This window comes from Gossypium raimondii, chromosome 13 (genome assembly GCF_025698545.1).
Source record: "Gossypium raimondii isolate GPD5lz chromosome 13, ASM2569854v1, whole genome shotgun sequence".
Lineage (NCBI taxonomy): Eukaryota > Viridiplantae > Streptophyta > Magnoliopsida > Malvales > Malvaceae > Gossypium > Gossypium raimondii.
This window is the reverse complement of record NC_068577.1, coordinates 11,345,368-11,417,456: the sequence shown is the minus strand read 5'-3', so window position 1 is coordinate 11,417,456 and position 72,089 is coordinate 11,345,368. Positions and strand designations below refer to the sequence as shown.

The window sequence follows — 72,089 nt, the reverse complement described above, 5'->3', positions numbered from 1 at the left end:
TACGAAGCATTACTAGAACACATACACTTTTAACCGTAGTAAACCGAGTTGTAAAATTTCATCTAAATTGAAACTTTCAAATTGTTATTCTTAAGTCGTTAATTAGGGTTTACTTGACTAAACATACTCACAATTTTTCACTTCCCCATCGTATGAATTTATGAATTTTCACTTGTTGAATTCGTCCTGAGTACCTGAATTGATCCGTATCATTACATATTCTCATATCATCAAATTTTCCTTTTAATTATTGTAATATATCAAATGTTCACTATCTAGTAAGCTAATTGTCACATATATACATTATCCACTCATCTTCCATACAACTAACAAAATTAGCCACAAAGATAGTACAAATTTTCTCTATTCGATATAAACCAAAACACATTATTTGTTTTCCAACAAACCTTAATAAATATACACTTTATACTAACCCAAGTGTTTAACCATTCACCCATGACATAAATATATTTTATCTATTATTGCGAATATAGATACGCATCACAACTCATAATTGACCTTACATTGTGTTTAATTAATTTTATCATTTGTCAAATAAATTATAAAATAAGTTATATGAAAAATATAGATACATTTTAAACCACACAATTACACAAATTTTCATGGCATTACATGATCATCACATATCAAAGACAAATGTTCTTGACATTTCCATCATATAAACCAAGTAATCAATGCAACTCAATAATATAATCATCCATACACCATTATTATCACACACATATATATCATGACTAAATTTCTTAAACATTTGATCATTTTCTTTTCAATACCGCAATAGCTCCTTCAGTACCAATACATATTTATTCAATTTAACATTTACCGATTATAATCGGGCATATGACCATTTATACACAATTCATTCATACATTTTATTTTCCTCCTCCTCCTCCTCCTCTCCATCCCACATCCTTTATGTATATAACATGCTTAAATAGCATTATACATAATTTCACTATCCACTTATATTTAAGTTTAAAGCTGTCTAGTCGAGTTACAGTTACTAAATTATTTTTATCTGGAGCTACAGAGCTTCAAATTAATTTCCATTAATTTTAGCCAAAACTAGACTCACATATCTTCTTACTATAAAATTTTCAGAATTTTTTGTTTAGCCAATTAGTACAGTTTATTCTTTAAACTTTCCCCAGTTTCACTACTTGACAGCTCTGACCCCTCTTCACTAAAATTTACTTAACTCTTTGTACATAATTCAAACAATGTTTTTGTTTGTTTGTTTTGAAAATATACTCATTTATAAGTTCAAGCATGTAAATTACAAGCATAATTATTTTTTTTACAATTTTTGGTGATTTTCCAAAGTTGGAACAGGGGATTTCGAAATCAATTCAACCCTGTCTCACTGAAATTCAAATATTTCAAAATATATAACTCTTTTGCTTTCTCTGTTTCTTTCATGTAAAAATATACTCATTAAGCTTCAATTTCATATATTATTTAGACTCTAATTCAATTTACACCATTTATGGTGAGGTTTCAAAGTTGCACAACTGCTGTTGTTCAAAACTGTTTTATTTCTAAATTTACTCTTGTATAGTTTTGATATTTCATACCATCTTACACATGGGTCGATTAAGTATCAAACCTAATATTCCTCACATAATCTTGTCTATTTCATATGTACATTCACTTTTCCAATTTCCCTATTGAACACATGAAATATTATCCGTTACTCGATGGATTCAACACTTAGCAACCACCTTAAATTCAGTGATACGGGGAATCAACACATAGCAAACCCTTTCACAATCAAAGATACAGTGGAATCAGCACTTAGCAACCACCTTTATATTCAGTGATATGGGGAATCAGCACATAGCATCCCCTTTCACAATCAAAGATACGGTGGAATCAGCACTTAGCAACCACCTTTATATTCAGTGATACGGGGAATCAGCACATAGTAACCCCTTTCACAATCAAAGATACGGTGAAATCAGCACTTAGCAACCATATTTAGAGTCAATAATTCGGGGAATCAACACTTAGCAACCCCTCGGGGAATCTGCATTTAGCGACCTCTTTTTATCCAATGTATTCCGGTCTATTCTGAGTGTTCAATTGGAAAACTTTTTTTTTTAACATTTTACCACATTTCTCAAACTTAACCACATTTTTATAATCTAAATCAAATATTTAATCTATATTCACTCAAATCTCAACAATATATTTAATAACATTAAAAAAATGCATTAATTCACATACAAACTTTGGTGCAACAATATAGAAATTTAGTAATTTAGTCTTTAATCTTTTCTTTTCTCTGATCAATGTCGATTCCACTTCTTTCTTGGACTATAATAACAAATTTGACTTATTTAACATGCACATTCATCAAAACAGTCCTTAACTTAAACTTTGGAAAAATTACAATTTTTCCCCTAAACTTTTGCATATTTACACTTTTGCCCCAAAGCTCGGAAATTAAACTTCATCTCTTATTCTTATGTTTTATGACATACTAAACATTTTTCCTCTTCTATGGCAACATCAAATTCCCACTCTAACACTTACTTATGAACATTAGGTATTTTTACCGATTATGTCGTTTTACTCGTTTTCGCTAAAAATCGATTAGCAAAAATCGTTTAACATAATTATAAGCTTCATATTCTCTCATGAAATATCAAAATTCACACTTTTCATCTATGGGTAATTTTTCAAACATAAATTCTAGCTCGAATCAATAGCAGAATTAGATTAAGCAAGTTACCGAGATTCTAAAAATATAAAGAACAAGAAAAACGGGGCTAGAACGGACTTACCATGAAGCTTGGAAGATGAAAAAACCCTAGCCATGGTGTTCCCCTGCTACATTCGGCCATGGAGAAAAGAATTGAAGAAGATGATAACTTATTTCATGTTTTTTTGTCTTTATTCATTAATTAAGGTATTTTACCAAAATGCCCTTAAATAACTTACTTACTAACCATGTCTATTTTTGTCCATAATGTAACCAATGGTCTAATTGCTATTTAAGGACCTCCAATTTAAAATTTCATAACAATTTAACACCTCTAGCTTCTAGAAGTCAACTTTTGCACTTTTTTTACAATTTAGTCCTTTTGACTAAATTGAGTGCTCAAACGTCGAAATTTTCGAATGAAATTTTCATGAAATCTTTCTGTGAAATTTTATATCATAAAAATATAATAAGAAATAAATTTTTCCTCATCGGATTTGTGGTCCCGAAACCACTGTTTCGACTAATCTAAAATCGGGCTGTTACAAGAACAGATAGTTGCACAACTTACCTGATATATGAAATTGAGTTGAGATTTGTTATATACAGTATTGGAATGGTGAATTGATGATGCAATTGAGATTGAGAAAATATGAATTGAACTTATAATGAAATTGGAAATTGGTTACTTATTAAATGTACAAGCTATACTTCAGTTTGTCCATTGATGCACTGTGTGTGCTAGTATAATTTTTTCGGTATATTTGATGATGCACTTACGTGCCAACATAATTACTTCAGTTTATCCAATGATGCACTTCGCGTGCCAGTATAATTGCTTTGGTATATCCAATGATGCACTTATGTGCCGATATATTTTTTTTGATACGTCCGATGATGCACTTATGTGCTGGCATAATTATTTCAATTTATCCAATGATGTGCTAAGCGTGCCAGTGTAATTGCTCCAGCTTGCCTGATGATGCACAATGTGTGCAAGGATATTTCCTTCAGTTTATTCAATGATGCACTACAGTGCCAGATTGAGATGCAGGTTGGTTAATTTGTATATCCTTCTTGAAATCCGAGTAAGGTCAATAGGATTATATAAGCATGATCTGGCTAGGCTATATGGTAGATTGAAATGAAATATGAATTGATTTGATGAAATATGAATTGATTTGGTATAATTGCTCACATATGAATTGTGATATTCTATAGCATGTGAAAGACCATGCGAATTGGCTAGAAACTAGCCCTGGGGGTCGATTGATTATTTACGAGCCAATAAACTTGAAAATGATTGAATTGATGAGATGAAATTAAATATGTAAATCGATGAATGTGTGTATATATATATATATGATTATATGCTTATAAATGGTGATATGAAATAACCAAATGAATTGATTACTAAGTCTATGTTACAATTTTGTATACAAATTAGTTGAATAATATACTTGAATTGGTTATTTGTATTTGGATAACATTTATGTTATACCAATTTGATTTATAGAAATACAACTGAGTTTTATCATTCATCGTGCAATTTGTTTTTCCATGCACAGGTTAGGTCCCAAATGAGATCCCGAGAATCGACTTCAGCATCCAGTATAGATCCTGAAAGTCTTCAAGAGACTATATTCAATAAAACTGTTTTATATTTATTACGTAAAGAACTGAGTTTAAATAGAAAAAAAATGACTCACAAAATAACTACAAAAATAGTTCCCTTATTCTAGTAAACTACTAAAATATAAAAAAGTCTTCCTAAAAAATCTCAGTTGATTATTCTAAGATTATCTACGCAAATAACTTAAAAATTATCCCAAAATATATGAGAGTTAAACACATATTTTGACACCCTCCCTCAAGTTGGTGCATATATATCAAACATGCCCAACTTGCTTATAAGAAAATCAAAACTTGTTTTAAAGAGTCCTTTAGTGAGTATGTCAATAATCTATTGTTTTGAAGGAACAAACGACATGAACACTTGGCCTACTTCAATCTTCCCCTCGATAAAGTCCCTATCAATCTCAACATGTTTAGTTCTGTCATGCTGGACTGGGTTGTGAGCAAAGCTAATGGCAGATTTGCTACCACGGTAAAACTTCATTGGTGAACTTATTGGTTTCCTCAGTTCTTCCATAATTCTTTATAACCATATCGTTTCACAAATTCCTTGAGCTATTGATCAAAAGTCAGCCTCTACATTACTTCTTGCTACAACAGTTTATTTTTTTCTTTGCCAAGTCACAAAGTTTTCCCAAACAAATGTACAGTACCCTGATGTAGATCTTCTATATGTTATTGAGCCTGCCAAGTTTGCATTTGTAGAATCTTGAATTCCTCTTTATTCAGATTTCTTGAAGAATTATCCCTTTCCAGGTGAACTCTTCAAATATCTTAAAATCTGAAACACTGCTTCTTCATGTTCCTCTATTAGGGAGTGCATAAATTGACTCACTAAGCTTACTGTAAAAGTTCTGTCTAGCCTTGTATGTGATAAATAGATTAACTTACCAACTAATATTTGGTACTGCCCTTTATCAATTGATCTTTCTTCTTTATTTCAAAATTTTATGTTTGAATCAATTGGTGTGTCAGCTGGGCAGTAACCATTCATCCCAGTCTACTTTAAAAGGTCAGTCACATATTTTTTTTGAGAGACCACAAGACCCTTCTTTGATCGAGAAACTTCCATTACAATGAAGTATTTTAAAGGACCCAAATCTTTGATCATAAACTCCAATGTTAGATGCTCCTTGAGACACCTTATTTCATCCACACCATCTCCCATAAGAATGATATCATCGACATAAAACTATAATAATTGTTATTCTACCTCTTTGTGAGTGTTGGTAGTGTGTGGTCAACTCGTCCTTGTGAGAAGCCTTGTTTTTTAACAAACTGAGTGAACCATTCAAACCAAGCTCAAGGAGACTGCTTTAGACCATACAAATATTTCCTGAGCTTGCATACTTGAGTTCCAAATTTTTCTTCAAAACCTAGAGGAGGATCCATGTAAACTTCTTCTTCAAGTTTCCTATTTAGGAAAGCATTCTTCACTTCTAGCTATTATAAAGATCAATTAAGATTAACAACAATGGATAAAAGAACTCTAATAGAATTTAACTTAGCTATTAAAGCAAATGTCTCAAGATAGTCTATCCCGTATGTTTAACTGTATCCTTTAGCCACCAACCGAGATATGCATTTGTCTAAAGACCCATCGACTCTGAATTTGGTTGTGAATATCCATTTACAGCCCACTTTTTTTTCCTACTGTAATTCCACTACTTTCCATGTACATGTTTTTTCAAGAGCACGCATCTCTTCTAAAACAGGCTCATTCCATTTAGGAATCTGTAAAGCATGTTTCACATTTTTGGGTATTTCCACAATATAGAGACATGAAACAAAGGCTGATAATGTCAAAGACAAGGATTTATAGGACACAAATATAGACATGAGATATTTGACAACATTTCTAACACCTTTTCTTTTACTAATTGGAAGATCTAGATCAGAAAATTCATTAGTCAGATTAAGATTTGTACCTAGACTTTTGACAAGGTCTTGCGAGTCTGATTCTTGGTGATGGATCTGGTGGATTCCACATTTTTTATTTTGGTTTTTTATTGAGTAAACAAGTAACTCCTTTGTTTGTTCTCTGTTCTCATTATCAGACTCTACACATTCAGACTCCTTTCTATGAACAACATTAATATCATTCATTCTGTTTTGATCATAAATTCACCTTTCCCATTATTAGAATCCCTATGTTTTATATTCCTAATCTATTCTTGATCAATTATGGAATCTTCCTTGCTATAATTCCCTTATTGAAGATTAGAATCAAAGTAAGGTTTTGTTTTAACAAAAGTGACATCCATGGTAACAATCTTCTTCCTATAAATTGGATCATAACATTTGTAACCCTTTTTATTAAAAGTTTTAGGGTCTAGTTTACCCTGGTTGTGAAGATTAACGAAAAACACTACACCAAAAAACTCAAAAGGGTAAATCTATGATCAATTTAGAGTTAGGAAAGTTATCTTTAAATAAAATGAAAGGAGCCTTATAGTTTATAATCTTACTGAACGTTCTATTAATAAGATATGTAGCTATTAAAAAAAGCCTCTCCCCAAAGATAACATAGTACCTGACTAGTGAACATTAAGGCTCTAGTTACTTCCAAAATACAGCGGTTTTTCCTTTCTGCAATTCCATTTTGTTGTGGTGTATTTGTACAAGAGCTTTGATGGACTATTCCATGTTTGATTAAGAAAATTCCTAATTGGTTACAAAAAAATTCCCCTTTATTGTCACTCCGAAATATTTTGATTTTCACACCAAATTGTGTTTCCTCCATAGCATAAAAAGATTGAAACACATTTTTAACTTCAGACTTATCTTTTAATAAAAACACTTAATAAATGTGAGTATAATCATCAATAAATGTGACAAGCCAACATTTTCCTGAAAAATTTGAGATTATTGAATGTCCCCATACATCACTATGAAATAAAAAAAAAGGTTTGGAAGTCTTATATTTTTGAGGTGGAAAGAATGACCGATGATGTTTAGCCAATTCACAAATTTCACAGTAATATGAAGGATTTTTATTCTTAAATAGATTAGGTAGCAAATGTCTAAATACTAAAAATTAGGGTGTCCAAGCCTATAATTCTTAATCATAACCTTATCAATATAAGAAACAGAGTTCAAATATAGAGTAGTTTCTTGTTGACTTAGATGGACGTTCTATTAATAATATATGTGGCCGTTAAAAAGGCCTCTCCCCAAAGATAACATGGTACCTGATTAGTGAACATTAAGGCTCTAGTTGCTTCCAAAATATGGCGATATTTCCTTTCTGCAATTCCATTTTATTGTGGTGTATTTATACAAGAGCTTTGATGGACTATTCCATGTTTGGTTAAGAAAATTCCTAATTGGTTACAAAAAAATTCCCCTCTATTGTCACTCCAAAATATTTTTATTTTCACACCAAATTGTGTTTCCTCCATGGCATAAAAAGATTGAAACACAATTTAACTTCAGACTTATCTTTTAGTAAAACACTTAATAAATGTGAGTATGATCATCAATAAATGTGACAAGCCAACATTTGCCTGAAAAATTTGAGATTATTGAATGTCCCCAAACATCACTATGAATTAAAAAAAAAGGTTTGGAAGTCTTAAATTTTTGAGGTAGAAAGAATGACCGATGATGTTTAGCCAATTCAAAAAATTCACAGTAATATGAAGGATTTTTATTCTTAAATAAATTAGGTAACAAAAGTCTAAATAGTAAATATTAGGGTATCAAAGCCTATAATTCTTAATCATAACCTTATCAAAATAAGAAACAAAGTTCAAATATAGAGTAGTTTCTGGTTGACTTAGATGGCCGTCATCAAGAAAGTAAATTCCACCAAACTCTTTAGCATTGCCAATCATCCTGCTCGAGACCATTTCTTGAAATTTACACATAGAGGAGTCAAATATAGCATGACAATTCAAGGAATGGATAATTTACTAATAGATATGATATTACAAACTAGATTTGGCACATGTAAAACATAATGTAAAACAAAGGAAGGTGAAATTTTGATAATCCCTTTTGCAGCTATTGTCGAGAATGGCCTATTTGCTATTTTGATCTTTTTGTTTCCTACACAAGGTGTGCAAGTTAAGAAAAGGAAAGGACTACTAGTCATGTGATAGCTCCAGAATCAACAGTTCACGAGCTTATTTTACAGGGCTTCTGTAACACCCCTCACCCAACCTAATTGTCAGGTCCAAGCTACGGGATGCTACAGTCATTGTAAGGGTAACTACTGATGAATAACATGCAATGTAGACATAAATCATACAAATATGATTATTATAGATCATAAATTCATTAAACAATCTTTCCCGTGTCTTATATGAACTTACATAGGCTCTAGAATTAAACCGGAATCGTATTAGGACGAAATTGCAACATTTATAAAATTCCAAAACAACATTGTGATGTGATGATTTTTCATTTTTACGTGACTGTCTGTTTTTCCTCGTTGTGATGATAGGGTTCCTCGCCACGCTGTGGCCCAAAACCCAGATCTTGTTGCAACGTGAACTCTATTTTTGGAACAAAATAGGCCTTTTAATGCCTTTTTCAACCAACTATACCATTTTGCACATGCGATGCACTTAGCACAACATTCTACCTGTACAAAACATGCCATAATATATACCAAAGACCTCACAACATCATTTCAATTCAACATGTCTTCATTTTAACAACAAAACATATCAAATTTACTTCAGTTTTTATTTTTTTCAATTTAGTCCTTTAAATACTTTTTGTTCTTGCTTACTTGGATTCAATTTCGATCCAAGATTTTAATTTAATATTTTTTCATTATTTCTTTGTGGATTTCAATTGCAATCGAAGTGATCATTACGACTATTAAAGGAAATTTATCTTTCGAGCATAAATCGACATCGAAAAGGGCTTATTTTCTTATTCCATTCTCTTGTTTAATTTACTATTTTGTATGTTAAATATGAGATTAGGGATTATTGCATCTAGATCCATGAGTACCTAATTTCCTTAGGGAGATTAACGAAGGGATGTGTGACTAATTAATGGATGAATTAGGATTTAAATCTGAGTTAGTTGGTTTAAATTATGTGAGCTTAAACCCTAGGAAGTAATTTAGGATAAATGAGATCGAGAGATAAGTTTATTGAGAAAATCATAATTTGTCCCAGTCAAGAAAATGAGGTTGAGAGGTAAGCGTGTATTGGTTGATTAGTTAATTAGGTAGAGGGCGAGAGGTAATAGCTGGTCAATTAATAGCCAACTCGAAAAAACCCAATTTTTGAAGTTAATTAGGAGCATTGAAGTGAGTTGATTTCCTACATGTTTTATTGGATTTAGTTTGAATTGTTAATTGGTTGATTTTTAGTTTAGATAATTTTATGTCAATTTGATTAATTAATTTTAATTTTTTTGTAATATAATTTTAAATCATTACTATTTAGCCCTGTTAGTGTAGAGAATTAATTTAGGTTTAATTCAACCTCCCTTGGTTGTGATCCTCGGAATGCTTCCTAGAGTGTTTTGTTGTAACATTATTTACTATATTACACTTTGACTCGTATTCTTGTCAACACCATTATTTAATTATATATTTATTTGCTGCAGTATTTCCAGTCTAGACGTTTGCATGTCTGGCGGCAGTCAAGTTGTTTGCACCGTTACCGGGGAGGTTGTGGTATTTGATAGGATAAATAGGAAAATTTAGGATTATAGATATCAATTTTGTTTTCAGTTATTTTATTTTTATTTTATTTTTCATGTATTAAATTTATTTCAAATTCTCTTTGATTTTAGTGTATGACTCGAAGTAGAACCATTCCAATTGAGCCAGATCTTGAACCAGAGAGAATATTTAAGCGAGCCTGTCAGCAAATGCAAAACAGTCCACCTGTGGTAGCTGACTTGCCGTGAGGAAACCCACTGTTCGAAGAACACATCTAACCACCAGAACATTTCTAAAGAGAGCCACTAATGGCTCGATAAGAGAGGATATTGTGCAAATACGAGCTACCTAGTTTAGATGTTGTCCGAGGTAGTGTCGAGAGTCAAGCAATTAATGCAAAAAATTTTAAGATTAAGATGATAAACATTCAAATGATACAAAATAATTTTCAATTTTGGTGTAATATGATGGAAGACTCGAACTAGCACTTAAAAAGATTCCTATAGTTGTACGACACATTCAATTATAACAAAGTGACTGATGACGTGATTCGCCTCTGGTTGTTTCCGTTCTCGCTTTGCGACAATTCATATGAATGGCTCAATTCCACATTAGTTGGGTTCCATAACAACATGGGAAGACTTAGTAGGGAAATTCTTACATAAATTTTCCCCATTATTTGAACCATCCAATTAAGGTACGACATTCCTAACTTTAAGCAATTTGAAGGTGAGTCGCTATACGAAGCGTGGGAATGCTTCAAATCGCTGCTTAGGAAATGCCCACAGCACAATATGCAAGGCTGGCTAAAATTGAAATTTTTTTATAATGGATTGGATAGGAGCTTGAGAGCCAACTTAGATGGTGCATCGGCTAAAGACTTTATGAACAACACCTACGAGTGAGCCTGTCAATTGATCAAAGACATGGCGGTAAACTCATAAATGTGGCTTAACGAGTGCTTTTCATATAGCTAGAAGACGTCAACGACTAAAGTGGTCAAGAAAGAGGAAAAGTATCAACAAATTTTGGAGAAATTAATCATCTAGAGACCATTGTTAAGCTATCGATGAATGATGTTGCTTGAAGCTACACATCGTACTCGAAAACCTAATCGGTGGAAGTGAATTTTTTGGGTACGATATTAGTACATACTTTGGAAATATTGAAAGAATGCAACATGGCTTACGTGCAAGGAAAATTAATGAATCATCAAATTTTAGTCATGTTGAGAAGAAATTTGCAATAAAGGTTTAACTTTATGGTTCACGAAATAAAAATAAACTTAAACTTTAAGAAAATTGTTTCAATAACAGAATCAAATTAGAGTAAATCTAAACCCATGTAAATAAAACCCCATCGCCTCTTTCCCAGGTTCATCGATATCTGTTCAGGGATGAGCCTCGCAAGTCATCTACCTCGTCATTACTATCTACAACCTATCCTCCTACGAAGTAAGGGAGGAGTGGGTAAGTTCATTTCAAACTCAATGAATAATCAGGAATCATCAAAGTATGCTTAAAATATAGAGTTTAAAACAGGAAGAAGACTTAGTTTGAAAAATTGTATCACGTGCTGGGTTTACGGTGATGGTGCGAGACCTAGTTCGTGGAACTTGCTTGTCTTAAAGTCATATAAGTTTGAAAATAGTTTCGCATGTACTTACTAAAAATCATACTTAAAACTTAGCTTGTTCTTGTGTAAAAACGAATCTTATACAACATGAAACATGCTCACATACTTGTCTTATCAGAATGGTTGAAGAACATAAAATATGTTCTCGTACTTCTCTTAACTTACTTTTATATCTTATCTTGTATTGTTTTGGTTTGTTAAATATATGCATCTCCCTAAAAAGCCTCAGAATGACTCAAAGAGTCCTTAACATGTCCTATAAGTGTAGCATAAAGCTAAACACTCTCTTGCACGCCAACATGTCCCATTGAATGGAGCATAGCTCGACATTCCCTTATCTCTCCACATGTCCCAATGCCTCAATGCCCAATCATAAAACTTATAGGTGGGTACCCACAATCCTTTGGTATACCATTATATCCAACATATAAGCTCACACAGAAACTTATAACATAGAGCTCGCATAAAAATCTCGTAAAAACATAGCTTATAAAACTGTACTTTTAAAACATAGGCTCGCAGAGGAGCACGTGTAAAACATATCTTTAAAACATAACCTAAAAACATATCTTGAAAATAGAGTATCAGAACTTAAAAAAAGATAGAGTTTTATAGGAAAAACTTGCTCTTGGAACTTATTTTAAAAACAAGGTTCTTGGAAAACATAACAGTTCGCACAAAAGTTACGAACTCTTAGCATTCATACTAGTAAACATGATAGTTAGCACACTTAAGGTAGTTCTTAACCAGTCACTGATAAAGCTAAGAATTTAAACGAGTTTTCCTTTGGCTTTATCCTTTAATAGTAGATGATCTAACTGGTTTGCAACAAACATAGACACACAAATTACTTAAATAGACAAAACTTACAAAATTCACACATGTAAGCGAACCTAGCTTTCTGGACAGTCAACCATAACAGGATAGAGGCTTACCTTGGTTGTTATGAATTTGGTTTAGAACAGAGAGATGAGAACATAATATCGATGAGAGAATTTTCATGGAATAAGGGTTGTATTTAAGGCATTAAGTGACTTAGTGATATTAGGGTACCTTACTTGAATTAGGAACCCTAGTCGATTTAAAAGATGGTTACGTACACAAAAAGTATATTAGATACATAACATCTTTATTTCCTAATTTGAATCTGAATAAACTTTCACTGGTGAACCACTAGCTCAACAAATAGACTAGCAAACCCTAGTTCGCTAAACAAATTGGCAAACATCAGTTTGCCAAACAGATTGGCGAATGCACTTTCAATGAATCTAGTGAACCACTTACCACATCTTTTGGCGTATACTGTTTCACTAAATTTTGGGTGAACTCCTTGCTAAAACTCTTATAGGGAACCCCCAGTTTGCCGAAAAATTGGCGAACCCTCACTTGCGAGGTCAAAACTTCCAGACCCTATCTCAGGATATTACAGCCACACTTAATCTCAGTGAATAAAATTTTAATAATTATTGCAAAATTTTGTACATTTTAATTTCTGGATTTTTATTGTGGATTTTAGTTAGGTTAGAAAGTTTTAATTAGAATAGGATTAAGGTCTTAGGCAAACAGAGGGATCTTATTAGGCACTTTTTGAGAAATTAGGAGTAAAAATGAAGGGAACGACATGCCCCAAAACATAAAAATGGAAAAAATTAGGACAATGCCGCGATACCGAATATCAGTGTTGTGACACTATGCTTTGAATCTTCTTGGATTTTTAAAATTAGGGGGTGTTACAACACCATATTCCCATGTCGCGACACTGGACTTTGAAACTAAAATATTTTCAAATTCTATCCGTGTCGTGACACTATGCTTCAATGCTATGACATGACATTTCAAACAAAAAATAATCTAAAAATTTGGGCTCGTATCACGACACCATGTTCTTGTGTTGCGACACAAAATTTTAAACCTAAAACTTGGAGCATTCACTGTACAGTGTTGCACCACCAACATCTAGTGTCGCAACATCGGCAATGGGTTTGCATGTTTTGACCATTTTGTTGTGCAACCTAATCGGTTCCTATATATAATCTAACCTATTTTAACCCTAATTCCCACCTTAAACACACTCTAAATAGGCCCCTAATCCCTCCTAACACTAACATCATTTGCTGTCGTCGCACCACTATTGTCATCTCTCTGTTGCTCGCCCCATTAACAACCACCTTGTCACACAACAATACGATGATGCGTTCTAATCTTTTTTTTCCATTGTTTAAGTTGTGTTAGAAAGGCATGCTATTCCATTGCCAAGAAGTCAAAAAATATTTTTTAAACCTTCAAGGCAAGACCTTTATTCAAGAACAGGGGTTCGACCCCTCTTTGAAATTTGTAACGATATTTATGATATTATTCATGCAACCAATGCATGGACTTCTACCTCTCACCAAAAGATTCAATGATCGACTCGGTGGTATATAATTTTATGCATTCCTAAAGTATCAAGAAAATAATAAGGTGCCAGATGTCAATTATACACATTTTACGGTACAAAGAAAAGAAGTCATGGTTACACCTAAGGATATCTATCAATTTTACAATGCACCATATTATCACAAGGATGCATTAGAAGAGCTAGATATTCATTATTTTCGTGAGATCGGTAGAATATTTAACTGAGTGGCGAGGCGTGTGGAAATGCCAACCCTACATGAATATCCCGTTGAATTTTTATCAAGCCACAATGTTTTCGGCTGCAAAAATGTGGTTGTGGTTTTTCTACACGCGTATTTCACTAGCCTTTAATGTTTATATTATTAACACTTTTCAAGCTATGTTACTTTATTGTATTTTGCAACATTGACAAGTTTGTAGTGGTACATGGATTTATAAGTTGATGCTTAATTAAATTAGTGGCAAGAAGGTCGGGATATTTTTTTCGCACCTCATAACTAACCTGTGCAAGAAAGAAAAGGTGACGATGTCAATGACGGAACAATTCGTCAAGTCGACCAAAAGCCTGCTCAAGAACTCCATCTATACCTACTATGTCAAGCTCCATCAAAAGCATATCCATGATTGGAATGTTCGATGTAAACAAAAGATGGATGTTTTGCCATCACTAAAGCGGAAGAGCAAAGGAAAGACCCAAACAAGCCAAGGGTCGAGCGAGATGACTGACATGGAGTAGGTGATCTGGTGGATGCAATTGATGAAACTATTGGGAATTGAATAAGCCAAAAGTTTCAGTATCTCGGTTCCAGACTCGCCAACAAACGGATACCTGCCAATGCAATTTTTTGAGCAAGCTGACGAGGAATTAAAGGAGGAAAAAGGTGATGACAAGGACCATGAAGAAGAGCCAGCCCACAATGAGGACTTCAATGATGTATTCCGACTGGAACAACCGGCTATTGGAGGAGCCAAGATTCGAAATCCAAGTCGTACCAACCCTACTAATTCTGCAGGTACGAAGGCCGCTACAGCAGTCATGGGTCGAGAGAAGGGGCTTATGATTGAGGAGAACCGACCAGATCCCGATTCTGATTAAAACTTGAACTTAATTTTTATTTTTAATTTGGGACTTGTAATTTTAATTTTGGAAGATTTTAATTTTGCTTTTAGACTTTAGTTATTTTTTGTATTAGTTTTTATGTTAGCTAATTTTTATGTAGGAACCCCGTACGATATGCGGCACTACAATTTGGAGCAAAACCGGCATAAGGAGGACCACTTGACCATATTTGAGGAACTTCAATGCTTAAACAGAGTAGTCTCTTCTCTTATCTATTGGGCGCACATTAAGGACAATGTGCCAAATAAAGTGTTGGGGGTAACATAGAAATTTTTCAAAATTTTTCAAGTTTTTATGTTATTTTCATTAATTTTTGTTTTTTTGTGTTTGTTTGTGCATCAGCTTGTAACAATACAAGTGATTGGTTAGGAGCATGTAAATAGGATTTTGTGTTTAAATTGTAAATTTAACTCGATAGAAATTGAGATTAGGTTGTTTAATATTACATTAATTAGTTCATTTTGTTACACTGTGAATAGGTGATAGTGTGTTAGGTATACCACATGAAAAATAGGTACATAAAAAGCATATGTGTTTGCTTGAATAATAATTGTTAGAGTGTTAATATTTAGTTACTCGTAATCCGTGAATTGAGACACTTAAGGATGTCCTGAGTACCCTAATTTTAAAATATGTGTTTGGTAGACAAAATTGAGCCAAAAAGCCAATCTTAATTTAAAATACCTAGTACTCTAATTTTTTTAGCATAAATCCCTATTTCTTAATAAACTGCAATAGAAGCCCTAAGCCTTAAAATATAATCTCTTGATCCGAATTTCTTGGTCCCTGTACGAACTTAGATGTCAAGGTATTGATATTGAGGGTTAGGTAGATATGATACGGCGGTTTCCAAAATAAAAGTAAAATAATAGTGAACTTAGGGGATAGTATAGTATGGTGAGTATGAGATTCTTAAAAACTTGTGCTTAAGTGGAAAAATTGAAAGATTTATCAAAAGAAAAGGTTTGAAAAGGGTAAAATAGCCAAGCAAGAAGTTCTTTAGAAAATAGAAAAGCAAAGTGAGTGAAAAAGAAAGAAAGGAAAAATTCCTCACTTTTGCACAAATGTCTTGCTAAGACAATTATATGCAGTAATAATGTAATATCCCTTAGGAATCAGAGAGAAAAGATAGGTGAGAAAAGGGGATACAAGGTGGTGAGCTAAAAGCTTCTAATCGAGAAAGTATTGAGGGTCAATATAATGTGCCAAACTACTTTTGTGCTTAAATCGTTTTGTTGTGTCTGTTCTTTAATTCCGAGCCAACCTAAGCCGCAGAATGTTACAAGCTAAAAAGACCTATGTGACCTAAGTGATACTAGTCGTGGATGAAAATTAACTAAAATTTGACATTTCTAATTACTTGTATTCTTCAAGCATAAATGTAAAATTTTTGTACTTGTTTCGATGGATCAATGTAATTATTCTCGAATTCGTTTACTTTGTAATTTTATGAACTAATGTGTGTGATATTCAAGGTCGAGAGTTAATTGTATATCGTGTTAGAGTTATGTATTTATTCACATTGTTCTGTTTACATAGCTTTAAACTAATCTTTGTATGTGGCATGTTCAAGCACTTTTTTATTTTATTTTCTTGTTTATGTGTGTCACACACCAAATCTGGATAACCCGAATTCATGGTACATAGAAAACAATATGTTTGTTCTACCACATCCCAGAAGTTAGTCTGCAAGATTATAGCTTCTGGTGAATTATTGTTTAGGCGAATTGCGTATCCACCCATAGAAGTATATCGAGATTTAATCTTCTGCATGTTGTTCAATAAAAGAAAGAATGCGATAAAAAGGGGAAATAGTACGATTTGTTTAAGTTACTGCCAAAGGTATATTATGCCTAGTTTGTTCAAGTACTGTGACGGGCAAGTCTCAATAACTAGATCTGGTTATAAACCAACTAAACTAATTGGACAAATGGCATTTGGAAAAGACTTTCATTTATGTTTCCTTTTGATTTTGTAGGCCATTATGAAGGGCATATTCTGAAATCTTAGGACATTTGTCAAGTTCTACTAAATAGAAGTGGATTATATATATGTGTGAGAAAATTTCATGAGAGGTTTCCTCTTCCTTCAGAGTAATTTTTTACTTCTTTCTTTTTCCTTAAGTATTAAATATTATTACTGGTTGCTTTTCTTATGTGATTTGGAAGCTAAGGATTCTTGGATAATGTAGAGGTGTTCCATCTCCTGGTAAGTCTGATAACTTTGCATGTTAGGAATAAGGATGCTATGAGGTAATTGAGCAGTAAGTTACGAATAAGAAGCCTTGCATGGGGATTTTCTGTAGATGAGTTGTCAGCAATCTATTTGTAAATAGGTATTAATGGTGAAATCGTGTTTTTTAAGTAGTGTTGTTGCTGATTCGAATTGGATGTTTGAGTCTGAAGTTGGTAGCTATAGTAAGTGAATCTCAGGTTAAACCCTAATATTGACTCCTATAAGTCCATCTAGAATAATCTCTTATGAATGATGTTCTGAAAATAGTGAATGGGTACATGAATGATTGCTAAAAATAAGTATGTATGCTTGAAATAGGTCTTTGTGAGTCCAGAGTATAATGAATTGTGTGTATGGAAGTATGCAATTATGCTGAGTAACTAAGTGTATGTGTTTGGAATGTGTACTATGTTGATGTGTGTGAAGCATGTAATGAAGTATGCTTGGGTTAAGAAGATGAACTAGTCTATCTGGATTTTTCTATATTGAATATGTAATATATGGTTGGAAATTGTTTGGGGGAAATGGGAGTGTCTCTGAGTGTTGAAAGGTTGAGTTGTGAGTTTGGTCGCTGCGATGGTATATGATGAAGTCCGTCGAGACATTAAACACGGATTCTGATATGTAAATTCTGAAGAAAGTCCATGGCCATGGCACATTCTGGAAAGGGTGAATGAGCCGCAATTATCGACTAGGGTTCTCTTCGTGTCCTAGGGAGATGATAGGCAAACCTAATGCAATGTTATTTTAGGCAAATCCATATCGTAAACACGGCAGTTATGGGGTGCCTAGGTGGCATTCTGCTAGCCGTTATAGCATACTCTGATTTAGCCTTTATAGAGTATTTTGATATGGCCTTTGTGACATTCTGTTAGCCTATGTGGTATTTTGATATGGCCTTTGTGGTATTTTTGTTAGCCTCTGTGGTATCTAATAAGGCCTTTGTGGCATTTTGTTAGATTTTATGGCGTGCTCTGTAAATTTCCTTTGTGGCGTAATTTGTGTGTCACTTTTGTGGCGTATTTTGTTTGACCATAGTGGCGTACTATGGTAAATCCGTAACAAGAATATGTTTTGTCTGAAGCTTTAATATGTGAAATTTGTGATAAATATGAATAAGGCTTAAACGAAGTTTGATTCAGCATGTTCAATGAGAGTATCTGTTGTGGTTATCTACCAACCTATTATATGGGCGTATTTTGTACAAGAGTCCATCAATTCAAGTTAGAGCTACTATGGTAGAATTTTGGGCTATTTGACATATCTTTTTAGAATGATGTCTTGTTCTAAACTCTGTTAAAATCTATAATGTTTGATATATTGGATATCTAGTGTTCGTTACAAAGATGTGTATTATTCTTCTGAACAATCTGGAGAAACTCTCATATGTATGGTTATGTGTTGGGCTATGATTCAATTTATCAAGATCAGTAAATCCACCAAAAGTATGATCAGTAAGTGATATCTGCCAAGAATAGAGCTTGGGGTTAACTGTTCGAGAATAAATGTTAAAATTTGTTTGAAGGAAAATGAAAAGCATGGTATTCAAATGTCGAGACCTAGAGCTAGCCAAATAGTTGCATGAATGAGGATATGGTATGAATGATGGGAGGCATATAAGTACGAAATTATACAAGTGAAAATGGGAAGGTATTTGCCAAAGATAGATACAAGAAAGCCCAATTATTCAAGATGAATAATTTCTTGAAAAGTTAAAAAGGTAAATTATGTTCATAACTCACTAAGTTCCTTTGAACTTACTAGTGTTATGTTTATGTTTCAGGTATTGCCATGTCAGTGTAAGTACTCGAGTAGACGAAGCCAGGATTGTGCCAGAGAAGTAGCATAAGGAGGATACTATACATACAATGGGCATATAGGAAGAACTGGCATTTAGTAGGACTACACCATTTGGATCTGTCTTGTGTAACTTAAGTGTTGTAATAAACTTTTAGCAAGACCGATATGATATGTTTTCTGCAAATACTTCTATTTTTCTCTAAGTACAGAGTTTTTAATCAAATTAATGAGAAATGTTTTCAGTAATGAGTTTTTGTCTCCTATTTAAAAAATTCTGTTAAGTTTTCTGTGAATTAATACCCGAAACCCAAACTTGGTGAATCGAGTCGGGGGGAGGGCGTTATAAGTTTGCTGCCCAGCTTGCCTTGTGTCATTTCCTTTACTTTTACCTCGTCCGTGAACCCTTGCTCGCACTAGTGTGGGGGTCAAGGTCTAAGCTTGCAACCCACTTTACTTCTGGGCAGTCCCTTATCATGTGTTCTTTGGATCCACACTTAAAATATCCTCTTGCCATCTTGTGACATTCACCAGGATGTCTTCGTTCATAGTGTTTGCAGAGTGGCCAACTTGGCATTTTGTGAAAACCTCGTTTTTTTACTTGGGTGTTACTCTGCTGTCGCGAATGGTCTGATAAAAAGCTACATTTGATATTCTTGTTAGAGTTACATGAGTCACAATCCCTCTTAGATGTTCATCCAAACTGTCTAGAAACTTGTTTCCCTGGCCTTGTTTTAGCTCGCGAAGCCTTTGCCCTTTTCTCCTCAATAGCCTTCACCTTATCGACCAACTCATCGAAGCTCGTTATGTCATGGGCTACCAAATAAATTTTTAGATCTCGATGCAACCCAAAACAAAACCTTTTGCAGCAATCCCTTTCTTATGAATTCGTCTCAGTTTCATACTTCTCAGTCGCAAAAAAATTCTACCTCGTACTCAGCCATAGTCTTATCGCCTTGCACCAAATTAATGAATTCTTAGTTGTTAGCTTCGATATACTATTCACCTATGAATTTCTTCTTAAATGTTTCCAGGAAGAAGTTCCAAGTTAATCGATTTACAGTAGTTCCCTACTTCACAGTGATCCACCAGCAATGGGCTTCGCTAGTGAGTAAACACACAACAAACTGAAAAACTGTGCAGAGTTCGCCAAAAATACTGCAAAGTAATTGGGTTATGAACTATAAAAAGTATGAACCCTAACATTTGAAAAACTGTTATCTACGAACCCTTAATAACTTTTGGATATAAAAATAACTTTGCGAACTGTGTTCGCAGTATCTAAACATTAGGGAGTAGTTTGCGAGACCTACTTTGTTATAAAAACTTACCTCATAAAGGTTTTAGATTGAGCGAGCTACATTAGAACTGTTGTGTTCCGCGAAGTACTTTGATTTGAAAAATTTAGGTTTTCATGTTCTTAATTCATTTCTTCAAATATTTATTACTTCAAGTAAAGAGTCGACTTAGTTCTTACATACGAAGTAGGTTCACGAAATATTTCCGCTGCATATCATGAAGCAAGCAAAGCGAGTTGACAAGCTTGTGTTTTCTTATATTTACATATGATTTATGTTTTGACTTGTGGTGTGTTGGAGGTTAGGTTGGTGTTAATGGGGACTCACTTAGGTGGCTAATATGGCATTCCATAGCTTGGGTTTGACAATTGGACTAGGTATAGGTTGTTACATTTGTTGGTATTAGAGTTCACTAGGAAGTGATGAGCATGATTTTTATTTTGGTTTGTGTAGGATTGGGAAAAATACATTGCCCTGGTTTAGTTGTTTTCTTTTGCAGTATTATGTTTTAGATCACTCTCCGCTACTCACCTTCTTAGTGGATGTGTTTTGATGAACTATGCTCACAGATATGTTTTGGCGAACTGTGTTTGCATATGTGTTTGGGCGAACAAAGTTCGCAAATGTGTTTGATAAACTTAGAATTTATAACTGTATGTTCTTAAACCTTGTGTTTTATGTAAGTTTAGAGTAAGTAAAATGTCTCCTAGAAGATTCAATGCGAATGTGAGCCGTACAAGCCATGATTGGCCTATTTTATGCATATGACAATTCAATTTCATTTTTGAATGTTCTCTAAAGTTTTACATTTTATTCAATTTTGACCCTAAAACCGAAATTGCTATAACTTTCAAATTTAAGTTTTAATTTGTAAATTGATCTCAATTCTATCATTCTATAGCCCTCTATTATAAATATTTATAGAAATTTAATATCAATTTCAAAATATTTACACTTTAGTCCATTTGTTCAAAAATTAACAATTAAACTTTACAAACTAGTCATTTTTCATTTCTAAGCTTAAAATCTAACAATTTAATACCAAAACTTCAAGATTCAACAATTGAAACTTTTAGAAACTATTTCTGTTTTGCAAATTGGTACACGGGTTAGCTAAATCAAGCTTCTGGGACTTCAGAAACATAAAACTTACAAGAAACATACTTGAAATTGCTTACCAATTGAGAGACCAAATTTGAAAATGCATAAACCCTATATTTGTTTTTTTAGTTTTGGTGATAGAGAATAAGATGAATGGAAAATTTTTATTTTTTTTGTTTTAATTTTAACTTATATACTTAGTTTAATTTATAATTAATTATATTTAACCTAATTAACTATAATTAATTAACCTTAATTGTAATTAACAAGATTTATTGGACTAAACCACACATCCACCACTGTTTGGTCAATATTTAATGGTCCAATTACTCAATTGGTCCTTCGATTAATTAAAAATCCATAGTGATTAACTTTTACAACTTTTACAGGTTAGCCCTTGTACTTTAATTAACTATCCAATTGACAAAATTAATGGACCAAACTTTAATTAAAATTTATACTAACCTCATAAATATTAAATAATATTTACGGACTCACTCATCGAAAATGGGGTTCCAAAACCATCGTTTTCGACACCACTAAAAAACGGGCTGTTACAGCTTGACACTAAAAAACACTGAAGAATCAATACCTGATTGGATAAAGGAGCAAGATGGATTATTGGATGAGTTAGAAATAGAAGAATTCATCTGAAACTGTGGTGATTTAAAAAGGTTGTGTAGATGCTTGACAAACTCTGGACGTACCAATGTCAAGAGTGTGAATATTGCAACTAAAGACATAGATTTGAGGTAGTGTCTGTAAATATACGGGTCAGGTTGTAAGTAAGTACTCCGAGGATCGTACCCAAGGGATTATAGTTTGGGAAAAATTATTATCAAGCCGATTGCTGGGAGTAATTACTAATCTACTTGAGTTATGAATTACTAGTGTTAATATGGAAGCAAAATGATGATCATATTAATAAACTAAATAAAATGAATTAAGCCCAAATCTACTCCGAAGTTCTTGCATCGGTTTCTCCTATCCTTCTTTCAACTATGCGAGTTTCTTTAGCCTAGATCCAATTGTTTTACCTAATTAATTGTTGATGTAGAGTTCTAATCAATCAACTAGTCGATACCCTAGTAGGATCTTTTGATACATCCACTAGAATAGCGAGTCAGTAAGAACTACTTACCTTCCAACCTTACAGTCCAAACTGGTTTGGGGTTAAGGTGTTCACAGATAGGTCATACCAATTTTGGGTTAATTCCCACCTAAATGGCTTCCTAGGGTTGTCAAGCCTAGGGTTTAAGTTCTTCCTTTCCTAAACAGTTGATTTGCTAAGAAACTCTATCCTTCAATCAATTAATATGATTAGAACAGTTGAAACCATGCGATATATGTATGAAGCTTAAATTGATTCTAATATTTACATAAACATTCAATTAAACAATGTTAAAGAAAGTGATATAAAGAATAGAATAAAGGGAAAGAGATGCTCATGGATATATCGATGAAAGAATGGCTCTAAAACAATCTCCACTCGCGAGAGTCTCCATTCGGAATAGGATCTTCTTATTATAAGAATATAAAATACCCTAAGTAAAAATTAAGAATGAAATAAAAACCCAAAGTATATTTTCTATCCCCCTAAAATTGTGTGTTTAAACTTATTACAATGGCCTTTATATAGGCTAAACTTGAAATATTAAAGTGCCTAAATTATCCTTGAAGTTCTTAGAGTTCAACCAAGAAAAATACACCTAATTTCCCTCCAAAACATCATTATCACATGTAATATTTTTTGGGGGCTACGCAGGGATTAGTTGCAATATAGGCCTGGGATGTTTAGACAAAGAAGACGTGAAAGATCAGCTCAAAGACCAGCCAAGATGGACCTTGGAAATCAAAATGATGGACGAGGAAATAGAGTCGATCATATGCGCAATCCCATCCTTATTGCTGATGATAAGGATCATGCCATAGGACAGTATGTTGTGTCCCTGTTTAATGAATTAAATTGGATAATTAAGAGATCGGAGATTAAGGCACCGTAATTTGAATTGAAACTAGTGATGTTTTAAATGCTCCAAACGGTGAGCCAGTTTAGTGGAATGCCCATGGAAGATCCACACCTTCACCTTTGATTATTAATGAAGGTGAGTGATTCGTTTAAAAATAGTTGGTTTTACTGAAGGTACATTGAGGTTGAATTTGTTTCCATACTCATTGCGAGATTGGACACGAGCATGGCTTACTTTGTTGCCACCAAGTTCAATATCTACATGGCAAGAATTAGTATAAAGGTTTTTGGTTAAGTATTTTCCACCTAGCAAAAATGCTAAGTTGCTAAATGAGATAACCAATTTTCAACAATTGGATGATGAGTCCTTGTACGAGGCATTGGAGAGATTCAAAGAATTACTTATAAGTGTCCTCATCATGGGACTCCACACTGTATCTAGTTGGTTTTAATGGTCTCAACGCATACACAAGGTTGATGGTAGATACTTCTGTGAGTGGTGCTCTCTTGAGGCTTACGAGATCCTTGAGAGGGTCGGTAATAACAACTATCAATGGCCAACAAATCGAGCAAATTTATGAAGATGAGTAGCCGGAGTGCACGAAGTGGACGCACTTACATTACTCTCAGCTCAAGTATCTTCTATTTCCTTAATGTTGAAAAAAATTATTGCTAATGGTTTGAATAATTTTTTAGCTCAGTCACCAAGTCAGTTTGATGTTGTTTCCTATGTATATTATGGGGATGGTCATTCTTTCGAGAATTTTCCATCAAACCCTGAGTCAATTTATTACGTAGGGAACCAACACCAAAATAGAAGTGGACATGGATAGCAGTCCAACTTCTACAATCCTTCATGACGCAACCATCCAAAATTTTCTTGGAGTAACCAAGGAAATGGACCAAATAACACTTTCATGCAGCATAGAACCAACCAATCCCAAGGGTTCAATCAACAAGCACCGAAGCTACAACAAGCTGAGTCATCCAACAGTTTGGAGAAATTTTTGAAGGATTATATGGTGAAGAATGACGCCTTAATCCAAAGCCAAGTTGCAACATTGAAAAATTTAGAGAACCAAATGGGTCAGTTAGCTACAGAGCTTCGCAACTAACCACAAATAACCTTGCTGAGCAATACAAAAAATCCAAGAAATTTGGGTAAGGAACATTGCAAGGTAGTGGCCATACAAAGTAATAAGAATTTAGAGCCCAAGACGGTTGTGATTGAAGATGAACCTAATAAGGAGGAAAGACAACCATCAGTTGAAACTCCTGCACCAGCAGAGTCAGAACCTACAGAATCTGATGAGGTAAAATCTAACCCAGTAAATTCTAAGAAGCTAATATCTTCCCTAGATGCAGATTTATCTCTTTAGAAAAGTTGTATGATTCAACCTAAAGTTTCATCACCTCCATACCCTTTAAAGTTCCAACCAAATAAGCTAAAACATGAGGTGCAATTCAAGAAGTTTTTGAATGTTCTAAAGCAACTTAACATTAATATCCCATTGGCGGAGGCTTTAGAGCAAATTCCCAATTATGTGAAGTTCGTGAAGGACATTCTATCGAAGAATAAAAGATTTAGTGAATACGAGACTGTCGCTTTAACGAAGGAGTGCAGTACATTTTTACAAAACAAGCTTCCTCCGAAACTAAAGGACTTTGAAAGTTTTACAATACCCTATCATATTGAAGAATGTGTACGAAAAAAAAGTGGAATTATGATTACCGAGAATGAAAGTAATGAGTTAATCTAGACGAGAACTGCCACGGGTTAGAGATTTTGTATTGATTACAGAAAATTGAACAAAGCCACTCGAAAGGATCATTTCTCATTGCCTTTTAAGGATCAGATGTTAGATCGACTGGCAGGTAATTAATATCACTGTTTCTTAGATGGATATTCGAGATACAACCAAATAGTTGTAGCCACGAAAAACCAACACAAAATGACTTTTACTTGCTCGTATAGTACGCTTTTATTTAGGTGAATACCTTTTGCTTTATGTAATGCACCTGCCACATTTCAGCGATGCATGATGGCAATTGTATAGCCCAATTTGCCCGGGGCCCAGGCAAACCCAAAAAAAAATTAACCCGAGCCCACTACAAACCTAGCCTAAACTAAACCAACCCAAACCTAAGCCTAAAGAGCTTAAAATTTTCAGAAACCCTAGGGTTCCCTCCCTTATTCGCGCCGTAGCTGCCCGATGTAAGCCCTCAGCGCGCACCACGCCCGATGACGACGCCTCCACCCATGTTGCACGGAAATGGCAAAAACTCCTTCCGTTGACTTCACAGTGCCTGCAAAAGAGACAAAAACGAAAGCAAGAAAAAGGCGAAAGATAGCAGCAGAAAAATAGTGGCAGAAATGAAGCCGAAATACTGCAAAACAGTAGAAAAATATATTGTAAATTGGCTATAAAAAGCCAGATAACAGATTTATATAAAGGGGGGAGAAAACGAATGTAAAGAAAATATATTGAAGAAAATCAATCAAAAAAATCACAAAAACTGAATAGAAGGTTTTCATTTTTTTCCTCTATTTTTCATTCTATTTTCGGATGCATGTTTCTTTTTTTTATTAATCATGTATATATATAAGAATATTGACATGAAATAAAGAGGAAAAGACCGAGAGTTCTTACCTTGGTGTGCCGTCAAAGCTCTTCTCTACTCCGTCCAAATCGGTGTTGGGGAAGAGAGGCTTCTAGGTCCTAAAGCGGCGGAGAGAAAGGAGGAGTCTAGGGTTTAATATTTTTTGCTTTGTTTTCTTAAAGAATGGCAAAGCGGTAGGCAGATTAGGGTAATTTGGATTTTTTATTTTTATTTTTTATTTTTTTAAATTGTAAAAAACAGCGCCGTTTGAGGTAAGGCCTTCAGGTGTCAAAACGACACCGTTTAATGGCCAATACCAGCGCGGTGACCCGACCCAGGGAAGGATCCACGTGTTTTGTGTTATTGGGTAATTTTCGTGTTTGGTCCCTCTTATATTTTTGTGTTTTCAAATCAAATTTTATTTATTTTTGAATTTCAGCTTACATTTTTTTTTGTTTCACTTAGGTCCAAAACAATGCACAGCATTTTGGGGGCGAGAAAATATTTCCAATCTGCCCCCATGTAATCTGCATATTGCACTTTAACCCATTGTCTTGTTTATAACTCTATTCTTTTCTTGTTAATTTAGATTTGATTGCGATTTAATCCCTTTTTTACATTTTTAAATTAATTTATTAACTATTTTATTATTATTTTAGTGGTACATTCAATCATATTTTCATTATCTTATTATATATTGTCATTTTGAGTTTTACTTATATTATTATTATAATTTTATAACATGTTATTTTATTAACTCAACATAATATATACTTACTTAGTTTTTATTTCATAATGTACATATACGTACATACATTTTATAATATATACATACATATGCATGTACATATTTTCATAACTTGTTATATATATATGTATATATGCATGCTTGTATTTCTTTATACACTTTATAATTTATACACGCCAATATATATTTATATACATAGTTTTTACTTTAGTTCCTTGAGTATATACATACTTACTTATATTTTACTTACTTTATAATTTATTTATACAGACACACATTTTATAATATATATATATGCATAGATATGTACATATTTTGTAACCTATATATATATGCATGTTTATATTTTATATATATATTTTATAACTTATATGTACACATGTATATATATCTACATGCATACGTCACTTTCATAAATATATATACATATTTATATATATTCTTTATATTTTAAAAATACCCTTTTTTTACACATGTTTTTATATCTTTGATTTATATTCATATTTATTTTTAGTATATTTTACAATTTATATATATATATCTACGTATACATATCCATACTTTATACTCTTATAGTTTTGTTCATTTCCTTTATTTATTTATTTACATTTTCATTATTATTTTGAAAGAATGTTTTAATTTTATTTGCTTATATGCATTGTTATTTTGTATGTCATTGATTTGTCCTTTTATCTAATTTATTTTCATTGCTTTTACTCGAATTATTTATGCTACATCATTGTATTCATTTTTGTTTTGTTCCGCATATTGGCACCGTGTTTTATTTCTACTATTTCGTCTTAGATTAATTTTATTCAATGTATAAATTATGATTTTTGAATAAGCAAAATCTCGTGTTTAGATTCGAGAAGGTCGTACCCTAACTTACTAGGTTTCAATTTTCATAATAAATCTAAATACACGAATCTTTTCAAACTCAAGTTTTTAAATGATCTCGGGAATTAAGAAAAGATCGTGTCCTAACTTACTGGGCATGATCCCTTTTTTTAAACCCGAGATAATTAAATATCTTTTTAAATAAGTAAACTTTTGGCATTCATTCGCGCATTGAGAATTCAAGACATTGTGTCCTAACTTACTGGACATAATTCTCTTTCTCGATTAACGCAAAATGTGCCCTTTTCTTGAAAATTTTTAACGTTTCAATAAAGGATCGTATTTTAAATATCTTAAAATTTTTCAATCTTTGACACTAAGACATTAATTAATCAACTAGGTACTAATTTTGGGCGTTACGAGGGTGCTAATCCTTCCTCGTATGTAACCGACTCCCGAATCCGTTTTTCTAAATTTCGTGGACCAAAATTGTTGTTTTAATAAAACCAAATCGTTTATTAAAAACAACCACTTTATGAGGTGACCCGGTCACACCTCATCAAAAAAGATTGGTGTCTACTCCCATTTTCGTTTTCATTTTTCAAAAATCCAAGTCAACCCCGTTTTATCAAAAAAATGGTGTCAATAGCTTGGCGACTCCACTGGGGACTCAAAATAAGAGAGTCGAGCCACGAGTTGATTATTTTTTGTGTTTTGCCAAAAATTGAAAACTTCATTTAAATATATGAATCTTTCGTTGCATTTCATCTGTCTTTATTATGATATTTATAATTGTGGTTTATAATTGTTGTGTTAGTTAAAGTTTTGGTATTTTTCTGCATATTGCATTGCATGACCGTTGGTCACACCCTTTTAAGTGGGAGTGAGAAACTACGCCTTCGTGAGTTTTCACCTTCGCATGGGATAGTGAATCGCTTCCGAGATACATCCGTACCTATGTCTTCGTGAGATTTTCATCTCCGCATGGCCATAGGGAAATGTATTCCCCTGAACTGAACTCGGTCCATATGAGCCTATAATGGGTGAGGATCGAGAAATCTACCAGTTTGGGTACCTTTGCCTTAGAAGCCAAGCTGCATGTAGTGAACCTTAGGAACTCACCCTAGGTAGAACCACACCTTAATCTTGTTAGATACCCGAATATGTGTTTTACTGTTTCTGGATTGTCTTGGATTCCATGTTTATATCTGATACTAACTTTCTGCATTTTACTTTGAATGCATGACATTTCATCTACGTGGTACTTCATCATAAAAGGCGTTAGTTCATATTCAGTTGCTATATAGAAAGCTTGTCATGGAAAAGGGATTTCTTGATAAGGTGCAAGACAATGAGGTCGTCCGAGCTTGGTCAGAAACTACACAGCATGAGAAAGGTGATAGTTTGGCTAAAGGATATATATCGGAATTGTGGGACTTTACCTGTATTAGTGTAACTCAGAACAGTTTGCAAGAGTCAAGGAAATCAGGATCAAGGGAACGAGGGGTCGATACTATTCTATTCTAATTACGGGGATTTGCCATATCTGCTAGATATGAAGGTAGACAAGCGTCTATTTCGGGCTCTCGTATAATTTTGGAACCCTACCTATAGTTGTTTCACGTTTAGAAAAGACGACTTGGTGCTTACGGTAGAAGAATACATGGCTTTACTTCGATGTTCAAAAATTCAAGTCGATAGAGTCTACTCGAGAGCTATAAATATACCGACCTTCCTAAAAAAGATACTCATGAACATAACTGGGATGAGCAAGCAGTGGGTTACAGCTCGAATCCAATAGAAGGGGGATAGCAAGTGCATTCCTTGGAAAAGTTTGAAAGATATAATTCTAGCACACATAGATACGAAAAAGAGGGTAGACGTCTTTGCTTTGAGCATATACGGCTTAGTGATATTCCCCGAGGCTTTGAGACATATTGATGAGGCAGTCACCGACTTGTTCGACCGACTTGATAAGAGGGTTACACAAGTCCCAGCAATTTTGGCAGAAACATTCAGGTCGCTAAATGTCTTTCAGAGAGTGGGTGAACGTAGATTCGTCGGATGTGTACAACTTTTACTCGCATGGTTCCACAGTCACTTCTAGAAGATTGATAAGGTTTTGTATCGGGTCTTCTCTGAAAATTATTCACCACTGAAAGCGATAGTAGCTACACCGAGGAGGGATGGCATCTCAGAGGAGAAGTGGATGGCAAATTCTGCAGAATCTGCGTGAAGAAGACGTCGAATGGAAAGCCCCGTGGTTGCTTCCAGATGAGATTTTGTATCGATGGGGCGACTTTGACTGGGTTCCCTTGCCGGGGATTAGGGGAGTTGTTGCTTATGCCCCATTGCTAGTGCTTAGGCAATATAGGTCAAGACAGTTTATACCCGCAACACACGGACTAGCCGAGTGTGAATTCTCATACAAAGGTGATGGTTATAAAAAGAAAATTCGAGAAATGTCCAATGCATAGAACTAGACTCGTCGGATGGAGAGATTAGCCATGGGCCCAATGACAACTCCTGAGTATAATGAATGGTGGGTTAGAAGAATCAATGATAATACCCCCGAGCTGAGTCACGAAAATAGTCAATCGATAGAGGAACAATTACGAGTCGTCCCTTCTAAACTAGAAATCATAAAGCAAGATTTTGAAAGAAGAAATGCAGAATTAGAAAAGAAGATAGAACAAATGGAAGAAGAAAAAATAAACTTGAGATTAGATGCGGATGTCCAGAAACTTGAGGCAGAAAGGTTAAGAAAAGGTAAAACTAAAGCCGATGAGGATCTCGATAGCTTGAAGACATGTTATAAGAAGCTGCGCTTATCGATGAGAACTACCGGGTTGGGAAAAACTTGGGAGCAGTGGCGTGAAGAGATTCAAGAAGAAAAGAATAAAGCCGATAGCTGGGAAAGGAAGTTCCAAGAAGTCCAGACACAAAATGAGGCTCTAAAGAAGAGATTGTCAGAGAACCAAAAGGAAAAAGGAGAACTAGAGAATAGGGTGATTGAGTTAGAAGGATCTCTCCATCGGCATCGAAATCAAAATTCTGTGATGGAATTGAAAGCAAGCTTGAACAAGATTGAGGAAATGAAAGAAAGGATAGAAAAGTTAGAAACGACACTGCAAAATTGTGAGATCCGGATCTAGTATCTGGAAGCTAATGAAGATCGTCAGATTGAACAGCTGCACCACTTACAGAACCAAGTCAGGAATAGAGATCATATTATGGGAGAAGCTGTGGTTCAGATTCGAGAGGTAGCTGATCACCTGCAGATTTTGGCAGTGCAAGCTGATACGCTGAGCATGAAATATGAATTGGAATCAGATCGGGGACAGGAGTTAACCTCGTTACTTAAGAAGATTAGAGTTCTAAGCATTAGGGCTAAGCCGTATCTGTAATCCATCTTATGTAAAGAAATTTGATTTCTAGTAAAGTTTTCAAAATGAAATTGAATTAGAATTGACGCCTTTTGCAATCATTTCATGTATTGCATAGCATCATATGCATTAATGACAATTAAAATATCATAATTAAATAAAATTATTTCAGTTATCCTGGAACATCCTTACGACACAAGAAAGAAAACGAAAGCAATGGATCAAAGGTTAGAAAGGTTGGAACAAATGCAAAAAGAAATGCAAGATAAGATGCAAGAACAATTGGATAAAATCCAACAGGAAGTGCTAGAATCCCAAAAGACCATGATGAGCCAACTGGCACAATTATTGGCTGGAGGGAATGATAAAGGAAAGAGCCCTGCAACCAATTCTGGGATTGATCATGAGGACCCTGTTTATCCTCCAGGTTTTGCTCCAACGAACACTCAGGCACAACCGGATATATGTCCACAAAGAGTGCCTATTCATATCAGACCTCAATACCAAGTCGGCACCTCGCCACCGATGAACTTTCAGACAGGCTTGGGTTCTAACCCATGAGATAATCCAACCAACCTCATTGTCCCTGATCTGGACGATGTAGCGGAAGTAGAGAAAGCAAGGGTTGATTTACCGAAGCAACTTGAATATAGATGTAGGTGGCTAGAGGAAAAGTTCAAAGCAATGGAAAGTGCTGATTACCGTTTCAAGATCTATGCCAAAGACCTGATTTTGGTCCTTGACTTAGTTTTCCCGTTTAAGTTTAAAATGCCAGAATTTGAAAGGTACAACGGGACTAACTGTCCTGAAGCCCATATCACCATGTTCTGTCGAAGGATGACGGGATATATCGACAATGATCAATTGTTAATTCACTGTTTCTAGGACAGTTTGATCCGAGCTGCGACCAAATGGTATAACCAGCTAAGTCGTGCCCAAATTAGCTCATGGAAATATTTGGCACAAGCTTTCATGAGACAATATAGCCACGTGGCAGACATGATGCCCGATAGGATCACGCTACAAAACATGGAGAAGAAAAAAATGAAAGCTTCGGGCAGTATGCCCAGAGATGGAGAGAAGTGACAACTCAAGTCTAGCTGCCTCTACTGGAAAAGGAAACCACAATACTTTTCATCAATACTTTAAAGGCCCCGTTCATCACTCATATGTTGGGAAGCGCCACTAAAAGCTTCTCAGATATAGTAATGACTGGTGAAATGATTGAAAATACGGTAAGAAGTGGTAAAATAGATGCGGGGAAAACTCTAAAAGACCGGCCTCGAGGAATAAAGAAGGTGAGGTGAATAATGTGACTGCATACAACAAGGGATATTCAAAGACAATTACTGTTGGCCCACCAAGGACGGTAGGAACTAGTCATCAAGGCCCCCCGAGGCAGGAGCCTAATTCGAGGTCAGAAAGACCCCAGTTTACGCCTATCCTGATAACTTATAGGGAACTGTATCAAAATCTATTTAATGCACATGTGGTAGCCCCTTCTTATCTGAAACCCATGCAACCCCCGTTCCATAAGTGGTATAACGCAGATGCCCAGTGCGAATACCATGCAAGGATAACGGGGAATTCGATTGAAAATTGCACCGCGTTCAAGAAGTTGGTTGAAAGATTCATTAAAATGGGTATCATAAAGCTCGATGACCCATCTGGACCTAACGTAGCAGGGAACCCGTTACCTAATCATTCCGACAAATGGGTAAACATGGTAGCCGAGGGTAGAAGTAAGAGAATTAAGGCAGACGTGATGGAGGTAAGAACCCCAATGAAATGTGTTTGGGAATAGATGGTATGTAAGAGTCTAATCACACTAGATTTAGACGAAAGGCCTAAAGGGGCAGGAACATACTGTGAGTTCCATGCCAATGAGGGTCATGATATCCAGGAATGTGCAGAGTTCAAGACCATGGTACAAAATCTGATGGATAATAAGGAGATAGAATTTTATGAAGAGATCAAGGGATTTGAAGAAAGAGAGGTCTGCGCCTCAGAGGAGGGACCTGCAAAAAGGTTCCAGAAGATCAATCACCCAGTGGTGATTATTTCACAGCCAAGGAGTAATGAAGTCGGGATACAAATACCACCAAAAGTCATAATCCAAAAACCTATACCCTTTTCCTATAAGGATAATAAAAGGGTTCCTTGAAATTATGACTGTAACGTGATAGTTTCAGGAGAGGGGAAACCGATAAATGCTTTAGAAGAGAGTAATGATGATGGTTTCTACACATGTAGTGGAAAGCGCTACGATCCAGCAATTTCAAAAACAGGGCCTGTAACAGGAAAAGCTAAGGAAAAGGTGATCCGACTTGAATCACCTGTCAACGAACCAGTAACAGAGAATGAAGCTAGGGAGTTCCTAAAATTCTTAAAGCACATCGAATATAGTGTCGTAGAGCAGTTACATAAGCAGCCAGCTCAGAGGTACACCGCAACGCGCTCTGTGAACAAATCAGACCGTCTGGTTGGTAACATAAGTGATGATAACTTCATTTTCTTCAACCAAAGCTCTGCACATCACAACCCGCTGCAAAGTGTATACGTTGCCAGGGGTATTAATTGACAATGGATCGACCCTAAACGTCTTACCCTTATCCACCTTGAATAGGTTGCCCGTGGACAGCTCGAACATGAAAACGTGCCAAAACATAGTGAGAGCATTCGATGGTACTGAAGGAAGAGTAATAGGAAGGATTGAAATACCCCTTTTAATTGGCCCAAGCACGTACAAGGTAGACTTCCTGGTATGGACATCAAGCCTTCTTCCAATTGTTTTTTAGGAAGGCCTTGGATTCATTCAGCAGGAGCAGTACCCTCATCACTGCACCAAAAGTTGAAGCCGGTAGCGGAGGGTCGGTTGGTGACGATCAATGCAGAGGAGGACCATATATAGGAACAGAAGAAGAAGCAATTGAATGTTCATTCCGATCTTTGAAATTTGTAAACGCGACCTTCATTGTTGAAGGGAATAAGATCCCCACACCCTGAATATCCAAAGCAACGAGGTTGGGCCTACAAATGATGGCTGGAAAGGGGGCTTCACCTGGAAAAGGACTTGGGAAATACCTTCCAGGGAAGGTGGAGGTACCTAAATTAATGGACAAAAGAGACCGCTTTGGCTTAGGATATAAGCCAGATGCAAAGCAAAAGAGGAAAGAGTTAGAGAAGAAACGGGAAAGGAGAAAAGCACGTTTGGACGGAGAATAGATTAAATGGGAGCCCATGATAATCCCTCACATATCCAGAACTTTCGTATCATGGGGAACTATTCACTCTGAGCGGATGACATCGAAGAAGTGAATTGTAGAAGAAATATTGAGTAATCTGAGCATCAATACAATATACGAGGAAGAGTTGGAAGAAGGAAATTCATCAGGAATTTGCCCTTACGAGCCGAGAAGTGTTCTAAATAATTGGACTGCTGAAGAGATCCCTGTAATTTTTAAAGTCAATTCAGAGTAATATTCAGAACACACTTGTTGCTCTAAGCTTGGGAGCAAGAAGAATCGTTTGTAAAAGGCATATGTCTAAAATCTTATTTCAATGAAATATATCATCCAGTCTCATTTTGAACAAATATTCTTTTATTCTTTCCATTCCTTTCATAAACATACTGTGTATATAATTATCTTAGATTCTTTTTCTTTAAACCTTCCTTTACCTCAATAACAGGTCCCCAGATATTAATGATATGAGCAACACTGCTACTAACCCGGAGTCCCCTTTTGAGCAAGACATGAGTATAGAGGATTCTCAGAATTTTGAAGATGATCGAGGCTGTAACTTATCTCCTGATTTGTTAAGACTGGTAGAACAAGAAGAAAAACAGATCCTACCTTATAAAGAGTCGATAGAAGTTGTGAGCTTAGGGGAGGGAAAAGAAGTGAAAATTGGAGCTTGCATTGACGCAGAGACGAAGTGAGATCTTATTGAGTTGCTTCAAGAATTCAAAGATGTCTTTGCATGGTCCTATCAAGACATGCTCGGGTTAAACACTGATATAGTGGTACACCGACTCCCCATAAAGAAAGAATGTAAACCAGTTCAGCAAAAACTCCGAAGGATGAGACCTGATGTCTTGTTGAAAATAAAAGAAGAAGTTAAGAAGCATTTTGATGCTGGTTTCTTATAGGTGGTCAAGTATTCAGAATGGGTAGCCAACATAGTCCCTGTTCCTAAAAAAGATGGAAAAGTGCGAATGTGTGTGGACTACAGAGATCTGAACAAAGCCAGTCCCAAGGATAATTTCCCGTTGCCCCATATTGATACCTTAGTGGACAACACGACCGGTTACTCACTGTTCTCCTTCGTGGATGGTTTCTTTGGGTAGAACCAAATTAGGATGCATCCTAAAGAGATGGAGAAGACCACCTTCATAACAATGTAGGGAACATTCTGCTACAAAGTGATGTCGTTTGGACTAAAAAATGTGGGGGCAACATATCAGAGACCATGGTAACCTTGTCCCATGACATGATGCACAACGAGATAGACGTCTATGTCGATGACATGATTGCAAAGCCTAGAACAGAAGGGGAACATGTGCAAGTCCTTAGAAAATTGTTCATAAGGTTAAGAAAGTTCTAGCTAAAACTAAATCCTACAAAATGCACCTTCGGAGCCAGATCAGGAAAATTATTGGGATTCGTGGTCAGTGACAGAGGAATTGAGATCGATCCAGACAAAGTAAAGGCTATACAAGAACTACCTCCGTCGCGTACTCAAAAAGAAGTTCGAGGTTTTCTAGGGAGACTAAACTACATCGCTCGGTTCATTTCACAATTACCTGAGAAATGTGACCCCATATTTCGTTTCCTTAAGAAACACAATCCAAGTGTATGGGATGAAGAGTGTCAGACAAATTTTGAAAAGGTCAAACATTACTTGTCCAATGCTCCAGTGCTAATGCCACTTTGCCCAAATAAACCACTAATACTGTATTTGGCAGTATTTGAAAATTCCATGAGATACGTGCTTGGCCAACATGATGAGTCAGGATGAAAGGAAAGAGCGATCTACTAGCTCAGTAAGAAGTTCACTGAATGCGAGACGAGAGATTCGCCAATTAAGAAACTATATTGCGCTCTGATCTGGACAACTCAGATATTGAGACAATACATGTTGTACCATACAACCTGGTTAATCTCTAAACTGAACCCTCTGAAATACATGATGGAATCGACTGCTCTGAATGGAAGAATGGCCCAGTGGCAAATTCTGCTGTCTGAATTTGATATAGTCTATGTGAACCGAAAAGTAATAAAAGGGAGTGCAATAGCAGACTTTCTGGCCAGTAGAGCGCTGGATGATTATGAACCAGTAAAATTCAATTTCCCGAATGAGGATTTGATGTATGTTGCAACCGCAGAAAAAGACTTTCAAAAAGACGATCCTTGGAAACTGAATTTTGACGGAGCCTCAAATGCTGTGGGCAATGAGATTGGGGCAGTTTTGGTATCTCCTGACAGTGATCATTACCCATTCGCTAGCAAATTAGATTTTGATTGCACAAATAACATGGAGGAGTATGAAGCATGCATCATGGGAATTCATGCAGCCATTGAAGGCAAAATCAAAGTGTTAGTGGTGTATGGGGATTCTGCATTGGTAATTTATCAGCTCAAAGGCAAATAGGAGACAAGAGACTCCAACTTGATTAATTATCGAAAGCTGGTCCTGGAATTAATTGAGGAGTTTGATGACATTACCTTCTGTTATCTCCCACGGGATGAAAATCAGATGGCCGATGCATTGGCTACATTAGCCTCTATGATCAGGGTAAATAAATAAGAGGATGTGAAGCCTATCCAAATGAGCATTTATGAGGCTCCAGTCCATTGTTACAACATTGAAAATGAAGAAGAAAAGGGTGATTACCCCTGGTATCACCACATACTGCGATATGTAAAGAATCACGAGTATCCTGGCCAGGTAACTAAGAATGAAAAGAAGACATTGAGAAGGCTGGCCAATGATTATGTCTTAAATTGAGAGATCTTATATAGAAGAGGAAAAGATCAGGTGCTACTAAGATGCGTAGGCGCTGTAGAGGCCAGGCAAATCTTGGAAGAGGTCAATGAGGGAGTTTGTAAAACGCATGCTAATGGTTTCACAATGGCCAAACAAATCATGAGATTCGGATATTATAGGGTCATAATGGAAGGAGATTGCATCAAATATGCCAAGAAATGCCATAAGTGCCAAATTTATGGAGACAAGATTCACGTGCCCCCTTCACCTCTCCATGTCATGACTTCTCCATGGCCTTTCTCTATGTGGGGCATGTATGTCATTGGGCCGATTTCGCCAAAAGCTTCAAATGGGCATCATTAGTTATTGACTACTTTACTAAGTGGGTAGAGGCCACTTCTTACGCTAATGTTACAAAGTCAGCAGTCAGCAGATTCCTAAAAAAGGAGATCATATGTCGGTACGGGATGCCAGAAAGGATTATCTCCGACAATGCATTGAACTTGAACAACAACACGATAGCGGAGGTCTGTAATCAATTCAGGATCAAACACCACAACTCATTGCCATATCGCCCAAAAATGAATGCCGCGGTAGAAGCGGCCAATAAAAACCTCAAGAAGATTGTAGGAAAGATGACTGAGACTTATAAGGATTGGACGAGAAGTCACCATTTGCCCTTCTTGCCTATCGAACGTCTATCAGAACCTCTACCGGGGCAACACCTTTCTTATTAGTGTATGGAATGGAGGCAGTTTTGCCCATTGAAGTAGAGATTCCTTCCCTCTGAGTTTTATCAGAACTGAACCTAGATGAAGGGGAATGGATTCAATCCCGATATGATCAACTGAATTTGATCGAAGAAAAGAGGCTACGAGCTATACGTCATGGTCAAATGTACTAAAGGAGAATGATGCGAGCTTACAACAAAAAGGTTCATCCCAAGGAATTCCACGAAGGAGACTTGGTACTGAAGAAAATCCTCCATATACAAAAAGACTTTAGAGGAAAGTGGATGCCAAATTGGGAAGGACATTATGTGGTAAAAAAAGCATTTTTTGGAGGAACATTGATTTTGACCGAGATGGATGGCAAGAACATGCCTAATCCCATGAATTCAGATTCAGTCAAGAAGTACTTCACCTAAAAAAAAAGAGTGAGGAGAGGCCAAGGTGAAAACTCGCAAAGGGCGCCTTGAGATGAAAGGGGTTTTGAATTGAAAACCTAGGAATGGGCAGTTCAAATTTTGATCAAAGGTGGGGCATACGGTAGTTTTGTTCTCTCTGAATTAATAAGAAGGAGAGATGTTACATCTTGGGGCATCAACAAAGTCTTCTATGACTCCTAAACACATATCAAGTCCATAAAGATCCTCAAAAAGTTTGGGGCAGAGAAGCTCATGCTACGATATCTGGGGCACCTATTTCCATTTTATTCATTTTTTTGTATTTTTGACAAAATACGCCATCTTGGTTAATTTATTCTCGTTTTGTATTCTAGCAAAATTTTCTATCTTGATTAATTCATTCATTTCGAGCTTTGCTCTCAACAAAATTTCATCTTGTCTAGTTTGATAATCTTTTTCAAGCATTTTTCATTGAAATAACGATTACGGAACTGATAATATTCAAGCAAAAGAAGATTTGCGTATTACTCTGGAAGCTTCTAAATAGTACAAGTACCTGAAACAGGGCTATTATTTAAAACTAACCAACTTAAGGGTTAGAAGCATTGGAAAAAGAATAGTCTAAATTGTGACTATTTCTTTGGGATTTTCTATCAAAGATACCAGCTAAACAAGAAGGCATTAATGATAAAACCTTGATGAACAACGAGGAATGACAACCCGAACGTTAAGGGGATCATTCTCATGACATTCTACAAATATCATACATACACATCTAGTTAGGAGCATTTGATTCATTCTAATCATGACATCCTAAACACTAGGCATAAATAGGTCCATGAAATGGATTTTGTAGGTCATGTTCCCCAGAGAACAGATCAATGAAGTTACCCATACCCCTAAAGTTGTAGTGGGATGGATTGAAGTCATCATATCAAGCCTTATCTCCCTAAGCAGTAGTGGAGTAGGTTAAAGATTGCAGATCCTGTCTCCCTAAGCAGTAGTGGAGCAGATCGAAGACGGCGAATCTTATCTTCCTAAGGTAGTAGTGAAACAGATTTAAGCCACCAGCCTTATCTCCCTAAGCAGTAGTAGAGTAGGTTGAAGATTGTAGATCTTATCTGTCTAAATTGCAGTAGAGCAGATCGCATCAAGTCTTATCTCCCTAAGCAGTAGTGGAGCAGAAAGAAGAAACTAATCTTATCTCTCTAAACAGTAGTGGAGCAGATCGAAAGCACCAACCTTATCTCCCTGAGCAGCAGCGGAGTAGGTTAAAGATTGTAGATCTTATCTCCCTACACAGTAGTGGAGCAGATCGAAAGCACCCTTATCTCCCTGAGCAGCAGCGGAGTAGGTCGAAGATTGTAGATCTTATCTCCCTAAGCAGTAGTGGAGTAGATCGAAAGCTCAGATCTTATCTCTCTGAAGTTGCAGTGGAGCAGACAAAAGAAACCAATCCTATCTCCCTAAAGTTGCAGTGGAGCGGATTAAAAACCACAAACCTCATCCCCTAAAGTTACGGTAGAGTGGATTGAAGCTACAAGTCATATCTCTCTAAAATGCAGTGGAGTGGATTGAAGCAACAAGACACAGTGGACTGGGATAAAGCTACTTGAAGAGGAGAAGCATCAAAAGAAGTCAAGACTCGGCGAGACCGGGCAAAATTGGTCTTTCTTAGACTTTGCTCTGTTATCGTTACACGACAACGAGCAAAGAGGGGCAGCTGTACAGCCTAATTTGCCCAGGGTCCAGGCAAACCCAAAAACAAAATTAACTCGAGCCCACTACAAACCTAGCCCAAACTAAACCAACCCAAACCTAAGTCCAAAGAGCTTAAAATTTTTAGAAACCTTAGGGTCCCCTCCCTCATTCGCGCCGCAGCTGCCCCATGTACGCCCTCAACTCGCACCACGCCCGATGACGACGCCTCCACCCATGTTGCACCGAAATGGCAAAAACTCCTTCCGTTGACTTCACATTGCCTACAAAAAAGACAAAAACGAAAGCAAGAAAAAGGCGAAAGATAGTAGTAGAAAAATAGTGGCAGAAATGAAGCCGAAATAGTGCAAAACAGTAGAAAAATATATTGTAAATCGGCTATAAAAAGCCAGATAACATATTTATATAAAGGGGGAGAAAACGAATGTAAAGAAAATATATTGAAGAAAATCAATCAAAAAAATCACAAAAACTGAAGAGAAGGTTTTCATTTTTTTCCTCTCTTTTTCATTCTATTTTCGGATGCATGTTTCTTTTTTTTGTTTTTATTAATCATGTATATATATAAGAATATTGACATGAAATAAAGAGGAAAAGACCGAGAGTTCTTACCTTGGTGTGCCGTCGAAGCTCTTCTCTACTCCGTCCAAATCGGAGTTGGGAAGAGAGGCTTCTAGGTCCTAAAGCGGTGAAGAGAAAGGAGTCTAGGGTTTAATATTTTTGCTTTGTTTTCTTAAAGAATGGAAAAGTGGTAGGCAGATAGGGTAATTTGGATTTTTTTATTATTTTTTATTATTTTTTTTAAATAGTAAAAAATGGCGCCGTTTGAGGTAAGGCCTTCAGGTGTCAAAACGACACCGTTTAATGGCCTATACCCGCGCGGTGACCCGACCCAGGGAAGGATCCACATGTTTTGTGTTATTGGGTAATTTTCGTGTTTGGTCCCTCTTATTTTTTAGTGTTTTCAAATCAAATTTTATTTATTTTTGAATTTCAGCTTACATTTTTGTTTTTGTTTTATTTAGGTCCAGAACAATGCACAGCGTTTTGGGGGCGAGGAAATATTTCCAATCTGCCCCAATGTAATCTGCATATTGCACTTTAACCCCTCGCCTTGTTTATGACTCTACTCTTTTCTTGTTAATTTAGATTTGATTGCGGTTTAATCCCTTTTTTACATTTTTAAATTAATTTATTAACTATTTTATTATTATTTTAGTGGTACATTTGATCATGTTTTCATTATCTTATTATATATTGTCATTTTGAGTTTTACTTATATTATTATTATAATTTTATAACGTGTTATTTTATTAACTCAACATAATATATACTTACTTATTTTTTATTTCATAATGTACATATACGTACACACATTTTATAATATATACATACATATGCATGTACATATTTTCATAACTTGTTATATATATATATGTATATATGCATGCTTGTATTTCTTTATACACTTTATAATTTATACACGCCTATATATATTTATATACATAGTTTTTACTTTACTTCCATGAGTATATACATACTTACTTATATTTTACGTACTTTATAATTTATTTATACATACACACATTTTTATAATATATATATGCATAGACATGTACATATTTTGTAACCTATATATGTATATGCATGTTTATATTTTATATATATTTTATAACTTATATGTACACATGTATATATATCTACATGCATACGTCACTTTCATAAATATATATACATATTTATATATATTCTTTATATTTTAAAATATACCCTTTTTTTACACATGTTTTATATCTTCGATTTATATTCATACTTATTTTTCGTATATTTTTCAATTTATATATATATATATATATATCTACGTATACATATCCATAGTTTATACTCTTATAGTTTTGTTCATTTCCTTTATTTATTTATTTATTTACATTTTCATTATTATTTTGAAAGAATGTTTTAATTTTATTTGCTTATATGCATTGTTATTTTGTATGTCATTGATTTGTCCTTTTTATCTAATTTATTTTCATTGCTTTTACTCGTATTACTTATGCTACATCATTGTATTCATTTTTGTTTTGTTCTGCATATTGGCACCGTGTTTTATTTCTACTATTTCGTGTTAGATTAATTTTATTCAATGTATAAATTATGATTTTTGAATAAGAAAAATCTCGTGTTTAGATTCGAGAAGGTCGTACCCTAACTTACTGGGTTTCAATTTTCACAATAAATCTAAATACACGTTTCAAACTCAAGTTTTTAAACGATCTCGGGAATTAAGAAAAGATCGTGTCCTAACTTACTGGGCATGATCCCTTTTTTTAAACCCGAGATAATTAAATATCTTTTTAAATAAGTAAATTTTTTGCATTCATTCGCGCATTGAGAATTCAAGACATTGTGTCCTAACTTACTGGACATAATTCTCTTTCTCGATTAATGGGAAATATGCCCTTATATCGAAAATTTTTAACGTTTCAATAAAGGATCGTATTTTAAATCTCTCAAAATTTTTCAATCTTCGACACTAAATCATTAATTAATCAACTAGGTACCAATTTTGGGCGTTACGAGGGTGCTAATCCTTCCGCGTACGTAACCGACTCCTGAACCCGTTTTTCTAAATTTCGTGGACCAAAATTGTTGTTTTAATAAAATCAAATCATTTATTAAAAACAACCACTTTACGAGGTGACCCGGTCACACCTCATCAAAAAAGATTGGTGGCGACTCCCACTTTCGTTTTCATTTTTCAAAAACCCTAGTCAACCCCTTTTTATCAAAAAAAATGGTGTCAACAGCAATATTTGCAGATATGGTAGAAAATTTTGTTGGGTTTTCATGGATGATTTTTTGTTTTTAGTAATACTTACGATATTTGTTTGATTAATTTGGCTAAGGTACTTAAGAGATGCGAGGAGACAAATCTTGTCCTTAACTGGGAGAAATGTCATTTTATGGTTAAGGAGGGAATTGTCTTAAGGCATAAAATTTCCAAAAGAGGAATTGAAGTACATAAAGTAAAGGTAGGTGTGATTGAAAAATTACCACCTCTAGTTAGTGTGAAAGGAGTTTAGAGTTTCTTAGGCCATGCAGGATTTTGCCTAAGGTTTATAAAACACTTTTTAAAAATTTCTAAGTATTTGTGTATGCTGTTAGAGAAAGATACTATTTTTGAGTTTGATAAAGCATGCTTGGAAGCTTTTGAAAAGTTGAAAAGCCGGTTAATCTCAGACCCAATAATTATTACACCTGATTGCAACTCACCTTTTGAATTGATGTGTAACGTGAGCGATTTTTCTGTTGGAGCTGTGAAGGGGTAAAGAAGAAATAAAGTATTTCATTGTAACACTCTAACTCGTCTCCATCATCGGATAAGGGTTATAGAGCATTACAGTGCAAAACAGAACCTTAATAATCAAACATGGATCAACATGCAATTCACATACTAATTTTCAATAACGTAATTTAAATATGATAAAAATACTTTTACGGGCCTTAAATCGAGCTTTATTGGCCCTAAAAATAGTTTGGAAACAATCAGGGACTTATTCGAAGCAAATCAAAATTTTAGGCAAAACATGAAAAATTTGTGAAACAGGGGTCACACGACCATGTATCCAGGCCGTATGGCATAGCCCAGACCATGTGGACATTCGAAATAGGGCTACATGATCGTGTCATGGGTCGTGTGCCAAATCGTGTGCATATTCGAAGTTAGGTCACACGACCATGTAGCAGGCTGTGTGCCAGACTGTGTAACTAACTGTTTTGGGAGACACGATTGTGTCATAGACCGTGTGAAACCTATAATTAAAGACAATAAGGACACACGGTCGTGCGAACAGGCCGTGTGTGACACACGGTTGTGTGACAGCTCGTTTCTTAGGTCGTGTGTACCAAAATGTGCCTTGAAAAACAAGTTTACCAAAAATGCTTTCTTGAGCTACAAGCATACCATTTGCTAACCTTTTAAACCTAATTAAAGTACACTTAAATGAGACCAAATCATGCTAAAATCGTCATTTATGCAACACCTTTCCATCATTCAACTAATGTACCCTCATTGGTATCACAGAATATACATCCAAGTAAATTCATCTAATTGACGTGGACTAAGCTTAAAATCTACACCATATACCTATTATCCATCCATTTAAAATTCAAATAAACACAAATCAAGACAAGAATCATTCAACATATACCTACCAATATGCAAATGAAAGGCACCAATTTCACACACCAAATTTAGACCCATTTCAACCATGCCAAATAGCCATTCCAAAACATGCCATTATACCTTATAATACCTAATATCTATAAAGCATCCATAACAAACTTAGCACAACCTAAACAAGCCAAATCATTGGAATAACCTTTTTAACCCTATTACATGTCATTTATAACCGTTAACCAAAACAACCATAACTACCAATATGATGAATGGATAGTGTGACGATGCTCCGACAAGATTCCAATCGGTCAAGCTTTTCCAATGATCTACAAAGTAGAGAAAACAACTACGTAAATAACTAATTCTTAGTAAGTTCGTATAAAGGAAACTTAAACTTACCAAACATATTAAACTAAACAACCAATCACACTTCCATCATGTCATATGCCAAACTTCCTTTCCTATACACATCACCTCATAAGGTTAGTAAGTATAACATTACATGTGAGATCCAAGTAAATCATGACATATAAATGATAAGCATTTAGACTTTATATATCATCCATCACATATATATCCATTACACATTCTTCTTATTTGAATCCACATAGTTAGTAGATAATAAGTAAACATAAAATCTATTAAACATAGCATATACTAAGAAATGAACTCCATGTGTATTTCATCAATCACATGATAAACTCTCATCCTTTTCATTTTAATATGTAAATCTATCTTTTCATTTCAGATGAATATTAGTAACATTAAGTTTAATACATGTCTTTCCAATAACCTTTACTTACTTATTGAACCATGTAGAATCACATCGGATACTCGGGAATGCTCACACATAGTGTGCCTTTTCATATAACCATAACCTTTCCAATAGTGCTCACACAAGCTTTGAAATGGGCTTGCTCACATGAGTTGTGGGTTGGGATGTTAGCTACACGATGTTGCTCACACGAGCTATGGAGAATTCACAACAAATGTAGGACCTCAGCCATCGGTAGGACATCTAGGACCAGTACCCAAAACCGCATAATCTCTAATGACATGTCATTTTTATCCTAAGTATTCACAAGGTTTAAATGGGACCTTTATACATATTAAATTCTTTAAGGTTAATTATATTATATCATTTCGCACATGCTTCATGAAATACACATTTTCAATATACACATCCTAACTCTTTCCTTTCATTCCGTTGTACCATTCCATTACACATTAATACACAACTATCAATCTAATTATGCATATTAAAAATATTAATTAATATTCCATCTAAAACAAAAATACCAAATTTAATACTTATACAAACTTATCTCTATTAGAGTGATTTCTAAAATAAAGTCAAAAACTAATCCGGAACCTTAACTTTTACATTGATTTAAATCCAATTGTAGCGTTTCTTGATCTAAAGAAAAGAGTAAAAGATGTTACAACTTGATGAGTTAGAGGAGTTGAGGTTATTTTCATACGAGAATGCTAAGATGTATAAAGAAAAGAGTAAAAGATGGCACGAAAATCGTATACAACCTCGTGAATTTAGAGAAGGATAGAAAGTGTTGTTTTGTAATTCAAGGCTAAGGTTATTTATAGGAAAACTCAAATCTCGATGGAAAGGACCCTACACCATCCATAGAGTGTATCCATATGGAGCTGTTGAATTATACAACAATGGAGGTACATTTAAAGTTAATGGTCAACGTCTCAAACACTATTGAGATGGTTAAGTTGAGCGAATTGAAACCTTGTTCAATTTAAAAGACCCTTAATTTTTTATATTTTTATTTTCAATAAATGACATACTTAGATATTATTTTTCTTGAATTAATACATTAAATTAAATTTGTTTAAAAAGATTGGAACTTAAGTGGGACCATTAGTGACCCTTCCAACCTTTCCTATGATATTAATTTAATGTAAAGAAGAAAAATTCAAAGTCAGCCAAAAGAAATTTTTAAGTTTAATTTTTATTTGCAAAGTTTTATTTATGTTTAATAAGAGGGTCAATTTGGCCCAAGTACTGATCAATTTATTTTTCTAGTTCAGTTTTATTTTTCAATACAGTAAATAACTGCAGTTTGGGCTCGAGACCCAAAATAACGAAGAGGAGAAATTTACCCACTAGGTGTCATCCATAGGGTTCTAAAAACTCTAATTTTCCTACCACTTTTCCCTTCCATCCTTACCTTGCCACCCAAGCAACTCTTATAGCTAAATTTTTGTTACAAAATTGCCTTAATCCAGCACTATATAAACCCTTTCATACCTACATAAAATTTACAACACCTAACCAATTAGCTTTCACCCTAATTTTCTTCTCTTAGCTATCAGCCTCAAGTTCCCAAAAGCCTCTCCCCAATTTTCTTTCTTTGCCACAAGTCTCACTTACAGCCACCACAAAGCCTTTTTTGGAGCAACGCCTTTGCCATCGCAATCCCAACATTGTGGTAACATCATTACTGTAACAATTCAATCGCCGCCGTAACTTTCACCAACACACCTTATCGATTTCTTATTTTTCCCTTTGCCGAAACTCTGCCTATTTTTCAGGAAAAATACCATGTCTCGTAAAAAAACTAGATCTTCCAAGACTTCTACTGAGAATCCAATTGTGATTCAAGACAAGGAAGCAAAGGAAAGATTTGATTCTATCTTCAAGAATCAACCCATGATGCTGGAAAAAGGTTTTAATTTGGAGACCAATGACAAGATGATCATGCCATTGTCACTTCAAAGGATGATTAATGCTTTAAATTGGGAGCAATTATGTGATGCATGATCAATGTTTGATGAAGACTTAGTACGAGAATTTTATGCCAACTTGACCACGCCAGATGTTAATGAAGTTCTTATTCGTAGGAAGAAGGTACCTATTACTTCTAACTCTATTAATGATTTGTTTAACTTACCTGATGTTGAAGAAGATGAGTACTCTTCCATGATGAAAAATATCAATTGGGATTTTCTTCAACAAGTTCTTAATGAGGTTACAAATTCAGGATCCCAATAGATTATAAGAAAGTATGGTAGTCATTCTTGCCGAAGGGAAGTTTTAAATCCAATTGCTAAGGTATGGTTCTACTTTATTCGATATAGCTTCATGCCTATCTCCATAGTTCAACCATCTCGATGGAACAAATGCTTAGGAGAATTATTCTCCAGGAGATCCACGATTGCGCAAGGAAAAAGGCAGGAAGTGTCTACTTTCCATCATTGATTACTTTGCTTTGCTTAAGGGCCCAAGTAAGATCGAAAGCAAACCTAAAGGATCGTTATCTTCAAGGTTACATAACAAGGCATGGCCTTGAAAGGCTAGTGGAGAATATTAGGTTATTGAACCAAGTTGAGCTAAATGAACCGAATGAACCAGAATCAGATGGGTCATCAACTAAGTCTGAACCAAAAGCTGACTCAATTGATGAAACAGAAGAAGCAGAAACTGAGAGGAACCAAAAAGCCCTGAACCAAGGGTAGAGCCTAATATTGCTGAACCAGTGGAGCAAATTTTTAATCCTAATTTGACAATTCCTATTTCCTCAAACACTATGAAGAAATCAAAAATTTAAACTATTATAGATATGTGGCAATTCATACACAACCAGCAAAAAACTTACTGGAGATACGCAAAAGTTAGAGATAATACCTTACGAAATACTTTAAAGAATATCCCTAACACTTTTGTTCCTGAGTTCCTAGATCATTTATAAGAGACATGGCAAGAGGAGATTATGGGATCAAGTGCGATAAAAAAGGGAAAAGAAAAAAGAAGTAGAGGATAATGCAAATAAAAAGTGGGGAAATTTCTTATCCTTAGTATTTATTTTTAGGCATTTATTTTTATTACTTAGTTAGTATTTTGTGTTCGTATAATAAATAAGATATTACAAACATGAATAAAATAAGCTCAATGCCTCTTCATTAGGAAAAAACAAGTGATGCGATAAGGGGAATGAACATGTCTAGGATGGATTGTTGAGAAAGACTTGATATTTAAGCAGTCGTCATGACTGACCTCTCTTTCTTACAACCCTACCTGGTGTTCATTTTTCATTCATTACTTTGTTTCAAAATGAGGATATTGCTTCTTTTTAAACGGGGTAAGACAATATTTGCATAAATTTTTAAAATTTTCAAGTATGTTTCAATCTTTTCATATAAGTATGTTAAAATAAAATTATGTGAAGAGAATATTTTTGTTCATAAGTTAGTTTAAATGTAAGCATGATTTCTAATTTTATCTAAGTTTTTTTATGTTATCTTGAGTTATGGAATGGTTGTATGTTCTTAGATCTGATATAGTCATTTGCCATGAGAATCAAACTCCCTTAGAAACAGACATGCATGAAGGTTTAAGTTCTTAGAATTGATTTAGTAACTTTCTTGAGGTGAAATCCTAGGAGGCATAAGAATTTAAACATGATTTAAGCACATTTTCTTTGGATCGTTTGAGCCTTTCAAGCCTACCATATAAAATTTGACCCTTGAAACCTTAATTTGAACCTTAAAGCCTATTTAATTGCTGTTAACCTATATTATAAGTCATGCTACCATCTTTTTATATTTTATCTTATTTTTGCACCTATCTTAACTATACTTGTCTTGGTGAGCAAAGATCGAGGAAAAATTTGAAAATATGTACATGTTCTTGTATGTTTAAATAATAAAAAAGTTCTATTCAAATCTCAAGAAAAAATAGCAACAATAAATGCTCAAAGTATTGAGAAAGATTAATGCCCATATGCTTCAAAATTAAGTTTGAGGGGTAAAACCCATTACCTGGAAGGATGTACCTCGAATTAATCCAAGGAAAAAATAGTTTTAATGTAACCTCCCAAACCTAGCCTAGACATTATGGCTAGATTGAGAAGGCTACATTAGCCACCGAAATGGCTAAGCTAACTTACGTACTTTTGAAGACCTTAAATAAACTCATTTTAAAGAAAATCGTAGTTCTACTTTGAGTTATCTTAAAAGCATTCATTTATTAGGTCGTGTATACTTAGGATTCATTTTATTATTAATAGTGTTGTTTTAGAAAAACTATTTGCTTGTCGCTTTTCTTTAAAGAAAAACTCGATTTTAAACTAATACAGCGGAAAAACCATTTTTCAAGTCATTTTGAAAACTTAGTTGCCTTATCGATTTGTTTTTCAAAAATGGTTCCTTTACAATGCAGTAGAAACTAGGGAACAATATCAAATTTTACTTAAGCCTAATATCATGCATTATCCGGTTATTATGCTTGAGTAATCCATGCATGCAAAAATCCCAGAAGAAAAGTTACCAAGCCACAGACTAGAAGTCATTAAAAATTACATACCAACACCAATAGAGACCGATTAATACTTATTAAAAATAGTCTGAGGTCTAAGGTGATTCTCCAAATACTGAGTCCAGTCCTAATTTCGAGGTTTACCTAAAAAGTTAAACACTATTAGGGGTGAGCTTATTGAAAGCTCAGAGTGAGTCGAACAATTATTTAAACAAACATAAATATCGAATATAGTGAAACAAATTAACTTTAACAGAAGAAGACAGAACCATCGTAAGAATTTCATATCATTATATAGCCATTATCAAATTGATGTCAAATGGTGTATGAGCATGGGACATCATTCATTCGAGTAACAATCATTAATTTTGATACCATTCAATACAACACATATCATAAATAAATAACATTCGAATATGTCATGAGCATGATGCAATGCAAAAATGTTCCTACCCATACCATCCGCTACACACCACGAGTTCCCCAGAACTTGTCATCCGAACTCTAAAACATTATGGGCTTAAGCCCATTATGGTTAAAACCACCGATAATAATATGCAGAAAATTCTGCTAGTAAAAATGTGATAAACCGCCATTCCCCTCGATACTCCAGGTGCAGTGCACTAACTACGACTAATGCAGACTTAATATGTTGTCGGTACTCCACAGAGCTCCCCTGTCAACCACAAAATCCCAACCCAATGCATATGCAATATGTCAAACAATCTCATACATAATCATATCTCAATACTTTTCATATTTATTTAACATGCTCAGTATGTCCTCAATAATCACATACTTTCAGTAAATGGAAATAGTGTTCCAACCTTTCAAATTACCATTGTGTTGGTATCAATCAATATGGTTCAATTTCACATACTTTACGGATTTTCATTGTGCATAAATAACACCCTTTTCAGTACATAATATAAAAAATATCTCATGCATTTAAATCATACATAAGCTTAATATCCCAACACATTATATCATTCATGAAACATTTTCATATCTTATAACTCAAATATGCAATTATAAACTCAATCAAACATTCATACTATCAAACTAGCAATTTTGCCAACATGTCAATCTTTTAAGGCTCGAAAAATACTTGGTTTGACTACTGACAAAATCAATAATTTGGATATTATGCCAATCCAATAAGCAAGCTAATTTATCAAATATAATATAATATTAAACATTTTTAAACAATTTTATGAGTTTAGGACCCACACCTTATTTTTTGCTTCCTCACAGCACACTAGCGAATCTTCCAATTTTCCTTAATAATTCCTTAAACGAACCTAAAAAAAAAATCAGTATAAATTAAATCAATTTACCATTAATCCAGCCCTCAAACACCTACTTATTAGTTCAAACCAATCATTGAAATTATAACCATGTTATGAATCCAAATTAGTTAGATTCCTTACACTGTATCGATGTGAACCGTACTTGCAATCGTTCTTCACATTTACGGATGATTTGGGGTGTTTGGGTCAGCATCTAATTCAATAATATACTGGAAAATAAGTAGCTAATTAATTATTAAATTTCTTCATTTAATCAATTCATAACCTTTACCCAACAACTATGTCGAAATAACAAACTAGTTATCCTTAATTGCACTTATGCTTCACAATTTGTGGGATCTGATTGGCTAATTGATCAAGAACGTCTCTCCCTAGTTAACATATGATTAAATTTTGGTTAGAATGATTAAATAGAACAATTTAATTATGGAAAAATATGGGCAAGACCCAAGAAACAAAACAACCCCCTTTCTTGCATATAGGCGCACACACCACCACCCATTGTGGCCAAAACGGTTTGAGATCTCATTAAAATATACAAAATACCTTTTAAATCATTTAAAATACCCCAAATTATAGATCTATAATTTTTTTAATTGACAAGATTATTCAATAAATTGAAGATAAAAGAGATATTACCTAAGCTAGTTGAGAGAAACAACAATGACATTTTCTTGGTAATGTTTTGTGTCGATCTTGGGGTTCAAGATTTCAGATTTGGGTCTGATTTAGATGATGATAAATGAAAGAAATATATTAAAGGAGATGGTGCACAATCTTGATGCAAAAAGAAGAAGAAAGAGATGGTAAAATGGGAGGTGTAGGTGATGACAACAATGGGAGAAAGAAGGAAAATTGAAGAGAAAAGATGAGAGGAAGAGGGTAAACGGCTAGGGTAGGGAAAAATTGAATTAAAGGCTGGAAAATACAATTAAAATTTGTATTTATACTTAGGGTTCAAGGGTATGGATGGCACACACATTAAAAAACAAGAGATTTTGCAAAATTTAATTATTTCAAAAGGGAAAGGATTCGAACTTGGAATCACATTTACTTTCCATACTTTCTCATATTTCTTTTAACCATTAGGATTTTTCCTTATTCTTGAAATAATTTTGCAATATTTATTTTAAAAACAAGGCATGCCACATACCAGGGTTTAAGGCAAAATTTGCAAAATTATAAAAATGGTGAAAGAGAATGGATTTGAACTTGCGTTTCAAGGGACGTTTCACTAATACTTAACCAACAAACCAATACCTCATTTATTTCCTAAAAATGCATAGCTAATCTAAAAAATTAAGGTATGACCACTATCTCTCGATGCACAAACCCAATTCTACTAACCCCCAATTTTTGGGATGTTACAGTTAAGATTACTGAACCCAAAATTTACTTCCCTTTATCCCTACCTTAAGCCTAGCCCCATTACAACCTGATAAAAGACCTATTGATTTAAATGATTATGCTAACTACTTTAGTGGAGAGGAATTGCTAAGTTCAACATATGAGGACCATTAAATTAGACCTTGTGATTACTTTGTTTGACTGATAAGGAAACTTTAATCGAATGGTGAATGTTATATATGATCTTGAAAAGCATGCACTCTATGACTAATGCTGACATCTTTTCGCCCTTAGAATAAAATTTTGAAATAATGTTTGCATATGAGCGACTTATCAATAAAAAGATTTTGTGAGCATGATTTTGATTTCATGCATGATTGTGTGCAAAGATTGATGTTGCTTAAACTTATTGCAAAAAAAAAATTGCCTTAGCAAGAGTTGTGCCTTATATGAAACATTACTTGGGACGAGCAATGGATTAAGTTTGGGAGTGTGTAAACTCTAAATTATATAGGGTTTTTCTAGTCATCTTTACCACTTTTTTACTTAATAATACTAATCCCGAGTATTTGTTAATTAATTAAGTGGATTTTATTTATATTTTGATGATGGGCACGAATTTATAAAAAAATGCAAATATAAGCTTTATTGTATTATTTTGTGCATAATTTAAATTATTTCATATTAATTATAAATGTGTTATATTTTATTATACATGTAACACCCCTAACCTGTCTCCATCGCTGGATTAGGGTTATTGACCATTACTGTACAATAAAAAATATTAAAACATCATAACATTAAATAACTTAACTATATGATAAACCATTCAATCACATACATTTCGTCCCTAAATCGAGCCTTTGAGGCCCTAGAAATAGATTGAAAGCAATTAGGGACTAATTTGAAAAAAAATCAAAATTTTTGGAAAAAGGCAAAAATTTTGAAAACAGGGGTCACATGGCCATTTGGCCAGGTCGTGTAACTCCCTGAGTTGGCACACACACCCATGTGTCAGGCCATGTGCTAGGCCATCTAACTCACTGACTTGAAAAATCAAAAAACTTACAAATGATACACGACCGTCTCACCAGGCCATGTGTGTCACACAACCGTGTGACAGCCCGTGTCTCAGGCCGTGTGAACCAAAAAATGTGCCTAAAATCATATCAATTCAAGTCTAATTCATATCTAACCAATCAAACCATTTGGGCACACATTCAAGGGGTTAAAACACCATTCAAGCATACATAAAAATGCCATTTCAGTCATCCTAAATCACCTAAGCAATATGCCATTCAAAGGCACCACAATAGCATCAATACATCATTTAGCTACACATGCTAACATTAACTTAATTCATGCATAAAGACTTAGTTAAAATATGTGCCAAAACATGTCTCAAATTGACCATTTGTAAGCCGTCATCAACATACCAAAAGAACCTTGTTCACAAGCACTTTAAAGTACCAAAATGACATAGCTTAACAAGCATTACAAGTCCATTAACCAAACAAAATCTTCAAATCATAACATGCCAATTCACCATTACATAACATCATATACATGCCACTATTAACCTTGGCCAAAATTACTCAAAAACTACCAAATTTACTGCTGGATAGTGTGATAGCTCGTCGACGAGCTTCCAACCAAATTGAGCTTCTGATGATCTATAAAACAAAGAAAAGAAACTACGTAAGCAACGAGCGCTTAGTAAACTCATATAAACCTTAAACATAACTTACCATTTCTATAATACCATTCATAGAATAATTATAAACCAAAACCAATGCCATAAGCTTAGTATGAGCCTATACAACATCGTCAAACTTACAATTTAGTATACTTGTTCATATATATACGAAATCAACCATAAGGTATGTGGTTTACCATATACAAACATGACACTTCACATCATCAATTTTACCATAATGTTATGATTCATTGCATTTGCATACTTACTATTTCCTTTTCACTTTTCTTACCCATTTAACCATCTAGAATTACATTGGATACTCGGGAAAGCTCAAACAAAGTGTGCCTTTACATATAACCATAACCTTTCCTTTACATCAATGCTCACACGAGTCGTGAAATGGGCCTGCTCACACGAGATATTGGCCAGAATGTAAGCTACATGATGCTGCTCACACGAGTTGTAGAGAATCCACAACAAATGCAGGACCTCAGCCATCGATAGGGCATTCAAGACCAACACCTGAAACATGAAATCCCTAATAACATGTCATTTGTATCCTAAGAATTATTAAGGTTCAACTGGGACTCAATATCCGTCAATTCATCATAGCATTGATATGTTCATATATCGATCCATTTACATTAAAAATAACATAGTAAACATTCAATTTAAATGACATTAAAACTATTACCGTTCATACGAACTTACCTCTATAGTTAGGGGCGTAGTAGTTAGATCGAACGAATCTGAAGCTTTAGCTTTTCCTTGATCTAAGTCTGCACATGGTTTATCTTGATATAAATAGATAATTTAATCAATTAAATACTTCTAGTATTCAATTTAATCCATATTTCATATTTATGAAAAATTACCAATTTGCCCCTAACATTTTAACTTTTCACAATCTAGTCTTTAAGCTTATAACTTAAAATCTAACCAATTTAATCTAAATCCATGTTAACCATAGATACAAGGGACCTTCAAGAAACCGATATTTACCCTCATTTCATAATAAAACCTATAGATTTACACCTTTAACAATTTAATCCCTAATTCCAAAATTCATCAAAAAATCACTTAACAAAACTTGTTTATTTTTCAACAAGTCTTCATAATCTATCAATTAACTTCAAAAGAATTCATGGTAAGCCCCTCAACCTTTAATAGTTTTGCAAATTAACCCATGGGCTAGCTAGATCAAGCTAAAACGGGCTCAAAAACATAAAAATCATTAAAAACAGGGCTTAAGAACTCACCATGCAATCAACACAAGCTTGACCGAATGATCCCTCTTCTCTAATGGTGTTTTACATTTCAAAATAAATAAAAAAAGATGAAGATGATAACTTTGGTTCATATTTTCTTATTTAATTTTCTTTTTAATTACCAAATTACTAAATTAACCTTTTAAAATCATTAAAATTTCATTAAAACCTTATCCATGACTATCCACTAACTCATTAAATGGTATATTTATCATTCCAGTCCTTTAATTTAAGATTTCAAAGCTATTGGACCCCTTTAATTAACAGAACTCAACTTTTACCCTTTTTATGATTTAGTCCTTTTTACTTAATTAACTATTTAAACATCAACGTTTCTTAGCGAAATTTTGATACGACCTTAATATAATCCCATAAAGATTAAAATGATAATTTACTCGCCAGAATTGTGGTCTCAAAACCACTATTTTTGACATCACTGAAAATGGATTGTTACAATGTAAGGAACCATAGAGATAATATAATATGGATCTTATTATAAAATTTCATGAACATGAGCTATTTATTTCATATGTTGGATGAGAAAACCATGCTAAATGGGTCATCAAGATTTTATTTTGACCTATTAAAAAAAGATGATACATGATGGACAAGTCTAACAAGCTTAGTGGGCCATGAGACTGTCCAACAAGAGGGAGTTAAGCCCAAATTCGACACAAGCATGCTGCCTACCAAAAAATCTCTTTTGGGAAATTATTTGGAGGTCCATACATTTGGAGAATCATTGGAAATCAGCACACAAATATTGCCTTTGAAACCGTCCAACCCATGCCTAAATTTAGCATAATCCCATGCTCAAATCAAGCAACCACCATCCACCTACTTCCACTATATGTAGCCGGCCAAGCAAAGGAGAAAATGGAGGGATTCTAGTACCTATTTTTAGTAAACTCTACCATCTACTTCAAGTATAAATATCCCTCATCCATTCATTCCTTAATCATGCCTACATCCCTCATTTCCTCTCTTCATTCCCATGCATAGCATCTTGTTTCCCTTAGCTAGCAAAACCTTGAGATGATCATCTCTTGGCCGGCCACCTTGAAGGGCCATTAACAAAAGAGCAACACAAGTATCAGAGGGGAACATCTTCAATCAAAGTTCACGAGTCTACTGATTCAATAGAGTTTATTCTTCATTTACTTTGTTATTTTGATTTTAGTCATGTTTGTAATGTGCTTTATTCTCTTATCATCAATAATGGTTGCTTAATTCTTTTTACCTAGGAAGATTGCATTTATTTAATGAAGTTTTTTTAAATCATGTTTATAGTGTTTGTGCCTCATTCGATCATGGTTTCAACTAAACTCAAGTATGTATTTCATTCATATGTGATTGGATGCATTAGAATTAGCTGAGCGATCCTAACTAGACGACGACTAGTGGACGCAATAATTGAAATGTGCATGGTTAATTTAGATCCTAGCCCGAATAAATTGAAGGTTCATAATAACTTTAACAAGCTCTATTATCTTGCATAGTTTTTAGGTTTATGTGATTAAACTATTTCAAACCTAACTAGTCCCTATTACTTCACATGAATTCTAAGAAACCCTTAGTTTAATATAATTAGTAAAATGCATGTTTTGCTAAGAAAAAGATTCCGAGAGGACTTAATTTGGTTTCAAAACTCATGAAAGATTGAGTTTCCAAGGAATATTTTTTGAACACGGTTAAACATGAGGAAAATGAACTAAGTTGAAAGATGTAATTATCCTGGCCTATTCATGTTATTGATTGTTGAATTTTGTGTCTTTATTGCTAAATTAATTTCTTACATCTCATTTCATACTTGGCATTTAGATTAAATTGCATTAGGGATCATCTTGCATTTAGATAATTTAACTTAGCTTAATCATCATCACCCAAAATATTGTGTTTTTATCCCCAGATTGTTAACTATAATTTTACAATTAATTTATTAACATACATAGTCCCTATGGAGACAATAAATCCTTTACTTACTTATTACTTAATAACGACTGTGTACACTTGCACAAACCGAGCGTTACATGTTGTTACCAAGCAAAGGGAGTATGTCGCGACATAGGAGGGCTGTGTCGTGACATCGATGGCAATTTCTCTCCAGAACTTATTTTTGGGTTTTGTCTTCGATGTTGAGATATCAGTGTCTTGGTGTCATGACATAGGCATCAATCTTGGCCTGAATATTCATCTTTAGCTCCTGACTTGACCTACAAGACCATGTAACCTTATTTAGATATATAAAATGTAGTAAAAACTACTAGAAAACATAAATTACTACTTTAGGTATGAAAACCTAAATATATACTAAGATGCTTTGATTTAACTATTAAACAAGCTAATCTTATGTGTAAAAAGGATGTAAATAATAGTGTAATTAGTGGCAAATCACTCCCCCACACTTAACTTGTTGCTTTTTCTCAAGCAACCAAAACACATATATTGGAAAAAGAGAAATAAAAAATAATATGAAAATGACTTAATTTTTTTCTTTAAACAAGCTAAAGTTAGTGAAGATGGATGTAAATCAGAACCTCCCACCTAAACTACCCCATACTGAACTTTTTTGCTTGTCCTCAAGTAAACCAAGTTTAGACACATAGCATGCAATAAGAAGATGTCCCTTGGATTTTTTTACTACTATGAACATGGTTGTCAAATCTTAAAGGGATAACAATTCTTATCATACATGTAACTTAATCTTGATAGTTTGATGCCTTGAAACTTTTTAAAGTAAATTAGAATTAGTTTACAATGTTACATTACTAAAAAATTAGAAGTAATTCCCATGACCAAATATTTAACAATAAACCATTAACATAAATCAAAAAGATATGTTGCAGACACAATCATGTGAATAAAAAATATTCATTTATTATAATTGTTAACAATTCTGAAAGATTATGCACAAAGAACGCTTAAGTCACATTGGTCTTCCAGGCTTGTAACGTTTTGAGGCCTAGGACGGTATGGGTTCAAAGAAAGATATGGCTCAAAATGGTTCAAACACTAGAAATAGTTAGGCACATGACATTGTTCCCTCTCTTCCCCCTTAATGTCCCATCCAAGCTCATTGCCTTTTGTCTTCCTCTCTCACCTACCTTAGTGCTCCATGTAGGAAGAAACAATCTACTACTAGCAACTATGGTCGGCTTTACGAGTTTTGGTGCACTGATGACTGAGTTTTCTTACTTTTATGACTTTTTGTTTTTTCACTTGACTTTTTACATTTTTCTTAGCCACAATGCTTTTTTCTTTGTTATGTACTTTTTCTTCTCGTTCTTACTTTTGACGTTTTCTAGATTTTTTTATTTTTTCACACATTTTTGCCCGACCTATAATCACTATATCACATTGTTTCTTCCTTTTTCTCTCCTTTTTTTTAAACTAACCTAATTTATCTACCTAAACCCTCAATATCTATGGCCTGGCGTCTATTTCGTAATGTATTAAAGGACCAAAGATAGGGAAGAGTTCAAGTTTTCAATTTATGTGTGGTCTTTAGGTTTTAATTTTTGTAGGTTCATCAAAAAGGAGTCATCAAGCTCAAATAAGGAGACTAGGGATTCATAGCATTAAGGTATAGTCATTTGAGAACTGACTGTTCAAATAATGCCTTAGGCCATCCCTAATCATCCCATCATACACAATTTCTTTCATGCTTCAAATTAAACCTCATGAATAATAATCAATTCAAGCATTCATGTCTTTATCACTATTTATAAGACTTATATCTCATATGGCATCATCAAATATTTTTACTTGGGTACTTCAAATCTATTATGCAATTTAACTAGGTAACCTAATCAATTTCCTTAAAAATAATCAATTTATCTTACATCAATAAAAAATTCATGCTTGACAAGAACCATTAATGTTTTATTATCTTTAACTGCTATTCATAGTATTAATATAATCCAAGCACCATGTAACAAAAACAATAATATTTTTTTGGTAAATAAATAATCAATTAAATCAAAGTAAACACACACAAAATTAATCCTATGTACTTCCCCCAACACTTTAGATCATACATTGCCCTTAGTGTAAAGTAATTAAAGTGCAAACAAGAAAGATTCCCTGAGTAGGTTGAATCCTTATTGTTATGATAATCTAGGGGTTTGTGTGCTTCAAACGGACAGAGAGTAACTAAAAAAATTCTACGAAATGAAATATGATTTATAATATAAAGAAAATAAAAATAAGAAGAAAAAGACAAATTGTCAATAACGGATGACAGAACGTCTACAAATATTCGGATGAACTTGGGCCTTCAATGTTGCAAGGTGCATTTTGTCTAAGATGTCGCGACATCGAGCCTAGTTTCTGATTTCTTTAATTGTTTTTTTTGTTTTTTCACTGCATGATATCTACACCTGCTATGGAAAAAAACAAAACACAACTAAAACTATTAATAATAAAATAAACGAATAATAAAATAAAAAAGCAACAAAATTCAAAGTAGGAAATAGAAGTTCTTTAAAATTTGGGACGATTCGTGTCACCACCATCGAAGAACTTCCAACTGGTTCTCGACACTTTGATTTGATGTTTGTTCCTCTATTGATGTATATGAACCAACCCTTTCGGTCAATTCCAACGATGTTGCCTTATCTTCGACCAGCGCGACATCCACATTACAAGCCAATTGGTAGCAAATTTGAGCCAACCCCATTTTTTGGGGTATTGTTGCGTCGAGCTTCCTCCCCTCAATGTTGCGTGAAGTTTTGGTCACTCTAACTTTGTTTCCCTTGTCAGATGAGAATGAGTCAAACTCATCGATCTCTTCTGCTGGCACCTTCTCTGCTATGAACAGAAAGTGTATTGGCTCATCTACACTTTCATTTAGAATCGGTTTACGCTCCATGTTAGTGGTTACTTCTACTTTTACGTCAGCGGATACATCTACTATTATATTTTTTTCTTCGCTAATTGGATCAAGGACACCTTTGAGTATGTTTAGTTCATCAACACAGTCCCTAATTCCAAACTCTTGTTGATTTCCATCATTTAAGTCTAGACAATTGTTGGTAATACAGTGGTCATCATGGTCAGAGTAGAGAACATTGTGTATAACCTCTTCGAAATGTTGGATGTTTTGTTGTGTACAACCTCTTCGTAATACAGTGGTCATAATGGTCAGCCTTTGATATCTCTCAGAGCATTGCCATCATTTGTGTAATCTTATCTACATTCTTGATGAAATGTCGGATGTTTCGTTGTTAGCTTGGTATGCAACATCCCTAACCCATATCCGTCGTCGGAATAAGGTTACGGAGCATTACTAAAAAATTTTAACTTAAAACATTCTATTACAATCATTTAAAAAACACATCATATTTCATTCAAACGCATGCATAACGTCCCTTTTTCAAGCACTCAAGGCCTTAGAAACACTTTAGAAATGATTCGGGACTAAATAAAAAATATTTAGAACTTCAAGGAAAAAGATAGACACTTCATACATAGGGGTCACACAGTTGTGTGACTCACACGGCTGAGACACACGTCCTTGTCTCAGGCCATGTAGGCATTCGAAGTAGGGACATACGACCATTGTCCAGCCCATGTTCGTTCCCATGCAACTCTCTAACTTGGTTCACACGGCCAAGACACACGCCTGTGTGCCAAGCCATGTAACTCTCAAAATACGACCTTTAAAAACCTAAAGGGGACACACGGTCGTGTCGCGTGACTGTGTGTCACACACGGTTGAGACACACACCCGTTTCTTAGTCCGTGTAGATAAGAAGTAGGCCAATTTCAAGCCATTCCTTTCACCCAAAACATGATCACATATACAAGCCATTTGCACTTACATTGAAGCATTCAAAATGTACCTAAAACATGCATAATCGTGCTAGATCATTATGGTATTTGTTCATACAACCAATATGCTTAAAAGGCACCTCAATCACAACAACCAAACATGTTTAATCTTTACCATAGTTAGCCATTAACCATCCATATTCTTCTAATCTAATTTTCTTATCAAACTTACCACAATGATTACATACCAAAATTCACACACAAATATACCAATTTGGCCATTCAAAACATATCAGCACTAAATCATTTCAACATTAGCCAACAATCACCAAAATGCCAAAATGTCATCAATCATAAAAACACAAATATACATGCCAACAAGATAATTATTTCATCAACCAAAATACCATATTTACAAGCCAAACATAATGGCTATTTCATCAAGTACCAAAACACCTATACATATGCATATTTAACCATTTTCAATTAACTTGTTTCTATATGAAAAAACATATCAAAATGACCTTACCATTTGGCCCACTTCTCACATGCATCAAAACAATTTAAAGGTTACCAATCTAGCTGTTTCCAAATGGTTCCAACAACTAGCATATATACATTTCAAATTAATGTCCAAATGGTCATTATTCAACCAAACATATTTGATTAAATTCTATATCAAAACATGTCATAAATAATCACTTTGCAACCATGCCAACTCTTACCACTTTGGCCACAAACCATACATCCATTTAATCTTATAAACACTAACCATTAAGCATCAAAATACCAAAAGCACTCCAACCATCAAGACATCAAAATAACATAAGTTTCACAAATTCAAAGCAACATTCCATACCAATATCATTAACTAAACATTAGACATAAGTCTACCTATACATGCCATTATAACTACAACCCAAGCATCAAAATCTACCGATAAAATTGATGGATAGTGTAATGGATCTCCGACTAGCTTCCAACCCGATTGAGCTTCCGATAATCTGTAAAGTAAGAGAAAGATAATCACATAAGCAATGAATGTTTAGTAAGCTCGTATAAACCATAAGCATAATATTACATTTCAATAATGAAATTTATAAGTTAAATATAAACCTATACCAATGTCTCAATATTTATCAAACCATAATCATCAACTCACAAATGAGTAAGTTCATTAATGTTGCATATATATATTGACCATTCATAACATGATAGGATTTCATGAGATATAATATATAATCATCAATCTTTTATAAGATTATATACTTTTCTATTTACTTACTTCACATTCCGTCCCCAATGCTTATTATAAGCCTAAACAACATTATTAATTCTAAAGTCACCGTATTTATACATGACACGATAGATTCATTCTTAGCATAAGCAATTTGCTCACATATACATACATCGATTATCACATTAAACCTTTTATAACATCATAATACATCCCAATTACATACTTACCATTTCATTCCCTTTTCTTACTAGTTTCATATGCATAGTACAAGCATAATCATAAACAGTTTTCATATCCACAAGCTTGGCATAAGCCTAAGCACATCAACAACACATGTTAGTTCATTTAAACATGATTCATATAAATTTAACATGGATAACCATTATACTTGAGCATAATTCAATTGGATTTATCATCCATCTCAACATAACATATTTTCAACGTAGCTCACTATTTCAAAGTCTTTCATACATACATTTATTGGTTCATATAAAACACTTACCATGTCCTTGTAAATTTCATGCCCGTTGAACCAAATAGAATACCGTTGGATACATAGGATAACTCACACAAAGTGTGCTAAACATATAACCGTAGTCTGCCAATTCCTGTACATATATACTTACACGAGCTGTGAATAAGTACGCTCACACAAGCTGTGAAATTGGGCCTGATCACATGAGCTGTGGGTCGGAACGTAGCTACACGATGCTGCTTACACGAGTTGTGGAGCATCCGAAACACTTGTAGAAACATAGCCACCGGTAGGACATTCAAGACCAGCACCTGAAACATGTAAACTCTAATGGCATGTCATTTGTATCCTGCGAATTTCTAAGGTTCAAACGGGGCTCGATAATCGTCGTACGTCGTTAGATTTACGTCGTTTCATAACATGATAATTTGTATAATAACATATATATTGATTCATTTTCAATACAATCATATAATAACATTGAATTTAATTAAAATTATACATAGTACAGTTCACACGAACTTACCTGAAAAAATTGCAAAAATGTCAAAGTATAGAGGCATTTTGGTAATTTTTTATTCTCCTCGATTTTCCACCCGATCTTGATCTAAATTAATAATTTTAATAAATCTATTAATTTAGACATAAAAAAATATAATTTATGCAATTTAGTCATTTTTAACCTTTTTTACAAAATCACCCCTAAAGTTTTACTTTTATTCAATTTAGTCCCTAAGCCTAAAACATGCAAATTAACCATTTTTATTTAAATTTAACACTACCCGAATATTCATGGCACACAAAATAGCCCACATTTGTAATAATTTCACATCAAATCCTTGTATTTTTACTATTTCGACAATTAGTCCCTAATCGGTAAATTCATCAAAAATCACGTAACAAAATACTTTTAAATACCAACTAACACTTCAAATTCATGTTTTAATATATAGCATCACAAGTTTCATCAATGGCAACATCCACAATCTTTAACAATTTCAAAAAGAAGGTACAGGCTAGCTGGACCTAGTTGCAACGATCTTAAAAACATAAAAATTATTAGAAACGAGCAAATTTTACTTACCAAATCACCAAACCAAAGTTGTTCAAATATGTTTTCTTTTCCTTTAGGGTTTCGGCTATGGATTTCAAATGAAAAAGATGAAACATTATAATAAACATATTTAATAATTTACTCTTTTACCCTTATAATAATAATCAAACATTAACAATTTATAAGCCCACTAACGTCCACCAATTTCCATAATGGTTTAATTACCATTTAAGTCCCATTTCATTTATTCACAAAGCCATTTAATCACTCAAATCAAAAAGTGATCAAATTTTCCATTTTTTACAATTTAGTTTTTTTTAATTAATTAACTATCGAAAGGTTAAAATTTTTCAACGAACCTTTAATACCACCTTAATGACATTCCATAAATATTTATGAAAACATTTATAGCTCGTTTTATAGAAACGAGGTCCCGATACCTCATTTTCTAAAACCACTTAACTTCAGGGTCTTACCACTTGACCTTAATTAATCATTTATATAACATAAATTACCATATCAAAAACCTTTTTAAAACTATATTTGACTTGTAAATATTAAATAATAATATTTACAAACTTACTCATCAGATTTGTGGCCCCAAAACTACTTTTTTTGACACCATTAAAAAATGGGCCATTACATGGTAGATTTGATCACACTTGGATGGATGTTTATTCGGCTCACGTACGAGTTCCTCCGGATACTTGCTTTTATCTTTGTGGTCATAACTCACATACGCATCATAAGGCAACTCGTCCTGATGTTCGGGCATATTGTATTCATTATTATCACTCCACTGGTTTTGTAACACCCTTAACCCCTCTCTATCTCGGATTAGGGTTACGAGCATTACCATACAATCAAAAAATTTACATTTAATTTCATTCAATACCATAAACATAACTTAAATCATTCATGCATACACATATTGTCCCTAAATCAAGCCCTCGAGGCCCTAAAAATACTTTAGAAACAAATCGGGACCAATTTGAAATCATTTGAAAACCCTAGGAAAAATTCACAAAATTTTGAAGTCAGGGTTCACACGGCCGTGTGGCCAGGTCGTGTGCCTCACACGGTTGAGACACACGCCCGTGCATTAGGTCGTGTAACAATCAAAATAGGGACACACAGTCGTGTCCCAGTCCGTGTCCTTGCCCGTGTAACATTCGAACTAGAGACACACAGCCATGTCCCAGCCCATGTCTCTGCCCGTGTAACTCACTGAGTAGGGTCACACGCCCGTGTTCCATGCCGTGTAACACTCGAAATAGCTCTACACGCCCATGTACCAAGCCGTGTGTTATCTGACTTGCACCCAAAGCACTCAACAGGCTACACACGGCCATGTCGCCAAGCCGTGTGTCTCATACAGCCAAGTCACACGCCCATGTGTTTTGCCGTGTAGACCTAAAATGTACCTTAAACAACTAGTTTACCATTTCCTACTTGCTTGGGCATTAAGCAACTCAAAACCAATCATTTAATCTATTCAAAATACGATTAAATATACTCAAAAGATGCCAAAACAATTATCTTAAGTGCCTAAACAATGTACCATCATTGGTACCACAATTTATATCATCAAAACATATTATCAATGCAACATTCAAATCAAGATTTTAAGCATACCAAAACACTCCATTTAGCCTAACATATTTCTACCTAAAACATCAAGCTTAAGTTCACATACACCTACCAAGCTTGGTTCAAACAACATGCCAAACTTATGGCTTCAACACAAACATATGTTTATATACTAAACCAACATTATACTTAAAACTCAATTTACATCCCATTCACAAAATCACTAACAATGAAACACATCCTAGGTACATGCCATTAAAAAAAGTAAACATCGCCACACTTGATATCGGGATCGTTGTTGGATGCTGAGTCAGCGATCATAAGAGAAGTACCTAACCTGTGCACGGAAAACAAGACCGCATGCTGAGTAAAACTCAATAATATTTCTATAATCCAAACATACTATTGTCTAAGGTTACAAGTACAAGATTTCATTATTTCAATTTCATATATATTACCACATCATTTCATACTATACTCAATTTTCACATGTTATCATATTTGATTTGTTTAACAAATATCTTAATTCACATCACTTGCTATATAAATAGTTTTTCATGTATCAATCCACATTTCATTTATACAATGACATTATCTATTTCATATTCAATTCATGAGTACATAACTCATATATTTCATTTGTTCACAACATTTTACACAATTCATTTTTCAATCCACTACCTCGTTTCCATTTCACATACCTTGTCATTTCAATATCAATTATAGACCTTTATTATTTATTTACCCCTATTACCAAGACTCAAACTCGGACCAATACACGGATCCAACCAACACACTAGTTTGGCACCCAGTGCCTCATCAGATAAATCCGAAGTAATAACTACGTCCAACGCTATAAAAATTGACACCCAGTGTCTCATCTGTTAAACCAAGCAAATTGGAACCCAATGCCTCATCGACTCAAAGTTGAAAAATCCCTGAACTCTTCATATCCTATGGCATGCCATCTATATCCAACTTAGCTCGAAACAGTTAATAGGGTTCCACCCCATTTGCAAATACATCCAATATCCAATTCTCATATATGCACATTATCACATTTAATCATATATTCATTTCAATTTCATGTAATCAATACATTCATAATATCTATATCAATTCAATTTATTTCGGTCAACTATAATTTCAATTCAATCTCAAAGTACCAAAATACTCACCTCAACTACTTACCATATGCAAGAATTCAAAATTCAAAAATTAACAACTAGGTTCAGATTATAGAAATACAAATCATGGATTCCGAGCTATTCGACGTCGATTTTATCCTTCCCCTTTTTAGTCTAGGATTCCGGTGCGACGTTAGCTACGAAATTTAAACAATTAAAATACATTAATACTACACAATGCAATTTCACATTGAATATTTTAATTTTTACTCAACATTTGCTTAAATATCAATTTAGTCCCTAAATCGAGACTAATTTTTAATCTTCACAATTAACTCTATATTTTCATACTCATTTCACTTCAAACTAAATATAACTCCCTATTTTCAATTATACCCTTAAATTTCAAATTTTTCACACTTTACTCCCAATTGCTCAAAATTAGCAATAAATTCTATAATTTAGTCCTTTTCTATTTCTAACTTATTATATATGTGTTATTCCTTAATGTCGTGCACCATCATTAGGAAATTGGGTCATTACTACTTTAGTCCCTCAATTAATTTTAATCTATAATTCTACTTCTAATACTTATGCAATTTGATCTCTACACTTTAACAACTTATAATTCATGCAAATTCACTTAACCAGAATCTAATTAACTACACAATTAACTTCGTAAATATTTAATAAAAATATTTACGAGTCTAATTTACGAGAATGGAGTCCAGGGAATGTACTTTCTGACACCCCTGACTATCGGGTCGTTACATGTTTGTAGAAGCTCCGTTCAACCTAACTTGTCCTTCATTATTGTGTCACTCATCATACCAAAAGGACGACTCATTTGACTCAGGCCCACTATCGTTGTCACCAAATTTATCCATGTGTGTGTCTATGTTCTGGGCTAAAGGTTTGTCAGGCTTAATTGTTCCACATAACAATATCTTTGGCGGATTACAAAGAGACTCTATTGGGTCTTTGGGCATATCAATCTTTTTATCATCTAACTCATATAGAGGTTCATATGAATACCCTTCTTTTCCATATTCGCTATACAAACTCAATTGATCCATCGAGTCTCCATCTAACCAACTTGATTCCACGTCATTGTATAAATTATCCCACGTCTTGCCATTATACCAACTATAATCATCATTAATTGCACTCATGATTAAATTTTCTTAATCAAGAAGGGAAATAATAAAATTATAAAAAAATTAAGCTAAAATAATAAATTAATACAATTAGCACACTATCTAACTAATTCGTCTTTTGACTAATATTATTTGTAAGTAATTGATTCAGTAACAATTATCACAGTCACAATCCGTAATAACGGTGCCAACAACTTGACTGCCTCCGAACGTACTAACGTCCAAAGTGTGAACATTGCAACTAAAGATATAGATTTGAGGCAGTGTCTGCAAGTATACGATTCAGGTTGTAATATAGTTACAACGAAGTACGTAAGTGCTCTGATGATCGTACCCAAAGGGATTGCAATTTAGGGAAAACTGTTATCAAGCCAATTACTGGGAACAATTACTAATCTACTTAAGTTACAAATTACTAGTGTTAATATGGAAGAAAGATGATGATAATATTAATAAACTAAATAAATTGAATTAAGCCTAAATATACTCCTATGTTCATGTATCAGTTTCTCCTATCCATGTTTCAACTACGCGAGTTCCTTTAGCCTAGATCCAATTGTTTTACCTAATTATTTATTGATGTAGGGTTTTATTCAATCAACTAGTCGATACCCTAGTAGGATCTTCTGATATGTCCACTAGAATAGCGAGTCATCAAGAACTACTTATCTTTCGACCTTACAGTCCAGACTGGTTCGAGGTTAAGGTGTTCACGGATAGGCCATACCAATTTTCGGTTAATTCCTACCTAAATAAATTCCTAGTTTTGTCAAGTCTAGGGTTTAAGTTCTTCCTCTCCCAAACAGTTGATCCGCTAAGAAACTCTATCCTTCAATCAGTGAATACAATTAGAATAATTGAAACCATGCGAGATATGTATGAAGCATAAATTGATTCTAATATTTACACAAAAATTCAATTAAACAATGTTAAAGAAAGAGATATAAATAATAGAATAAAAGAAAAGATATGCTCATGGATTTATCGATGAAAGAGTGGCTCCGAAACAATCTCCACTTGCGAGAGTCTCACTTCGAAATAGGATCTTCTGATTACAAGAACATAAAATACCATAAGTCAAATCTAAGAATAAAATAAAAACCCTAAGTATATTTTTTATCTCCCTAAAATTGTATGTTTAAACTGATTACAATGGCATTTATATAGGCTAAACTTAAAATCTTAAAGTCCCTAAATTGTCCTTGAAGTCCTTAGAGTTCAACTAGTAAAAATACACCTAATTTCCCTCCAAAACATCATTATCACATACATGATTTTTTTGGGGCTGCATAGGGCTTGGTTGTAACAAAGGCCTACAATGTTACAACCAAGTATAGGGGTTATGTCGTGACACAGGAGGGTCGTGTCACGACATCGATGGCAGATTCGCTCCAAAACTTGATTTTGGAAACCCTTCTAGAGAATTTTGTTGCTTATGATTTTCATTCGTTGTTTGGAAAGCTCTGCTATCCCCAGATTGTGAACCTTTGGAAAGCTCTGCTATCCCCAGATTGTGAACCACAACCATTTCCACTCTTCTTCCTCTCATTGTCAGTTTTCCATGGAGCTTCTAGCAAGCTTCTCAAGTGTGTCAATGTTTTTTTGTAGTGGTCGCACCAATGTTTCTTCCTTTCTTCACTGTCATCATCATTTTTAACAGTTAGAAAAGTAGAATTTCCAATTCTGACTATTGAAGTGTAGCTTCTGTCAATCTTCTTAAAGATGATTTCATCAACTGCCATGTGGTTTGTGCAGCCACTGTTAATTAACCAACTCTTATTGACTTTGCTGCTTGAAACAAAACAAGAGGTAGTGAACAAATGCTCCTCCTAACCTTGGTTTCTATCAATAGTATGAGCTTGAACATGGTTCTGCTACAATTTTTGCACACCCTTTCCATGTGTCCAAATTGTTTGCAACCTCTACATTGAATATTAGGCCTGAACCAGCAGTACATTTTCAGGTGGTTAGGCTTCTTGCAATGCGAGCATGGTGGATTTTTCTCCTTTCTACTGTCTCACCAACTTTTCTCTTTCTTCTCTGTCCAGCCCTTCTTTTCTTTATTGCTTGAGGAGCTCAAATATTCTTTGTTTTTGGCCTGAAAGGCTTCTTCAATGTGCTTCTTTTTCCTACTTGCCCTTCTTTGCTCTTGTGCATAAAGGGAATTTTTCAACTCTGATAATGAAATAGTTGAAAAATCTCTCGAGTCCTCCAATGAAGAAATCTTTTATTCATACTTTTCTGGAAGGATTGTGATTGCTTTCTCAACAATCCTTTTGTCATTGAATTCATCTCCAAGCAATTAATATTGTTGATTGTGGCCATTATCCTATCAAAGTACTGCTTGATCGATTCAGACTCTTTCATCTTTAAATTCTCAAAGTTTCTCCTCAAATTGATCAATTATTTTTGTCGTGTTTTATCATATCCTTGAAACTATTCCTTCAACTTCTCCCATTTAGGAGTGTCAAGGGCCATAATCCTGGTCACATCAAAGACTCCATTTTGCAAGCAAGCCATTGCCTTATATTTCTCAGCACACTCATCATTATGCTGTCTAATTTAAGCTATGGTAGGATTAGCTCTCAATGGTAGTGGCTCTGTATCAACCTCAACCACATTCCACAAATCATGAGCTTGTAAATAAATCTTCATATTCACTACCCATATGTGGTATTTTTCACCAACAAAAACAAGTGGTGGTGATGGTGGTGATGAAAAACTCATGTTTTTACAGCAATAAAAAACATATATTTCTTTCTTTTTAAAACAAACAACAAGAAGCAAAAGGCCCTCAAAGATGACAGGCTCTCGATACCATTTGTTGGGTTTTGAATCAAGTGAAATAGTTTAGAATCGATTTAAACAAAAATGAATCAATTAAAATAACAAAAAAATCGATTCAAAGTAGCTACAACACTTTAGATGCTTAAGCAAAGAAATGAGAGACAAAAAAATTGAGCCAAAGATTACAGCTTGAACTAACCTGCAAACTGATCTGCTACATTTTCAACATAAAAAATACAATTTAAAGCCAAATTACATCACCAAATACTACCTACTATCACTAAGTAATCTTGAAACTTGTAAAACTTTACTTACACACATAGATAAGCTGACTATCGGCTCAATCATCACCTAAACCCATCAAAACATCAACAACTAAGTTCATTTTCAGCTAAGCAACATTACATTGCAACTAGAAAAAAAAATGAACCAAATCAGAATGTTGTATTCATTCACCAAAGAGTAACAGCTGTTGCTAACACCAAAAAAAAAAACAACTAGCTACACGGATGGTAATCTTAAACACTTTATCTGGAATCAGAAGTTCAGATGAAAAATCTTTTCATCTTAATAAATAATCAAAGCAGTATCATCAATGATAATGCAATTCTAGTGGTATATTTCCACCACATCAAAAGATGTAAAAAACTCACAATTGAAAAAAAAATAAAAATGGTTGCAAAAACCAAAAGCTTGCATGCAATTCCAACTTTTGCATCAATGGACATGTCTTGAGAACATTTCTTATCCATAAAAGGCCAAGGTAAATCTCAAAAGCTTTTAAAATTGCTAGATGTAGGAAATTATAATGGGTTCGTAAGCTCTCTGGCATAGTCTCAGCCTAAAACAAAAAGAATGAAATAATACTAATTAGAATTCATTAAAGTCTCGAGCTGTGGCTTGTTACAGGGAAACTTATAGAAAGGCTAATAAGTGTTGTCTCTTATCTTCCTATCACTGAAATAAATAATTGCAGTCTTCAGATTTTTTACTTGAGTGAATAAAAAAATAACCCTCGAATTTCAATGTCTCAACATCAATACCGTTTATCTGCAACTCTCTCAGATCATCCCAGATGCTATTATACATCTTTAGGTACTTCAATTGACGACATAAAGGATGATAATTTGACATGTAATGAAAATTATCATCTGATTTCAAATTCACCCATCTAGGTCCAAGGTTGTGAGGTTCTTGAAACCAAGAAAATTAAAATGATGTTTGTTTGCATAGCACTCCCATCACCAAGAAGAAGATACTATGGAAATTCATAGAACTTACTGCTCCGATCATCACTAAAATTAGAAAAAGTGGTTCCATACATGTCATCATTGTAGGAGCATCGATACACCTCGTTCCTGATAAACAAAGATCAATCTCTTGAATCCTTCTTGCAATAATAAAGTTGATCCATTAACCAAGATGTCTATTATGCCAATGATGTAGTTTGAAGTAGACTTTGAGCTTGCTTTTTTATCTTCTGTTCAGAGCTGAGATGGAGCAAAAATTTGGTAGAAAAAGTTTAAAAGGGATTGGCTTTTTTGAAGCGCCAACAGAAGGATAGTTGCAATCATAACCCAAAAACAAGGTTTTACCCAGTATGTTTACATTAAAGTTGAGGTTTGAGTGATTAATTAACCCATGAATACCTCCACCTAGATGAGACTTCATTGGTTATTACTATCTTCCCTTATAGGAGAAATGACAAAATGATGCCTAGAATACCATCAGGATGTTGGTTGATGTTAGCATCTGTTGGATTTTTGAAGGAAAGGCTGAAACAAAACCAAAAAGATAAAAAATGAATAAGTTAATTTTGGTGAACTGTTTCATTAAAAAACTGATACTTAGTTTACATA

The 72,089-nt window shown here is 34.3% G+C and overlaps 2 protein-coding genes and 1 non-coding gene across 3 annotated transcripts; 2 read left to right on the top strand and 1 right to left on the bottom strand.

The window, feature by feature from the left end:
• Positions 1-23,862: 23,862 nt before the first annotated feature.
• LOC128036306 (small nucleolar RNA R71) lies at positions 23,863-23,968 on the bottom strand. The gene has a single exon (XR_008193104.1). It is a non-coding gene; the product is annotated as a small nucleolar RNA R71 (small nucleolar RNA).
• A 6,455-nt stretch (positions 23,969-30,423) lies between these two features.
• On the top strand, positions 30,424-31,134 carry LOC105781375 (uncharacterized). Its single transcript, XM_012605916.1, has 2 exons — positions 30,424-30,783; positions 30,883-31,134. Exons 1-2 carry the CDS (start codon positions 30,424-30,426, stop codon positions 31,132-31,134), a joined length of 612 nt encoding a protein of 203 aa, XP_012461370.1.
• A 5,169-nt stretch (positions 31,135-36,303) lies between these two features.
• Positions 36,304-36,765, top strand: LOC128036127 (uncharacterized). Its single transcript, XM_052627002.1, has one exon. The coding sequence runs from the start codon at positions 36,304-36,306 to the stop codon at positions 36,763-36,765; it is 462 nt and encodes a 153-aa protein (XP_052482962.1).
• Positions 36,766-72,089: the final 35,324 nt, after the last annotated feature.

Coding starts and splice junctions, on each gene's coding strand:
- LOC105781375 (XM_012605916.1), top strand. CDS start 30,424: ATGGAAGAAGAAAAAATAAACTTGAGATTAGATGCGGATGTCCAGAAA. Junction 30,784..30,882: donor GGCATCGAAATCAAAATTCT/GTGATGGAATTG, acceptor ATCCGGATCTAG/TATCTGGAAGCTAATGAAGA.
- LOC128036127 (XM_052627002.1), top strand. CDS start 36,304: ATGGAATCGACTGCTCTGAATGGAAGAATGGCCCAGTGGCAAATTCTG.